Source organism: Argentina silus (genome assembly GCF_951799395.1).
Source record: "Argentina silus genome assembly, chromosome: 20".
NCBI classification, from domain to species: domain Eukaryota; kingdom Metazoa; phylum Chordata; class Actinopteri; order Argentiniformes; family Argentinidae; genus Argentina; species Argentina silus.
The window spans coordinates 6550819-6622907 of record NC_139674.1 but is presented as its reverse complement, the minus strand read 5'-3'; the positions used below and the strand labels follow the sequence as shown (position 1 = coordinate 6622907).

Here is a 72089-nt window from a genome sequence, read left to right as displayed (position 1 = left end):
ACTTGGAAGTGCAATCTAAGAGCAGCCAGGGAGATCAGTGAGTATTTGAATAGCGGTCAAAGTACAGTCAGGGATGTCAAAGCAAAGTCAATGACAAATCAAAGAGTGTAGTCACAAAGCAGTAATGGTATGTTTTCAGGAAAGTCAAAGAATGGTAAAAAAAAAAGAAAAGAAAAAAGAGTGGTACCAAAGTGCGGTCAAAGAGAGCTGTCAAGACGCAGTTGTGAAACAATGAACAAATGGTCAAAAAGTATTCAGGGTGAAGTTTTGGAGAAGTCAAGTCACTTACAGGTGCTGGAGGTTGGGCAACTGAAAGATCTTAGCAGGGATGGTCGAAAGGCGGTTGCGGTTCATCCTGAGTACCTGCAGACTGCTGGACAGGTTGACAAAGCAGCCCGTCTCCATGGTTGAAATGCGGTTGTTGTTGATGATACTGAAGGGAGAAATACAGGAGTGAGAATGTGATCCTGATAGTAACAATGCGAAAGAGGACTCATTGTCATTGTGTTTTCACTTTTGTACAGTTTCACCATAATAGGTCAAATTCAAAATGGAGGCACTTACAGGTTTTTCAGAGGTAATGCAGGAAAGGAGTCAGCCTTTATGTCCACTATGTTGTTATTGCTGAGGTCCAGTGTTTCCAGGGCTACCAAGGGCCTCAGCTGCTCCTGAGAGATCTTCGTGATTCTGTTGTTTGCTCTGAAAATATAGATACCATAGCTCCAATGAACGACAGAAAAAAAACGTGTGTATTTTAATAACGCCGGTCACCAGTGTTACGTTTCCATATATACAAACAATCCCACCAGTCAATTAGCCGGTGGTATTAAAAAACGACAAAACCTCACCGAAGCGTCAACTCTCACTGTCCTATTCTATTTCTGTTTATTCAGTCATTATTATGTCAATATTCTACATTTTTTACCTCCAACATTGCGTCTCTCTGACAATGAGAAAAACTAAGGACCCCATTTCATGGTTGTCTGGGCAGAAGACGAGGTGTGTGTGTGGGGGGGGGGGGGGGGGGCACCAATGTAACCAATGTCACACTGCTCATCGCAACAGGTCAAAAACAGCCGTTTGGTTTAGTGCTGTGTTATTTTGTTTATAAGGTAATTACTGACAAGGTATTTAAAAAAATAACCTGCCAATTACTTGGCTGATGAATACAATTCCCCTCAGTGAAAGCATGCCCCAGCAGAGGCCGGCAATTTCCTGAGCTGCACGCCTCCTAAATTGCAGTGCAGGGACTGCTTAGTTATAAACAGTTCCTGTACAGTGCCCTCTTTGTGTATGGGGCTCGTCGGGTAGAGCGAGAGAGGGAGAGGGAGGGGAAAAGCAGGAATTCCCTCCAATGCACCAGACTGCAGCAGGCCCTGTTACAGTATTCATTGAGAGGGAACCATGCCCCCATCCCAAGAACACCTAACCTAAGAGAGAGCAAAATAAATCAATCTTGGTTCATGTGATCAATCTCTTATCTGTTTGACCATCTTTTTTCCGGAAATTGAGCACAAAGTGCATGTTAGCTTTACATTGGCCTCCTGGGTGGAGTGGAGAATTGGAAACAGAGCAGCTACGAAGGGGCATGCTGTGTTCATGATGAGTGACCCTTGAGTACAACAAGGGGAAACCTGCCCATGAACAACATGTTATAGGCCGCTGATTCGCAGACAGTGGTCATGACAGTCGCCATATTTTCAGTAAGTTAAGCATTCTGGTTTCTCTTTCAGTGATATTGAAACAAAGATCTGATTTCGCAAGACGGACGGATATAAAAGCCAGGCCACTCATGAAACGAGAGATCGTTGAGTTGGATAGACCAGTCGCTTTCCACACATTTCACTTATTTTCAGCTATCCATGCCTCCCTGAAGACTAGACTCCCCACCTAGAGAGACAGCTACACCCTTTGGCAGTCTTACCATTAAAACATACAGAGGAAGAGAGACAACAGTCAGTGGAACCTGGGAACAAAGAACTAGGGGGATGGATGGAGGCCCAGAGAGGAGAGGCTGACGGGGAGGCTGGGGAACGTAGGGGTAGAACCTGCCAGAGCACGTCCCTCTGCCTAGCCCCTGGCAAGGCCAAGAGTGAAGCCTTGGTGCTATGCCAATGTAAGAGAGTTCATATGGTGGCGGTGGGGGGGGGGGGGATTCTCGAGACAAAAACCCGAACCAACTTTTTCTTAAAAAAGAAAACGTTACTTGTTGCCTAAAGTTTTTCTTATTAAGCCTGGGAAAAATCCAAAAAACACAGATTTTTAGCCATCAGCCACCGACAGAGCTAGCCACAGTGCAGCACACCACCCACAGTAAAAAGGGTACAAGCCTGCCTTTTGTGTGCAGATTTGCAAAGGGCTTTCCACGCACCGCGGCCTCTGTGGTCCCAAACAAAAGGGGCGCACACCACCTGGGTCTCGGTTTTCATGTTCCCCTGACTGGTCGCTGAGAGAATGAAGAGGGGGTTGGCCAGAGCAAGAACCTGTCTTTCCAGTTTCACAAAAAAGTGGAGCCCCTGCAATATCTTTTGGGAGGGGAGAGGGGGGTTGGTGGAAAGCAACTGTCAGCACTGTGTGCTCCCTCCCAAAAGAGGGCAGACCCTGAAGCTTGCCAGCTGGGAGGTGTGAGATGGTGGGTTGTGGCGAGTCCCTGGTCTCTGTGCCCCAACACCCACTCCCTACCCTGCTTAACATCTGGCCAGCTGTGGAGCCTCACCCACTAGCCTAGACACACCAAGACCAGACAACTTCATGATCACAGCCCTTCCACAAGCAAAATGTTATTCTTATTTGACTGCCAATGGGCCACATAATTCAATCATTCAGGTTTGGTTGCTATTAATGCTGAGAAGCCGCCGCAGCAGGAGAGGAGAGAAGTGAGCTGTACCTCAGTCTGAGAGAGTCCTGTCCCACATGGAACATCCAGGGCCAACCTGATGTGAAGCACTCTGAGACACTTCATACTTAGACCCAAACGGTGGTGCTACAAATGAGCCACTTGTATTTAGTGGAGAGTAATACTACCTGATGCACATCATGGAGTATAAATATGCATACAAATACCATTCTATGGGAAGTATATACAGACCACACATGTCAATGCCTTTTATTACCCCCCCTGAGGACCCCTATTTTGAAGGCTGTGGTCAAGACCATCTGGAAAAACATGGGATTATACACTCCATAGGGAGAGCCCACCAGTTATGGTATTACTTGCTTACATCTCAGAGCACTCATCCTATTAACCTTTGACATTTAACATATAGAACAACTGAATCTCCCAACTGGCTCCAACCTTTAATTTTATCACCCAGTAACGCAGGTACTGGCCGTAATATCAACTGAGACTTTGTGCAATTGCACAGCCAGAGAAGCGAAGGAGAACTTGGCCATGGTCCATTCAACAGAGCTGTTTTTCTCTCCTTCCTTCTCCAACATCTGCCGAGAGATCTAATGAGTGCTTTTGGAAGGCAAACCTCGCTGTGTACCAGAGTTCCAAGTGCTTATCTGTTGATCTCAACCCCTCCCGGGCCAACTTTGCAGACAAACAAGCGGGGCATTGTCCATTTTGACTGCAAACACTTCAAATTTGTTCAACCAATTTTCTCGCAAATAAGGTTATTACGCGCCATTATTTTAATAGTTTCATGGCTTGCCTGTCAATCTTGTTTGGGTCTCGCTACATTTCTGGTCCTCACAAACATTAAAAACATATAATCCCAGGAATTCAAAGCATGTAATTAAATATGCTTCATTTATTCAAAGAATGAAGTCGGTGGCATACCTACAGTACATGTATGCCCCCACATGAAGACACTCCAAGCCTAAGAGTATAACCAAATAACCAACTTGTTAACTCCTTTAATAAAAGGTAATTTACATGTAATCAATAGAGCTAGCCCCCCATTGGTCTGGATTGGTTTCATTAACAAAAAACCTGATAAATACACAAATATCTAAATCCCTTATCGTGAAGGAAATTAGACAACACAGCTCATTGAGGTCAGCATTCAGCAATTTGAGGTCAGCGTTCTGCCTTCACACTTGGAATCTGTTTATCTGAAGAAATATGAACAGTCTAAACAAGACCACAGTGTGAGTCGATTATAGACAGCTGACGCTGTCACAAACATGTTCCCTTTCAAATGAATGAAAAACATTTCCAATTAAAGGATCTTAACGGCTGTAAAACCAACACTTTCCAAATGCTCTAAGAAACCGCTTTATATCAAACCAAGCCGATCACATTCATAATGCAGCCTTCCAAAGCCCCTCTATTTTACATTTGGTACAGTCTGACTTTTTTTCCCCTTCCATTCGCACATACTACAGAATTTCTCCCCCTCTCTCCATGTCTCTGGCCTGGGAGGGTAGTAAGGAAAAAAAGGCCCCGGGGTATCGAATGCCACTTATTCAAACAGCCAGGCAGACATAGCGGCAGCTCTCGTCGACTTCCTTGACCCCACAGCCAAGAGTAAAAACAAACGGCAATAACCCTGCAGCTGGTAGTAATTGAGTCGTGATCATCTTAATTAATTGAACAATTTCCCAGGAATGTATGAAGGGGGTTAACCCTTGTGCTGTGAAATCCCTCTCACTGCGTTTGGTGAGCTCAACAAATGATCTGGAGATTCCAAGACTGATTAGGAATTTGGAGAGGAGGGTGAGATGGAATCTCTTTGTATGCATATGAACAGTAACCTCCGGTTAGTGTGGATAGAACCTCTAATTCTGTTTATCAAAGTATTTGCACATTCTTAATCTAGAAATGTTTGCTCTGTAGCTACTAAGCTGACAGACACTGTATGCATACCTGCCATTACTTTTTACAATGCTTTTATTCACAGATAGCAACACAGCAAGTCTGCAATTCATTACGGTGACAAAAGAAACAGCACAAATGTAACATTTCAAAACCTATCAATGTCTGCTAAACCAACATTTTACAACCTATTCTATCATTGCTCAACTATTGTGCTTCCGATTAACTGGGCGTATAGTGTTCCGTGTAGGCCTACCAGTGGTATTGCTGAAGCTGAGTGTGATAACATTGCTTCTCAACTTGCAATAGAACAGCCAGTATCAAGTTCTGATGTGTTTCAGTGTGATGCTCTGTGTTTAATATGGCGTCTCATGTGGGCCTGGGCCTCTGCAGCCCTGGTTCTCATTACAGGCGCCACGGCAGAAAAATAAGTCATCTGATGGCTTCACAAAACTCTGTTCTTTTTCCAATAGGAAATACCACACACATATATATTCTCCATGAATATTGCCAGCAACAAAAAGAGAGAGGGGAAAAAAGTGATTTTGCATTTAAATCCCCCCCTCCCCTCTGAGGGTCTGTAGTTGCTGAGTAGACAACGCGGAATGCAACTGGCAGAATTTAGGATGGGCACACATACAACACACACCCCTTGGGCGATACACACCCCCTTTTCTGAATCATGAGAGGCAGCTCTATTCTACCTCAGATGTCATGGTCAGAAGCTACAGCAGGGGGGCAAATTCTAGTTGGTGCATTGTAGCACACAATGTTGTGGTAAGCCATTAGGATTTAACCATTCTGCAAAAATGCTTTCAATCTGACTATTAGTCTGACATTCTTTGGAAAAATGGATCTACAAGTTAACCACTGAAATATCGCAAATTAAACTGCCGTGTCCATTGAAAAAGTTCCAAAAAAACATCAACCAGATATGCATCTTCAGAGGAGAACTGTATTTGACCTCAATGAGATGGGACAGGTGGTCAAAATCTGATTAAGTCTCTGAATTTGGTCTAACAAGCAAAGTTTGGGAATCAAACAGACTGATTCTGAGATTCAGGTTCTGGTTCTTCTGCATTGGCTCCAGTGGGGACAAAGCCTATACGTTCATCCTCACCTGCATGCAAAAAAGACAGGCCTATAGCCTCTACAAGTGTGAAAACTGCTTGACTATCATCTGAATGCCCCATGGCTGCTGGCTTCCCTGGTGTTGCTGCTTGTCAAGTTCAGGCTTGATGAGGAATATGCCTTCTGTAGTTTGAAACTAGTGCATTCTTCTGCTAAAACATCACATCTATCGATTTTTTAGGACACATTTTATGCCTCAGGAAAAGAACAAATAAAGTCTGTGATTTTTGACATTGATAGCAATGATTCTCCTTTGAAAACACATGAAAGAGACACATTGCTCCATCATAATATTGGGCCAATATTTCTTCAAAAAGTCTGAATTGTCTGGGTTTGTTTGAAAATCAAAAGCATGTTTTCCATGTCATCAATCAACAGCAGTTAATAAGCCCCTTGACACCATCATGCCATCAACACACTTGCAAATACTACAAACACCCACAATATACAGGGATTACACAACATAGCATATGACACATTCAAAGACCAATTCTTATTTTCTCCCGATTCTGACTGGCAAGTCAAATGGAAAACCTGGTAATTCCATTTCAAACAATGACATTTACTTTTAGTCATGTGACAAGTCTGAGGCTGGCAGCCATGGCTGGCACTGCCCAGTCTGGGAACCCACTCAGCCAAATGGGGGCAGGAACCGCTTAGCAGCTCAACAGTTGCAATAACAACTCTGATGGGTGATCAGGCATACGTTTAATAATTTATATGTTAATTATATATGTATACATTATATATTGTATATAATATGTTAATTATTATTTCCAGGCCAGTATTAAAGGGGAGGTGGGGGTGTAGACATATTTCAAGTAATTCATACTTACAAAAGAAGGGTTGTGATGTTTGCTGCATAAGGGCCTAAGTCAGGTATCGTCTCCAATTCATTGTTGTTTAACTTTCTGCAAACAGAAGCATAAAGGTTGTTTGTCACATGTGGTATAGAGAGGTGGAGGAGAGGGTGTTTGAAATGGCTGTTGTTTATTCTAGGGGGTACAGAACACAGAGCATACTTACATCTCACTTAGGTGCTGCAGTTTCGAAAACAAAGTGCTGTCGAGCGACTGCAATTTGTTATGGCTCAGGTCCCTGTAAAGAAAGGCATTTGTTAGAGGAAAAGTGCACAAAATGGAGGGCATTTTTCACCAATCATACAGGCCTCTCTGTTTTTAAATATGAGAGAGAACTTTTCAGGGAGGGCCTGTACCACAAACTGAAGTGAATCTTGAGTAATGTTGGAAAGAAACGGAATAATCTCCAAAACAAACTGCTCCATTTTCAAGTGAAAAAAAACCCAACAAGCTATATGCCTCGTACAACCTATCATCCTTCTTTATAACATTGAGAGAGACTCCATGCCAGAAAAGCTCACGAATCAAGGACTTTCGTGAAACATGGAGCCAAAACAGACAGCCAGATAACTTATGGACGGGTGATATTCTTTTTTTTTTTGCCTTTTTGAAAAAGGGGGTTGAAAACAGGCCCAAGAAGCCTGGCAAGACCAGTGTGCTATAAAGCTGTGGAGTTATTAACGCTGCTGCGCACGATCAACGTTGTGGTGCCAGACACTCCCCCCCCACCCCCCCCATCTGGAATCCATCAAGGAGAACTGGGAGGAGGGGGAAAAAACCTAACAACTGGTAATCTATTCACAATGCCGGGAAAGCGAGAGGGCTGCCTTTGATTCTCAGCTGAAACACTCCTGTTGGGCCTGGTTTTGTTCTTCGGCAAAGGTTTCTCCAGTTCCTCAACGAGAGTTTTACTTCTATCACTGAACAGACTTCCCCCCCCCTTTCTTCCCAGCATGCAGCTGTGTGTTTTTGCTCCAGTACTTGGGGCCATATGGGAGAGGTGTCATATCAAATCCCTTAGATAAGCCCTGAGTGGTTCTGACACCTCCTCTTCCCTCAGAAATCCAGCTCTGAAGTGTTTCAGATAAAAAGTACTGTGGATATGTACACTTTGGCCTGTATCAACTGGACCCGTGAAATGTTGCGTACTACAACTTTATCAGTGTCAGAGGAGTGAATGAAACCAACCTATCCATTCTCTTCGTCATGAGATAAGATAGGCTTGCTCGTCCTTTGATGAAAATGACATTCACAAGGGTATATAGGTCATTGACTGCTATGCGCTGACAAAAGGCATTCCCCTTCCCACTAGCTAAAGCTCTCACGTTATAATCCACAGCTCTTTCTAGTCCCCTAATCTGTTAGTCGACATAACATAAGGGCTTGATATACCACTTCAACTGGGACTTTTTCTATTGACACTAAAGCCATCATCTCTGAGGTTAACATCGGGAAATGTAATGTAATAGCATGTAGTAATAACATGTCCTAATAGTGGATCACATCTTCATTTAGTGTGGTGGGAACTCTAGCGTTGGTTGTGATGGAGTGGCCTAGTAGAGCCATGTTGGGTGAGACTGCTCCTCAAATGGTAATTCTGCTGCACTCCTACCCTAAATACTGTCAAAGACTATCTGATAGATCAGAACTTTTCTGTCTACATTTGAATGGTAACCCCTCCTTCCCTCACTGGCTCCCAGAAATCTGAAGCTCAAACCAAATACCTCTCCCTCCCTCCCTCCTTCCCTCTCTCTCTCTCTCTTTCTCTCTCCCACACTCCCTCCCTCCCTCCCTCCATCTCTCTGAGTTTGTTCGAACTAATCCAACAGCGGCTCCTTAATCAGTACCATCGGTGGCTCTGGAGTTGCTAATTCAGCAGAAATAATGGGGTGCTGGAAAACAAAGGGCCGGGCGGTTTAAGGGGTTTAAGACGTGCTGGAGAGCCACTCGTAAATTAGCATGCCGGAGTGCAAAGAATTTTTCCCCCCGTGTGGAACTTTTTTTTTCTTTTCTTTTGGAAAGCCTTGCCTTGGTTACGAGGCCCAATGTTGCCTGTTTTTACTGGCAACATGAAATATCCAGAGGAGCACATTTTAGATGTGAAAAATAAAGACAAATCAACAGGAGACTAACTAGCCATGTTGTGAAATAGGAACTAGAAAATACACGACTATGAAGACGCAACCAAATGAAATCTGTCGGAGAGCCAGGCAGACTTATGAACATCTGTTTATTTAAGGTTTTTTATAGCAACTATTTGAGGCGTTACCATGGGAAATTGGCCTAGGGTGCCTATGACTTCATTTGACGTTATGCATTTATTGTCTTAATAGCTCTGGGGTCTGAATAACTTCTGAGCTCACTAAATATGAAAAAGCACAAATAAACTTTTAGAAAGCTAAAAATGGTCATTCGAAGGCAACAGTTGGTTGCATACATGTAAGGAGTAAAGACTGATGAAAAAAAATCTATATGCTGCTGCTTCTTGTATGACCTGACCTTATGCACTCGCAAAAACTAAATTGATCAGCCCATATTTGGGTTCAACAAGGATTGGAAATTAAGACTGTTTATTATGGCTTTGCAGACTCCTGGAAACTGGGATAGCTCTAAAATCCAAAAAAGGCCTGCTGAAAGGTTTTGTAAAGTGAGGCAACATGTATGACAGAACAGAAAAAGTTAATCAAATTGGCCTTATGGCCTTCAGTGTACCCAGAAATAATTATCAGTAGCAGTATCAATTATTGAAATGAGCCCCACAGAAGACACAACCCCAGGCTGTACTTAAGATTCACCAAGGTAAAAGTACTGACAATGGGACAATTAATGTAAAAGTAAATAAGTTTTTCTTTAAACCACCAGCTTTGTTAGTATTCACAGGACAGGGATTACCCTGCTGTTCTAGGGGAGGGACATGTTGTCAACACAGGCATTCACATGTGCAAATAAAAGCAGTGTGACCTCCCAAAAGAGGACTTTGATTTTGAACTGATTGTAAGTGTTAAACCCCCTTCTTGAGGTTTTCAGTTTGTGTCTTTAAGTGTGTGTGTGTGTGTGTGTGTGTGTGTGTGTGTGTGTGTGTATATATATATATATATATATATATATATATATATATATATATATATATATATATATATATATATATATATGATAACAGAGGAGGTGCCACTGTTGATAAACATGAATATGTTATAACATAAAAATTAATACAACTATGAAATTGTAATATGTATTTAGACCCAACAATGTTTTGCAAATATCTATGTACATCTCTGAATTATGCGTGGTGTTTGGCACTTTGGAAAATGGAGAGGCCTATGCGTGCGTCATTGCAAAATACTATCTAAACAAACCAACGAAATCAGTTTTTTTCTTAATAAAAATGTAAGATATGACCAGATAGATCTTTCTGAACGATTCATTCACTGTATGTTTGCGAACTTGTTGCGAATGTTTACAAACATTTCCATTCTCTTGTCAGTAGACTAGGCCATTCCAAGTTGGCAACAATGTAACAAATCCTGCATTTCATCCCTGTACGCATCTATTGTATCTATTAGTCTCGGATTTCGTTATGATCTCCATCGATGTCATAACAATGATCACAATCACATGTCATAATGCGTTTGAAAAGTACTAATTAAGATAGCTGTTCGTATCTACCAAAAGTCAAGATAAGATGGAAAGTACAAAAATAAAAGGCTCTCTAAACTGACTTACAATTGTACGATCCATTCGGGGAGGTTTTTGGGAATATCCCCCCTTTTCAACCGACTGCAGTCCAAAAGGTTTCCAAAACATGTGCAGGGAGAGGGACACGTTTGTGTGTTTTCATCATATCCAAGCAAAAGTTCAATTCTGGAAAACAGGGCGAAAACGATCGCATACCTCGCAGCACTGAGAGGCTGCATAGATGCGGACATTTTTGCCACACTCAAGTCTCCCCAAGTTTTACAGAAAAGCGCGAGGAAATCCGATAGAGTGAAAATTCCAATCCCAGGAAAATGTTGCGCGTATAGTCAAATGTATCCGCTCCTTATATCCAATTCCTCGTTCGTCTTCCTTTGTAACTACGAAAATGTAAAAGATTAAAGTTTGACCCAAAGTCGTCCATACCTCCGTAAAACTTTCTGCCTGTACTTTTCGCCTTGCTGTTGCAGCACTCACACTACTTCCAAGGCTCCCCACAGCGCGCGTCTCCATTGGTTGTTGCAAGTGATGCACAACATACCAACGGTATGCGGAGGGAGCAACTAAAAGGGGACTTGGGAAACGTAGTCCAAAGTGAAGAATGATTCCCAAACGCTTATTGAAAAGTCCAAAGTGAAGAATGATTCCCAAACCCTTATTGAAAATAAATCATAATCCTGCATGGTACACGTAAAGGCTTCAGTCTGTTCTGGGAGTGGAATAATCTGTTACAACCGTCACGCAATGATGTTGAACCCGCACACTATGAAATAGTTAGTGATACTTGGTAGACCTAAATAGTTAATATATTATTTGTAAGTTGGTATGCACACCATAAGCATTTGGTAATGCGTTAAATGCGTAAGCAACAGTGCATTCATGAGGTCATTGTGTCAAGAACCAAACGATTATCACATAATTTCAACCAGTTATACATGTTTATCATGATTTATAAACTATCTATAAAGGACCATTTAGGTCGTTTAGGTCAAATAGGTCTATTGCACTTCTAAAACCTTTGCAACGGCATTGAGTATTTGATATTGCGTCAAAGAAAGAGGAGGAGAAACAGATTGAAAGTTGACTACAGTTTTCTTTTTTTGAATCACCAAATGTTATTCGATTTTATTTATAATTTCTGGTTGTTAGCTCTCTAAAGTATAACATGTCAAATCTCTGATAGATAATAACATTTGCAAGATAAAGGTCACTTTCCCATAGTCTTTGTGTATTACCATGTGAAAGCCTCATCATGAGCCATTCATGGCCCATTGTATGGTACTGGGTCTTCCCTCAGGCAAAGTGTGAAAGAGCACTCAAGCTGTTTCCTGTTCTCCTCAAGCCCTCTCTTGTTTTATTTAGGCATACTATTAACTCTCCTATGTGAGGTGTGGACATTTGCACAAATTGACAAAACCAGTTGGTTGCTTCCATAAATTACATTTGTCTCAACACGAATAAGATCCTTAGGCCAAAACCAGGGTGATCATAGTCATGTATTATTCATGATTGTAGTTGTACTGATTGCTAGCAGAATAATTGATTCACTCTCCAGTCCTCCTCCATTCTTCACAATTACAAAAATCCTCTCCCCCATTCACCAGAAAATTGCACATCCTCTGGCTATTCCAAACTGGGTTTCAATTTGTCATTTTCCCAGAGTTCTAGTTGTTTTTGCTCACACACTCACAATGCAGGTCAATGAGTTCAGGCATTTGTTTTGTTTTCTGTAAGTAGTCTCTTGACTGCTTTATTGCATCAATAATTGAAACTTCAAGGTGTGAGACTTGTCCTTTGGCCAGTTGCCCCAATTAGCTTACTCATTTGTATTCAAAATGGGGCACCCGGTCAATTGAAAATGAGATTGCCCTCTCGAATTAGAATACAAGCAAACTGGGGCACAGGAGAGTCAATTCTCTCTACTGACACTTTTGTCCAAGAGAGCAACATCATTATTTTGTTCAGACTTAAACTGAATGTGTCTTCAGGCTCCCATGTACTCAGAACTTTGTCAGGAAATATTCCTTTATTTCCTATTTAATTTCATCAGCAATTTGAGCACTTTCCTTCTGAACTGTAATCTTAATGAATCTTCTCAACATTGTTCCAATATTAGTTGTGTGTGTTTCCATACTAGCTAATGAATGCCTACTTTGTGAGTGCAGAGATAAATTCTGCAATACAAGTCAGTTTCACTTGGGGAGGTGATAAGGTAAAATGTATAGGTATAACCTAAAATGAAGGTAAGATGTCTGCTGCTCAACTTGCAGTTCGTTTCACAATCTGGGCCCAGTATTTGAATTTCTTTTGGATCAGATCTATCTGGCAGATTTCGAGTAGTACAGGGGAAATCAGCCAGATTGATCTGATCCTGGACAGCAAAAAAGAAACCAGGTCATTCTGATCCAGATGAAGTTTTGAAATACTGAGCCCTGGAGTGAGAAAAGCAGAGATTAGACACAATATTGTTATCCCATTGAATATCAGTAGTTACAGTTGATCCAATTTCCAGTTTGTTTTTAATTGAAAACCATCGATAAACAATATGTATTGGATTGTGCTAGATTAAAGATTAGGTCCTGATCCACACACACACACACACACACACACACACACACACACACACACACACACACACACACACACACACACACACACACACACCAGAGACACCACTCTTGTTACAATCATCTGTGAAATCTACATTGAAATTAGCGGTGAACAAAACTTACTGTCTTACATTAGCAGTGAACAAAACTTACTGTCTTACATGAAGAGGCAGAGACAATGCTCTTTCATTAAAAATGTTTCCTTATGAGCTCAAAACATAAAATAATAATAAAAAGCTGCACATGGAGTAACAAAACAACTGACCAACTTCAACACTCTGGTTTAACATGGTAATCTGTCGAATCCATAGACAACCACAGGTTTTCAAGAATGTCTGAATTGTAATTGCACCCTGGAACAATCATACTGTGGGAATGGATGGAGTTTTGGGCATGGAATGGCATGCATTTGCATGGCCTCGTGATTGATGAGGTCCCTGTGGACCCCTGCTGGATTAGGGAGAGAGGCGGGAGAGAGAGGGATCATGTGGGCTAGCCGTGCCTGGATGGTGTGTGGAATGCCCTGAGGGCCCAAGGAAGTCCATTCCTTGATCAGTTGATTGCTTCCTCATGCTCTGCAGTGGTCTCAGGCTGTGAGCTGAGCTGAGCTGAGCTGAGCTGAGACACCAGACAGCAACAATGCTTGCTTACACCAACTCACTCTTCAACTAAAACCACTGGATGAGTGCTTACCAATATGTTATGTCTTCACAAACGAGAACTGCTACAAAGAACATTGTTTGTGATCTGAGATAATGTACTGTATATGAGTGACATCTACTGTGACACCATCTAAAACATTCTGTATGGCTTCTCAGACTCTTTCTTTTTTGCAAAAACTTTCTGTCTGTCTGTCATTCTTTCCAGTACAGTTCACATTCAGAAGTGAAATAATTGGTCCATGCAGTCTAGAAACAAACACTCAGCTAAAGCATATGCCTCTGTTTTTGCATTCCCCAGTTGGTGAAATCATATTTTCTAGCGGCTGCTGATTTGTTTGGTCACAACGGCGCCTGGATGATGGATGTTTTGCTACAGGAAAAAAAACCTACCGCACCCCACACAGAGGACAGCTTTGAGGTACATGAGACTACAGGTCCATCGAGTGCGGTTTATTAAGACAAGTGTCTGGAATGTCAGAAAATGGAGCCTGTAAAGACCTGGTGAAGTCCTCAGGAGCACGTACAGAGGTTGGCAGCGGGCTGCTTTCACCAGCTAATGCTCCAAGTGGCCAAGTGCCAGTCATTATACTCAGAATAGTAACAGTATTAAAAAAAATGTGGTTACCCAGCATGCCTAGCTCCAGGTATCACCCTTCGCCAGTAAAAACATGAGGAGGCTAGAGGTGCGTGTGTGTGTATGTGTGTGTGTGTGTGTGTGTGTGTGTGTGTGTGTGTGTGTGTGTGTGTGTGTGTGTGTGTCTGGGAGGGGTCTCTGCAAGCAATGGCAGGCAGACACTGTTTATACACATGAATTTTCTCAACCAGAGTCAGGAAAAATGACTGTGTCTGTATTAGCCTGAACTCCTTCTAAATAGCTAATGCTGACTGACTTGATGGGGATGACATTGGTATAATAGGGGACAGTGGAAATTAAGTAGATTACTGTGATAAAATGTGATTGATTTATACCACAATCTAAGCTTCTATTTGTACTTCTATTGAGTAATTGCCTTTGCTTGTCATTCAAACATCTGCCATTATCTTATTTACCATAGATTTGATGGTACTTAAGAGCCATACTAGAATGCCACCACACGTTCGCGATGATTTTATCTTGATCAAGTGAATTTGTAAATGAGAGGAAGTGCATCACGTCTGAAGAGGTGGAACCATTGGAATGTGGCACATCAAGACACATTCCAAGTTTACGAGATGTTCAGCCAAACGTCTTGTCTACCGAGTGAACAAACAAAGTCGCTTTCCCAGACTGCCTGCCCCGTTGACTCTTACCACAGGCAAGTGTCAGAACACTGTGGCCGTTGTCAAGGTTACACACACAAGCCTCCTGTGCCTGTGTGAGGTTGCTGTTGATGGGTGGTTGAGTGGGTGCAAAAGTGGTCTGTGTTAAGGTCTGAGTTGTGTGGCCCCTGCCAATTACAGGTCTGAGACCCCTAAGCAAAATAAACGTTGTGTTGACTGGGACGTCATATAAAGAGGGTAGTGTGTGGATGCATATTTCAGGGTTAAGGATACCTGCCTCTTATAATTAATGAGACGACAGGCCTTGGCATTGAGTGCGGGTAGCAGGTCGATCGCCCAGCGATTTGTCAACAAGCCCTCACTCACCCCATAATCTTAACACCGCCAACAGCCAAGATATTTCTCTGTGCATACACTAGATCATGTTAGGTCACAAGTGGGGTGCTTTTACAGGAAAATGCACTCTTCAGCTTTGCCTTGTCCACTTACAACATGTATCAGTTGATAACTGTGTACAGTGTTCTACTGTTAAATTGTTGGCCCGATTCTTACAACATCAGGGTTTTTTGGTTGAGTTTGGCCTTACTGTATGTGATTACGCTATGTCAAATGTCCCAAGTGTCCATGAACAGCCAAACATTTAAGCCAACATGCACATAATAACAGCACATTTCTGGTAACACTGGTGGAAAATGTATTTCTCTGTTCAAGGCTAAAAGTCTAATGCCTCCGGTCAGAATTAATAGTAGATATGTAATTATCTCTCTTCCTAAAGTATAATTTCAGTGAACTACATTTCAACTGTAACAACTTAATTCTGTTGCTTTAGTGACCCCACACATTGAGTGATTTTATGGGACAACATACTTCCCTTGTGATTGATTACGGGACATGATTACACTATTGATGCTCCATTTATGAAATGACCTACTCTGTAGACATCTTGCTGGTGAAACACTGCCCCAATTTCTGATTCAATCTATATCCTACACAGGATATGTGGCTGAGCATTTCTAAATCTATAGAGATTTCATCCAGTCACAATATGATTGCCTCTACACTAGTACTGCCTGTGGCAGTGTCCTAATTAACCCTTTGTAACCAGACCTACAGTACTACTAGCTTGTGCATACTTATGGCTTACTTTTGTGTTCTCCTTTTCATAATTGTCTGCCTACAATAGAAGGCACAACAAAGCATCGTCATGTCCCATTCATCTGCAGATCAGAATTTGTAACTATCATAATTAGTACTGAAGTAATTGCAGTAGAAGATGGTGAAATTATCCTAATCTGGTTGGACACAATAGCATTTAATTGGGGTGATTATGCTTGCCAAAGAGAGTCATGAAAGTGTTTGGTGATACCAACACAATTGGTGTTAGCCGATTTTATGGCCTTTCCTCTCAGAACATCAAAGTGTGTGTGTGTGTGTGTGTGTGTGTGTGTGTGTGTGTGTGTGTGTGTGTGTGTGTGTGTGTGTGTGTGTGTGTGTGTGTGTGTGTGTGTGTGCGGGTGTGCGGGTGTGTGCGTGCGTCCACCTGGCCGTGCGCGTGTGTGTGTGTTGTAGCATTGGTGTGTGTTGGAGTAGCCTCTGTGTAGAACAAACTGCTGACCAACCTGGGTTTCTTCTAAGCAGGGACTACATAGCCTGTTTTATTGTTCCAAAAAGGTAATGGGAAGAACAGAGGAGACATGAGTTCACCAGATGCAAGGAGTTTTCTCTCATGTGAAAGTTTCTGACAGAACCTTTGCCAAAGATGTTCACACTGAACGTCTGAAACTAATCCAGCATTATTAAAAGAGGACTTGTGATGTCATCGGAGGGAAAATGATGACGCATCGCTGATGCCACTCAGATGGATGGGAAGAGCAGACACAGTTTAACAGCGGAGCTGGAGTGCTCCAAAAATCACTAAACCATCTGTCCCTGACTGACTGACTAATACAGACAGGTTTGTGTCAGGGCTGTCAGGGTTGTCAGGCCACATCTGGCTCTATCTCATATCCCATTTGACCATTCCAAACACACCAGGATCCACTGTCCCCACAAGTTGTTGTGAAATGGCTCACAATGGTCATCTGACTTTACTGCCCTATCCGAGTCAGCTGGCGGTGAGGCCAGTGCATGGCTTGGAAGCCCTTCATCTTGTAACCACTGAACCCAGGAAGAGGAATTGTCTCAAATGACCTACAATTACTCCAATAAAACAAACCAAATGATAAAACATTTTTGACGTTCATGATTTGTATTTCTTGAATCCAGACTAGAGGCAGACAAATCAAACAAAAGGGACACAGACGACCCCCTAAGAAGTGAATTGTTTTGGTTCCAGCTAATCTTAATTACTTTTGTGTTGTTTGCATCTAAGATTATCTTTCCTAATTCTCACACTTACTGGGACAATGGAGCGCAAAGTCATTGAAACACAATGTGTTCTGATATAGGCTTAGGGTTTTAGGTCCTCAACAGTTAATCCATCCCTTGATGGTAGTAAAGCTTGATGGTCTCCGAAGCACAAACACAGCAAAGACACTTGCAGTTACCCCTTTGCAAGTGCAGTAACGTTTTGTGCAATGGTCCAACACTCTTTTATAAAGATTCACAGATAACTAAAATAACAAACATTCGATCATGTTAGGTATTGCCATGGTACCTCAACCACTGAAAACCCATGAGCTGTGGTAATGCATAGTTATGTCTGTTCGCTGTCAAACAAGGAGCCTTCAGTCAAGTTAGACCAGATCTCAGATCTCCCTCCTGCTGGCTTTGTCCCTCCTGAGGAACCAACCCCTACCAGGAGAAATCAGTTGCGGAGCCAAAACCTGAGTGATAAAGAACACCAGCTGTTAAACGGTTTGCATGGATTAACCCCCACTGTTGATCTGAGCCACACAGGGAACAAAGGAGGGGGGTGGTTTTGATTGTAAATAGAAATGATCATTTTTACATTTTGGGGGAATAAAAAATACAAATAGAAATTCAGTACAAACACAGAACAGTATCTATCTCTATGCAACTGCCTTTTTCATCATACACTCCTACCAAGCTGTAAAGCAATGTGCTGTCATACATCGTAGGGTTATGAAGAAACATGTCCCATCTTCAATTCCTATTGTGAGTGAATATTAGCTCCATATGCTAAATCGTGCTGATGTGCCAGATCCACATCGTCAAAACAGCATATGCACCTCTGTAGATTATTTGGTGTGATTCTTCATGTGTTGTGGAGGGCCTCTAGAAACTGTTTCATATACAGTATACCTCAGGGAGCCTGCCAGAGATTGATGAATCAAGCACATTCAGCCTAGGGGACGCTGGTGGAGGTAGGAATCGTAGGACAAGCTCATTGTAATGCAAGCTCAATGGAATGACATTACAATGAGCCTGTCCTCTGATTTCTACCTACACCAGCCTCCACTGATCCAGCTGGCTGTCACTGCTGAGAAGGCAAACATTAGTCTATGGAAGAGATTGATCCTGACATGCATCCATGTCTCCCCTTGGATTGAGTCCACAGAACTTTCCTAAAAAAAAAAAGGTTTTGCTCTCCAAGGTCCATTTAGATCATTCATATTGAATTACAGTGGTTAAAAGGTGCTGGTCAGGATCATGGTCAGTTTGACATTATCTCCAGATTTGGGAAATAAACAGTTAGAGTTGAGCTATTTGGTGAAATTTGCATTTCAAAGAGACACCACTTCAAGAGAGGAATTATGCAACTGTATAACACTTAGGGGTGACCAAGGACAATCATGTAGTTAATATATAACTGATCCCCAATAAACAGGAGGAAATTCAATAATGATTACCGATTTCCTGTGCTTAACTGTGCATGGAGACACATTGAGAAAATGCAATAATCAGTTCTATGAAAGAACAAAGTAACCTACCCAAGCATAAATATTTTGCACATGGTTTGTGAATTGGGGGGAGGGTGCAAGACAAAAACGCCCCCACTACCTCTCTTTAATGCCTTACCACCTGTGAAAAGAAGGAGGGAGGGGGGTTCAGTTCACCGTGACAGCACCTAGCAGGGTACCCTGGGGAGCGCTGATTATGCACCATTCATCCCCCACCTCCACTCCTCACCCTCATCCTCTTACCTCCGTCCTGAGCTTTTGTTTGGTGGCCGACCGTGCAACGCCTGTGTTGTTTATTCAGGGGCAGCGTGGGACACCTCACTGACGACCGCTCTCTACAGTCCCATTATGTCCTCTTTGTTAGAGGTGCAGAGGTTGGCAAAGGAGAAAAAGATCGAACCTTGCCCTTAAAGAAGACAGGAAATGAAAGGTGTGTGTGAGTGTGTAAGTGTGTATGTGTGTGTGTGTGTGTGTGTGTGTGTGTGAGTGTGTGTGTGTGTGTGTGTGTGTGTGTGTGTGTGTGTGTATGAGAGAGAGAGAGAGAGAGAGAGAGAGAGAGAGAGAGCATGGAAAGGGTGGTCAGAGGTGCTTTGTAAGAATACATCTGCTGGATGTCTCCTCTCCCCCCACCATGTCACAGAGGGAGGCAGTGAGGTGAGAATAGGGGTAGGAGCGCATCCCTCCAATTCACAGATCAACACTACCCCCAGCTGCAGTTTCTCAAAAGGTCACCACAACAGCTGTGGTCTTTACACAAGGATGAGCTGCCTTTGTGGAAACAAGCTGACAGCTAAAGTAAACAACAAGGTGTTGAAAGAGGTGCTTCCTAAGGTGGTCCTATCAGTCATTGAGTCAAATGTTGTGTAAATATAGCTTAAATCAGACATATAGTGCACTTAAGCTGTACTCCATAAGGAGAGTCACAAATTCTGATCTGGTAGATGTTAGAAGTTGTCAAACTGTTGCCATGAGTAGCACAGTTGCTGCAATACTTTCTCAATAAAGTCTGCAACAGTTTGGGACCCCTTCAGGGTAATATGAAACCCTCTCTATGGGGTTGTTCTGGTGACTAGTGACCTCTAGGGGTAGATGATAGGGATCAGAGAGTCAAGCCTGCGCCTCTGGGCAGTATTGGCTACATGACCGTAACATCTGATCTGTCAGAATCAGAATATACTGATAAATGCATTAGAAGAACTTGTTGAGTTTTTCATATAGTTTGATATTATCAACATGTTTTAAAGACCAGTATGCATATAAAGCAATTGTGAATATGTATCTTCTCCAGTATGAATGGGTTTATGTGGTAATAAATCTTGCTCCTTATTAATTAATGTGCAATTTTTCTTGAAAGGGTTCTAAGTAGGAGTGAAATCCTGGGCAAGAACCTAGCAATTAGCCTCATCCACTCTCAGATATCATTCAGTTTCAGTATACAGTTTCAATAACTTAGTCCTCATTCAATACAACTATCCTGAACTAAATGTCAGCCAATCATCCACAGTGGAATGCATAATGCCCATATACCTTTTTGGGGTTAAAAAGACATTCGGGATCATTGACTATATTGCCACCTGGTGGTGATTAACTGGTGGTGATCATAGAGAGATGCCTGAGAGAAGGCACCCGCCCGCTATCTTTCCCATTCATTCTGACTTGGGAGGTCCAAGTGTATTTACACCTCAAATTCTTTTTAGCATATGCCCTTTCACGACTGCCGAGTGACAACCGTGTACGTGTTCTGACCCTGTGCATGAGCCAAACGCTGAATAAAACATCAGCATTTTTTTTCTTGAGTCATGTCCCCTCGCATAGCATTAAGCATTAAGTTGAAGATTTCTGAAGAAATCATTTTCATTGACTGGCCTCAAAGTTGCCTCTCAATTGCAGTAATGACAACAGTTACCTTTTCTAACCTCAAGGACCATTCTTTCAGCTCATTATTTCCACTCTCACTCTCACCACTCTTTTTTTGTGTTCGCAGTCATGTTTTTTCTCACACAAGCCAAGAAATAGGACAAATAGGACTTCCTCCTCTTCCCATGCTGACCACGAACACACAGAACGGCACAGACCACTGCATGAGATAAGATCACCAAAGGTACAGGCTTCTGGTATGATAATACATAATTAACGCAACATATTTAGATAAATATGAATAGTATTTATATAGTTTGTTGAGAAAAGAGTCCAAAATATCATCATTTCACAATGTCTTGATGAAGTATGCTTATGCATTCTGCAGATTAAACACTTTTTCTGTTCAAATTCTGGAAACCATTTTGAAATATCTAAGTTGATATCAAATCACATGCACCATGGCATGTAGCTTACATTTGTATGGGTTTTCACATTAAACAAGTTATCTCAAGACTTTTGATGGTATTTTGTCTCTTGGGTCATTTTCCAATACACATAACCCTTTGTTGTAGCTATACTTACTAAAGTGTAACTCTCATTTATTTTTCTTGGCTTTCACTTGAAACTTCACCTATACTTCATAGAAAACACACACAACAACACTGCTTTGTTGTTGATTGTTTTTGGGAGTGCCATGCTTCCTTAAATTATACTCCCATGTTTGGGTGGGGCCATTTCATTTTTCATTTGAACATGGAATGGAGGTCAGGGGTTTTCAAAACATCTTCATCCAGATGGGGAGATATTTTTGGCCAATATTTAAAGCAGGTAGGGGTATCATCTCATGGTGACCACGAACACACAGAACGGCACAGACCACTGCATGAGATAAGATCACCAAAGGTACAGGCTTCTGGTATGATAATACATAATTAACGCAACATATTTAGATAAATATGAATAGTATTTATATAGTTTGTTGAGTCCAAAATATCATCATTTCACAATGTCTTGATGAAGTATGCTTATGCATTCTGCAGATTAAACACTTTTTCTGTTCAAATTCTGGAAACCATTTTGAAATATCTAAGTTGATATCAAATCACACGCACCATGGCATGTAGCTTACATTTGTATGGGTTTTCACATTAAACAAGTTATCTCAAGACTTTTGATGGTATTTTGTCTCTTGGGTCATTTTCCAATACACATAACCCTTTGTTGTAGCTATACTTACTAAAGTGTAACTCTCATTTATTTTTCTTGGCTTTCACTTGAAACTTCACCTATACTTCATAGAAAACACACACAACAACACTGCTTTGTTGTGGATTGTTTTTGGGAGTGCCATGCTTCCTTAAATTATACTCCCATGTTTGGGTGGGGCCATTTCATTTTTCATTTGAACATGGAATGGAGGTCAGGGGTTTTCAAAACATCTTCATCCAGATGGGTCAATATTTGAAGCAGGTAGGGGTATCATCTAAAGGAGTAGATATGGTTCACATTAGTTAATATAAGCTATTGGCATTAGGTATGAATAGTGTTTAGTGTCAACATTTAACAGAAAGTTACTGTTATACCTGTGTAGTAACACTGTAATTACTCTACTAACCATACTGTATTAACACGTTGCAAGAAGTGGAATGCTCAATCATAATGTGTTAATACACTGTTGTTATACGAGTAATTACAGCATTACCACACAGACATAGAGCAAGTTAATGTACATTTTGCAACAAATGGCTCTAATACACCATTTGGCATGGTGAGGCTAAAATATAAAATAATCATTGTTTGGTGGTATTTTCACCACCTCTTATTGTTGTGGGAGAGACAAATAGCCTGGTTTAAGATACAGAGTCAGCAAATATAACTGAAATCTCATATGCTGAACAGTATCTTTGGTGTTGTATTGCTGATTTAAGTGTGAATCATGTATGCTTCTTGCTTGAATAGCTCCTTGCAATTTCTCTCCTGTCTGTGCTGTACAGTTTAGTTATTCTACTACTGGAAGTGATGCACTCATCTCATCTACCCTGTCACTGTCATGGTGCTATAGTACCGAGAGCAAGCATCAATCGCAACACGACACAAGCTATTTATATCCAGCCACAGACTGTAATTCTCTCTGCTCCTCACTGGGACTCCTTGGCATGTGAACAGAGCATCTCTATACCACTGACATGTCATGCACCAATGTCTCTTTGTGACTCTATTTCAGTGAATAACCAGTGGCTATAGAACAGCCGGAAGTGCTTTGCCTCTAGAAGGCAATCCACAAATGATGTAATAGGTGTAATATCCTATCAAAGACTGAGGACACTTAAAGCTGGATAGAACAAGCTTAGTTTTGATCTGTGTTAAGGTCTAATGGATGTCCCTGTTCGAGACAGAAGAGTGAGTGACCATTGGTCATTTTGGAAAGTTCTTGGTTCTGCCTATGCATACATAGTAGTTTGTCTTTCTCTCATGGCTGACTGTAAGAAAACCTTATTGGATTTATTCAGTCATATATATAGCTATATATATATATATATATATATATATATATATATATATATATATATATATATATATATATATATATATAAAGCCAAAGGCTACGCGAAAACGACGCTCTTTCTATTGTCTTAAGGAAGGCCAAGTTTGACGCGTTGGTCTACCAGACCTTTCTCACACTTGGGCGGAGGTGTCTGGGAAGGAGACTACCTTCATCTCGGAGCACAGAATCTCAAGTGTAGCCCTACTCCTTGCAAAAATAACATAATCTTTATAATGTCTCTGGCAGATACACAATAAGTGATAGGCTTATGTTTTAATGCAAAATTGACTGTTTAGAATAAACGTTTTAGAAGACACTCCCTCATGATGCGGCTCTACGTGACCATGATGCGGCTCTAGTTTAAAATAATCCTCTTGGATAAATCGGATGACCTACTTCAGCCTCGTTGTCAAACTGTTGAGCTTTTAAGCACGAGGAGAATTCTCTTTTGCGAACCGACAGAAGGTTTCAATTAGAACTGAATGAGAAACGCCCTTATTTTCTAACGCCCCCTTCTCCTCCCCACCTAGTTCGCAGCACTTCATTGGAGCGCAAGCCGGGGACTCCACTCGATGCTCCAGCCGGTCTTTTGTCTCCTGCACAGCCCGGGCCTTGGTCCAGAATAGTAACAGTAGCAGGTTAGACCGCCCTCTTTCAACCCCGTACGTCACTCAGCGGCTTCCGAGTAAGCGAATTCAAATAGAATACACAGCCCCATCCACACTGACAAGGTCAGCGACAAAGGACCACAATAGGGGATACACCTCGTCTATATTCTCCAAGGTAATATGCGATTTCATGCATGTTTATGAATGATGGAATTAACTGATACTCCACTGCCGGGGCACGAGGGTTTGTCTCATGATGATCCGCAGTCGCTCGCTTTGGCATTTAGAAAGCTGCGAGTTTACATAGGCTACATCAAGCTCCCGTGGCATTTTTTACAACACACAATGAAAGTGTGTTTTATATGTTTAGGTCAAAACATTCACATGCTGCTTGTAATCACGGGAGTGGGGGAGTTTGACCCTGAGGGTGACATCCACTTACATCCACTGACTTGTTATGGAATATTGCGCGAATGCCTTTAATTACAGTAGATACCTCATTATATGCAGGCCCAGCGTATCATATGCATATTTGGCTGGTTCCATCCGGTTTGTGTCAGCAACGGCCGCACTCACATCATTTAGCCAGACTGATGGAGATACACGCGCGTATTGCATCATAGTTAGGATGGCACTCTCTCTTAGTCTCGATGTATCGTTGCATTATTCTTTGAGAGAAGAGACAGTTACCATAGACCCCGAGAAATGAATGAGAGTTCACAGATCACACTCTATTATTATCAAATGATTTGATCAGGAGGTTTTCCGTAAGCAGGTTGGCACAAGCAGATGATGTTCCATTCTGGGTCAGCTGGTGGGCTTTAAATACACAACACCAGTCACGTGTTATTGCTTGTTTCCATCAAATCGTCTTGAAATAACATGGGTTTGTGTGCTATAATTTTACCACTGTGGTACTTTACATTGCTCTTTACCCACTGGCTTGTTCAGTACATTCAAAATGTTGCGCATATTAAGACATTGAAGTTTCAAAGTTGAAACCACTTTATTGAGCCACCTTTTGCCTAAAGTCATCACCAGGTCATCCCAGTAGATAAGTTGATGTTGAAGTTTATGGAGGAGCATGTCACAGGGAAATATGTTATGAGGACTAGCAGTGACTAGGCAATGGCATCCCGCAGCCAGCTTTTCAGTTATGTGATTGTTATGGTAACATGACTTTTGACTGTAATGCCATTCTAGGTAGTGGATGGATGTCATAGTCCACATGCAACATATGTTCGTCTCGGTTCCATGTTTTCCAAAGTTTTCTTCAAAAGCAGTGAGCCTTCGGAGCATTTGGGTAAAAACAATACCTCAGGGCATTTTGAGTGTTGATGTATTGGCAAAGCTGTACTAAATTCTCCTGTAGACACGCTACGCCCATTGTCCAGTGTTTGTGTTTTCGATATTCGATAAGGGTGTGCAGGATTCAATGTCAGTATTCAATATCACGATTTCCGGGTGTCCTTTCTTGCTGCATACTATACAGACACCTTTGATATTGCATGGCTTTTCAAGTTGGGCATGCATGAGGTGACATACCTTTGGTAAGTCCTCATGTAAGTCTGTAGCCTGGCACAAGGGCCCTTGAACAACGTGGCTTAGGTGATCCATGCAGTCCCGTGGTGCCGTAGTAAACAGGGAAGTGAAGCTCAGACTGTAATCCCCTGTGAGCAATCCTCCATGGCTACAGCGTATTAAAAGAAGTCATAAGAGTGAGTTCATGTTCGGTCATGAAAGTTTGTTGTGCTTTTTCTAGTTCCGGTTTGATTTGGGCAGGTAATGTTCCTCATTGACCCCTGTTGCTTGCTTCAAACATAATGCAAGGATCTGACATGACTCTCACACAAAACAACCGACTCAAGTGGAAACCAATTTAGTGCATACGTCTTAGGAATGTGTAGTTGTGTTAAGGCTGATATCTTTGATGTCTTTGACATCTCTAAAGCATGTGGTACAGCACATGATGGGTCCTTGTAAAAGTTTCAAATTGTGTATTCGTTTAAAAACATTTAGAGTAAATCCTGATTGAGATATGCACCATTTCCTTAAAGTAAAGACCGAATTACTTGGTTATGACCTTCCTTTTGCCCTATCTATCTGAACTCTTTCTTGTTTAGCAGTTGCTTGTGAAGAGGGTTACATTTCCTATCTGTTGGTAAAATATAAGGTTGTCACCTTATTCTCCTGCTTCCAGATAAGTGTTGCTCTGAACTGCAATTTTTAGTGGAGATTTGTCGTAGAATCACACGTTAAACAGACTAAAACGTAACACTATCATGAGGCAAAGAATGAGGTTCCAACATATGAATTGAGGAATATGTGAACATTCCCACACCACTACCTATGTGTGAACACCAGAAGAAATGTTGGCATTTACATTGACATGACAGTAAGAATGTGGGTGTTGACCGTAAAGATCATTGGATACATCACGGATTAACAGGTTAACACTGAATATGCAAATAATAACTCTTCCCACTGCAATTAAAGAGGAGTAGTTCTTCTTGTTGGGTGTGGACATATACCTACATGTGTGTTTTGCAAGTCATTACCAAACATGACCCAAATACACACACAAGAGACCCACAGAGCAGCGCCTCTGGAGCAGGATGGTTTGATTGGCATGTAAAACAAGTTTAATCATGTACCCACATGTACCCACACTACTGTAAGTAAGCAAGTAAGCAACTACTGACAACAACTTAATTTATTAATAAAGTTTTGCCTCAAATGCATCATCTTTAGAGCCAGAGCGATATAATGGCCTCTTGAAGGTGTTTTGGACATCACTGGTTGTGTCCTATAGGTTCACTAGGCTAAAGGTTGAATATAAAAAGTATCAAACACCTATTGATGATTTTCAAGGAAAGACCCCTGGCTGTTGGTCTTTGTTAGTTAACCTTGAGACGGATGTGTCTGCTTTCACCTCCTGTTGTTTCTCTGTAGCTTCTAACTCCTGTTTCTGTGAGATTACTTACCATCTTGATAAGGACAATACATTTGACAATGCTGTTAATGTGCAAGGATATGTCGACACTGAATAGTATTATGTGTAAAGTGAGAGTTAGAAGTTGTGGTGAATGATAAACTATTTGTAAGGCTTAAGCATAAGAAGTACATATAGCATTACTCTGAGGTTACCTTGGAGGTCAGTGTCCTGCTGTTGTAAAGGCTACCAACACCCTCAACATCCCTGTGGCATGTTAAGTCCTAAAAGTTTTGTATTCAAATCTTGAGAGTTCATACAGTGCCACTAAAGCATCGGTAGGCTTACTGCATTGCCTCTATTATTAAAAGAGCTTGATGTAGTAGCATACATTGTTAATAGACATGACTCTGCTGTGAATTTTAAATTGCATCCCCCTATTTTCCTTTCACACCTTGCCCTTTGACCCTCACAGCATGTCTTGAATGTGGAACCAGTATGGGTTTTCGAGATGAAGAGAGAACAGCAGGAATTCTGAGTACAGCCCATGTGATTCGAGAAAACAAATGAGTCACTCATTGTGAAAAAAGAAAGGTGTTTTGTGTGAGAACACAAACGACAAAAAATACTATTAATTGATAATCCTACAAATTTCACCAGTGCCCAAAATTTCCCCATGTGCCCAGCTGCTGCATAGATATATTATGGATACACACACACACACACACACACACACACACACACACACACACACACACCTCCCCTGGGCCCTCAGGACCACATAATCAGGTATGAAGTTAATGAAATGATTTGGCTACAATCCTCTTGGCAGTTTCCTCCAAGGTGACACAGGACACCTCAGAGGAGAAGACCACCCCTGGCATGGCCTGCCTCAAATTTAGGGACATTCAAACCAGGCCACCTACGAATATGAAACTGACCTTGCAAAGCCACTCATAAACGCAGTCACTCGACATGAATCATTTGTTCCCCCCTGATTTGTATGCACAGCCAGCGCAGCTGTGTGAAAGATACAAGAGTACATCCCAGGCCTCTACTTCATAACCCTTTATTACCATTGCAATTGGAGCATCTGCTAATTATGAAGCAATATCACAGGGTGTCAGTCAAACAAGTGAGATTATCACCTAATTGCAACGCCCATTCATTTGGAGGGTGGCTCTATATTTACTAAATCCCTGTCATAATGGTGCCATGATAACTTTGACTGGGTTGCCTGACTACAGTGTCTATTTTGATTTCGCTCGCTCACACACGGAATCCCACATAATCCGTTTCAGTGTACAGAGACAAAGCCACTGAGCATGTCCGCACAGCCAATCACGTTTGTGGTCCCAGGTGGTGTATTGGCCCTTTAACTCAGTTACGCTTCTTTTCCTGTCGCCTCCCAGGTAACTCAACCTGACTCACCTGAAACGCAACACTTTGAGCCAGAAGTTACCCCACAGCACAGAGCAGACCGAGGCTCCGTTTTCCCTTCCTCTACCCACGTCTGTCTGATCTGAGTTCAGTCTTTAGGCTTCTTGCCAAGCTATCCTTCAGGTTTGACCTTGGAGGAAGGAGCCTTCTGGTTTACACAGGGACAATGTAGACCAGCCCCGCCTTCACTCACATGCTGTATATTATCATATTACATGCTCTGATCAGCTTTGTCAGTTAGATGATTTGATTAGAAATGCTGTTTTAGTCTTTGGCTGCCTGCCCCTGCATTCCCTCACTAAGGCTCCATTGTTAGTTTAACCTTACCTGAAGTTTAAAGTAACAGGTGATATTCAAGTACAGGTAGGGGAGGGTCACCCGGCAAGGGCTGTTTGTTCAGTTTAACAATGGGCAAGGGCAGGCCTCTCTAGTGGCATGTGATTGGTTTAGATATGACACAGCCCTCTCGTCGGGTGCGGTGATTGGCTCTCTGGGACGAGCATGTATCTGCCAGTCCTTTCCACTGTCCACAGCGTCAGCTGCCTCTCACAGACGTCAAACAGAGAGTACGCGATGATGTCATCATGATGTATTGTAGCCCACGCGAGATGGTGTGACTGTAAACAGGAGTGTTGGCAAGGGCTTTTAAAGCAAGGAGGAGGGAAGAATGTGTGTTAGAGTACTGTAACCTTTCACACACTGACTCACTCACTCTTGGAGAGAAACACATAAGTACATAAGTAGTCAAATAAACAAATGTGTTGTTTTGTTGACTCGTTTGGAAAGTTGATCCATTTTTGTGCAACAGCACTTTACTTTAAGCGTCATACTGTGTGTGTTTTGTTCTTTTTTTTTCTCCAGACTTCCTCTTCCACCTACTGTAAGCAGCTTATGAGTCCTGAGACCCCATTATGCATTGTCGTCAGGTTCAATCAATCAACTCCACTATCTACAACTCTGCGTAGTGTGCCATGCCCATCCAATAATAAGATTAGAGTGGATTACTATATGGATCTTTTAAAAAGACATAATCTCCCATTTTAATTAAAAGCAACACATGGGAATATGCACAGAGGATTATATTTTTGTAAACTGAGCCAATTTTAGCTTGGCTTAGAAAATGTTGTAAACGTTGAAAGTGAAGCACCTGCCGGGGGCGACTTGATAAGACATTTTGGATCCAAGTTGGATCCGAGTCATGACTCAACCTTATTAAGGGAAGTTGGGCTGGCAGTAGTCCTTAGTTCAACAGCAGCTTGTCACCACAGTCTTATTAAAGGTCCGGTATGTAACATTCAAGCTTTCTAAAAGCTTCCTAACGGTTGTCATGACTAGGTGTAATCGGTAGCGATCAGGGGATGGGATCCCTTGAAAGAAGTATTTAATTTATGACCACTGTTTTGGAAATAAACGCTTTCTAAAGTTGAGTGTCCTACCTGACACTTGGTTTACATACAAACAAGTTGTTATTGCCAGGGGTGTCATAGGGGAGCGGAATCACAAATTTCGCCTTTCTGTCTCTGGTGGTTGCCTCTTCGAATTGTGCGTGCATGCAGAAACTCAACAGCTAATGTCCGACACTGCAATAATTTCGGGGGTTATATTATTATTATTATTGAGAGGATGTTGTTGTTTGGAACTTCAAACTGAATTTCACTGTCGTGGCCAGAGGTGGCAGATTTCCAACAAACTTACACCATCCTCCTTTAAGTCAATTATAAACTTACATCAGCTGAGCTGAATCTCTCACTTCAACTGTAATCAGTTTTATCTTTAGTGAAATTGGAAAAAAACACTTTGATAATGATTTAATTTCCTGTAATCGCAATGGTAGCTATTACTTAATTCATGCTTTTCTTTACTTTGTTTTATCCTCACCCAATCTCAGTGTTGTAAATTGAGTTAATTGCTTGCTGTTGACAGCTGAGACATGGGTGAATATGAAAGAAGTTCCACAGTGCAGTGCAACCCGATCTGGTGAGGAGGACTTGAGGAGACAGAGCGACATAATTTATTGATGCCGTTGACGGCTGCTTGTTGTCATGGGCCTTTTACTGCCTCTCTTGAGATTAAAATGCTCAAGATTCCCCCTTTGAGTGCTTTCATGGCCTTCGTGTTTGGGTGGTGCCCCGAAAACTGAAAAGCACCCCGCTCCGTCAGCAATTCACGTCTTTGAGTAGAGTAGGCCTAACTCTGCCGTGGATCTGCCGTGGACCACCTAATACAAACCATGACATGATAATCTGCCTGGTCTGGAGATATGGCTGAGCATGATTTGCGAAACTAATCTCATTTGAATAATCTTTTTCTTGTGATGCTGAATTGCCTACGTGATCCATTAATTTTGTTTATTTTTTCCTTAGTTATTATCGTTTTGGATTTGGCTTATCTATTTGTGTGTCACATTGTGCATACTGTAGAGTAGCTCATGTAAGTGTGTTAACTCACTCAATTACTGCAAATCTGAGGCTAGTGGTTAGATTGTACACAGAATAAACAGCTGCCTCTTTTTGTGTGTGTGTGTGTGTGTGTGTGTGTGTGTGTGTGTGTGTGTGTGTGTGTGTGTGTGTGTGTGTGTGTGAGAGAGAGAGAGATTGTGTGCGCCTCTACAGAAACCTCAACAATGGTTTGCCGCACATTCAGCCCTGCAGATCTAAGTGCTCACACAGGATAACAATCAAGGCCTGTTTGTTTGGTGTAAATAACTGCCTGCGATTTTGGTCACCACTGCCCTCACACCACTCTGTCAGTCTACACTCAGCTTAGTTTCCATTACTCCAGAACCTGAGGGGAGGGCTTGTCTCAAGGTGAACAGTGGGTGGGGCAAGAGCTGTTCCGTCTCAGGTAGAAACTATATCCTGAAGCAAGGATGGTAAACACTGTGTGCGTGTGCGTGTGCATGTGTGTATGTGTGTGTTTGTTTGCATATGCACTCTTGAGCTTATTTTGAGCACAGTTACTGTAAGCCGTTTCCCCCTCTGTTCTTGTGACTTATCGGTCAAGAGTTTGAATGACAGAAGGGACACAGCCTTGAACCTGTTGTATTTGCGGTGCTACAGACAACTTTATAACACTTTACATTTTACATACTATGTAGTTAGACACATTTAAGGGCAACTTAATGTAAAATGTTACCATGTTCATTGTAGTGATGGAAATACAATTAGAGTAATTACAGTGTAATTACCCAGGTATAAGAACAATTGAGAGTAAAGTGTCAACCTAAATGGTAGAACTGTGAAGAATCAGTTTTCCGCAGGATGAAGGCCGTGTCCCTTCTGTCACTCATGACCGATAAATCACAAGACCTGAGGGGGCAATGGCTTACAGTACATAAATAACTGTGCTGAGAGCTCCAGAGTGCACGTGCAAACACACACACACACACATACACACGCACACACATGCACATACACACACACACACACACACACACATGCACACACACTATGTAGTTACATATATTTAAGAGCAAATTAATGTAAAAAAGTGTAAAGAACTTTAGTTTACTAGCCTGTTATTGCAATGGAGTTGAGTTATCTACTGTATGTCTATAGTCTACCCTTAACCCATAACATTATAATGACCTTCTGTCCTCTTCTCTCCCCCTCTAGCGAGCAGTGAGTATTGAACCGGCCAGCAATGCCACCCCCTGCCGGAGGCCCCCCCGCCGTGGCCCCTCCAGATGGTGGCTGGGGCTGGGCTGTGGTGATGGGAGCCTTCATCTCCATAGGCTTCTCCTACGCCTTCCCCAAAGCCATCACTGTCTTCTTCAAAGACATCCAGAAGATCTTCGATGCCTCCTACAGCCAGATAGCATGGATCTCCTCCATCATGCTGGCCGTCATGTATGCAGGAGGTAAGGGCAAGACGATAGGTGTGAGAGCAGGAGTTGGGATGTGATTTCATTCTCTATGTGTTAGTCTAATGCTGATGACATCTCCTATGGGGAACTATGTTTGGCTGTGTTAATTAGTTTTATATGCATAAGTAACACATGGCTTGTGTGACTCTTCAGTAGCATATTGTACTGCATCACATGTTGCCCTTCTCCGTTTGACTTGGCCCCTCACTATTGGGTAGGCAGCAACTTAGTAGGTATCCTGCTTGGCAGTGCCATACCAACCATCTGTTCATAGATTCCATCCTGTTCATTCCTTAGTTGCATGTTTTGAATGATAACAATCGCGTCCTCATGGATTGCCCTAGATTATAGGACATCCAATACGTGTTGGTCATCTGACACTCCTGTCAATACATACAATTACTTTAGAGAAGTCTCTGGTCACTTGTTAAAAGGCCCAGTGTAATTCATTCATATTGATCTGTGCAAATGGGACTTTGCTTCATCAGCTATTCATTAAACACCTGCTCGCTTGTCCTATATGTTTGTCCCATCTGTACACTGATAAGGCAATCGTCCTTTCGATGTTTTAATGCATTCTTAATTCCTGCCAGCAAGCACCGCGGCCCAGCTCTGTGTGTGCTCTCATGTTTATGTAACCCTCTGCGGTTATTGTGCTGCTACTCAATTATAAGGGACCTTTTATTCCTGCAGTGAAACAATATGGTGGCAGAACAATCACGCTCCCACAAATATTTACCCCAATCAGAGTGCTAATTATTGAGTGTGTTTGTACTCTTGGAGAAGACGGGAGACTTGCCTCAAGAGTTCCCTAGACAACGCACCTGTTATTTTCCCAATGCTTTTCATCTCTCCTGTTGACTGCCTCCCACTACCAAGGGTTCAGAGGTGAGCTGCGCACGCAGTGTTCTAGGACAGTGGTTAGGCGTCGGCATGCTCCCAAAAGACGCCTACAATTAAATCACAAAGCAAACAGACTGGAAGTGCCTGCCATATGCTCTGGCATTAATGAGTGTGTCTCTCTCCTATTTCATAACAGCAGCCAGCTTGCAGTGTATGATCCAACCATCGTATTCAAAATGACACATTTTAGATTGAACAAGCTAAACTACAAACACATAACGACATAAACCAAGCACTATTACTTGAAATCAACCTTCGATATTAGCCTGTCCATTTAACTTTAGAATGTTGATAATATATTGTGAACAGCTATAACAGGATAAGTAGGTAAATTATTTAATAATGAAATTTGATCCTGCTCAGTCTGAATGGCAGCATTGCATAACGCTATGTATCGTTTCATCAGATAGATACACTGCATATATCCACCTTCCCTGTTCCCCTGTTTCCCTCCTCCAGGATGAGTGTCGCTCTACAGTGACATGCTAAGCTAGCAGCTGTGTGTCAGTGCTGGATCAATATCACTCATCCACAGAGAGAGAGGGGGAGAGTTGACCTTGGGCTGGGCAGCATGGCCATAGACCAGCCTCTGTTGACAGTCAACAGCAGGAATATTAGCCTCAGCCTTTCACAGAATTATCCAACAGAAATATATAACAGTCCCAGTCCCACCACTGCTGAATCACCCTAACCAGTGTTGTGCTATGTCCACTGCTTTTGAAGACAACCCTAAGCTTTATATACGAGTGTTTTTTGTCATAAATGTGGAATTTAAAGTATGATGGATAGCAAGCATCAGTTTCCTGCATAGTCAGCGATGTTTCTGGTCTGTCAATCGTTTACTTTCTGAGCAAATCAACTGATGATGAGAAATGTTTTACACACTTCCATATTTATGCTGACTGAATTCATTTTTATCTTACCAAATAAATCAAAGTCATAAGATCAAATGGGCCAACTCATCCTCTTGGGTTACTTGAGCACATTGCTTCTTATTGAGTATAGGGGATCAAAGCAACAGTTCTTCTGATATTTACTCAAAAGACAGAATGGGTAGGGGCTGAGACATGCAGTAACAATGTGTGTCATTTTCCAAATTTCAAGAAAAATTCTTTGACCTTCAGTTTATTGTTTAACTGCAGCCATTAATCTTCACTGTCACTTTCAAGTACAGGAAGAACACCACCGGTCAAATCCAGCATTTTTCCCATTTCCGAAAACTAAGTTACCCCAGTTAGTAAGTTATGTCAGTTGTTTTGATCGTTAGCACAGAGGGATTTAGAAGGGGAATATATCATGTAAGAATATTTTGTTCATTTCAATCGGCTGTCAGGACATAATGCTGTCTACTTATCTCCATGATTTAGTGAAGGTACCAATAACTCCATCACATGAGTGTGTCTCTTTCTATTTTTAGAACTGGGTGGTTATATATAGACAGGATTGGGCTCCTGGCCACTTGCATTAATACGCTGTATTGAAAACCATAGTGAATCTGACCAGGAGTGTTTAAGCCCTTTTAAAGGGAGGTAATGTGGAGCCTCAGGAGCTGCCTCCTCTTGGCCTGTGCAGGTTTCAACCAGCCCCAGAGAATACTGATCAGTGTTATGTATGTAAATAAAGGGGGAACTCGTCTCGTCAAGGTCAAAAAAAGATTAATGCAGAGTAAATTAAGTTGGCCGACATCTCACCCAACCCGCGTTTTTAAATAGCATGTCCCCGACACAGATATGGTGCATCTTCTGGTTAATGCGGCTATTATTCAAAAGAGAAAATCTTTCATTACTGCTATCGCTTCCCCAACTTATCATAAGCAGTGGAGACGACGACTTTCAATCAAAAATATCATAGATTATTAAGAATGTATTAGTCAGTGTGCTAGTCAGTTGTTGTATGTCAAAGAAGCTATGTGACAAGTCTAGTCCTTTCTGAAGGTGAAAGTATAATGTAAATGTACGACAGTATGACAGTATGGTGCTGCTGGTCCCACTTAGCTTTGTGTACTGAAAATACCTAGTGCTTACTGTTGCTGATGGAAAATGGTGGACAAATGGGCCCCAGGACCAAGGTCTTGTGATCACTTGAAGGTGTGCGTGCGTGTGTGCATGCGTGCGTGCGCACGTGTGTCAGTCAGTCAGGCAAGCACTGAATAAGTAAAGTCTGACAGCTACGTATTATGTAGATGGATTGACGCTGTTTATAAACAGCTTGTTCATTAGCTGCTACCACTAATTTCAGTGCGTTGTCCTTTTTTTGGTTTTAGAAACATCATACTGGCAAATACACCAGGTGACACTGTGTGCAGTGTACAGCATACAGTGTAACCTTTCAAGGAGGCCATGTATGCACACATCAACCAGTATTCCCTCCCTGTCACATCTGAAACCCATTTACATCCATACAGTAGGCATTATGTATTGGATGCCACATTGGTCTCTGTTTTACATAAGCGTGACAGCTATTCTGAGGTTATGAAACATTTGGACATGTTGGCATGTTGAAAGCTTACTTTGATGTGTTCATTGTGTGCATCAATGATGCTTGACAGGCTTGATCGATTTATGGCTCATTCCATTTGACTAACCCTCCACTAGTTTGCATTCAAGCCACTTTGCATTCAATGCACCCTTTTCAAGGCTGACAGTCAATGGTTGTGTGTCTCTGTGGAGTTATTCCCCAACCCGCACCTACACTGTGACATTGGTCTTACTGGTCCAAGAACAGTGCTCTGCTTCTCAAGATCTATTCAGATGTCGACATAGCATTTTTTCAACACATATATATTCAACATACTGTACATGGCTGATATGGCTTTTGACTGAAGCTAAGACAAGGTCTTGTTAGGCCTATACCATTGTTTATTTGCTTGTTTTTTTGACTCGTTAATAGACAATGTACAATATCATGTGTGTTGGCAGCCAAAGCTGGTCTTAAGTCCTTTAAACACGTACTCCATTCTGTAGCACAAACAAACGTCTAATTTAGAGCTGTATCTTTTATCGCTAACAAGCTTACATCCATTAGGTCCACTATTGTCAAAGTGGGGTACGTGTATCGAACTAGGGGGTACGCGAAATAAATCTGTGATTTACCTTCCCAAACAGTCCTGTTGAATAGCCGACTGCAGTCTCAGTACCAAAAATAAATGCATGCACCCTATCCAACAGAATAATATTATCACAATGTCTAATATGTAAGGGATGATGTTAATAGAATATCAATTAGGCTACAAAATAACCGACAGTGTGAGTCGCGCAGGGTCGTTAAATTTAGCTGGAACGCATTTCTCGAATGTTGCCTGAACATAATCCCGCCTACACAATCCATTAATTATGTTAAATAAGAAAATAACAAAGAAAATAAGAAAAGTGATAAATACTAACTTGACAATCTGATCACCACTGGTTTAATTTTTAAATTACAATTATTTTGGCAATTAAGTGCATGTAGGCGCATGGGAAGGCATCTTGAGTGAGGGGTGCTGTCGTGCAAAAGCCACAATTGTAACCTTGAATCGGCTACATTTAAGTTGCTCTTTTTTGTTATATTTGCCCCATCTAATCATTGATTAGTTGTATTGTGATGGAAGTATTCTTTCGCTTCGTCTCATGCACTCTCATTGTCGTTTCGCTCTCTCTGTCTCTCTCTCTCTCTCTCTCTCGCGTGCACACACACACACACACACACATACACACACACACGGTGTAACCTTGCATCAGCTGATGCCCTCGGTAACAAATAATGTATGGACTTTAACCGCTGTAGCTAAATTTAAGAATATAAATAAATATTCTTTTTTTTATATTCTTAAATTTACCGCGAATATCTTCCTGTGCCTATGAGTGCACGAGAGCAGACACCTCTTGACCAATCACAACAGTGTTTATGCTCTCGCGCCAAAGAATACAAAATTGCCGTTATACATTCTCTTCATCACTGATATGTAAGCTTGTTTTACACCGCAAATTTGTGAGGAAAAATAAATAATAATGGATAAATGGCTAAAAAAAAGTTCAACCCACACCCAGAGTGGCAACAAAAGATTGTACTGGTACTACAAATGAAGCCCCAGCTGTTGGGACCAGCTGCTCAGGTCATACAGGTATGACCACCAGTTCCGAAGCTAGCTGTAGCTCTACTGGTGCTGCTAGCCAAGCTGCCACCAATATGGACAGTGATGAGAAGCAGCCCAAGAGCCACAGACCCCTGCCCCAGGAAAACACCAACTTGACAGGGAGGTTGGAGTCTCAAAGAGACACAAATATAATAAAGACTATATTACTATGGGGTTCACTTACAGTGGGAGTAAGGACTTCCCTCAGCCTCAGTGTGTCATATGTGCCCAGGTTCTGTCTAATAACGGTTTGAAACCTTCACTCTTGCGCAGACATTTAGAAACGAAACATGACCATTTGAAAAACAAGCCACGGGAGTTTTTTGAGCGCCAATTGAGACAACTTTCTAACACCAAGAAATGTCTAACAGCAACAGATACTATTAATAAGGCAGGTCTAGAAGCGTCTTACATGGTCAGTTATAGAGTGGCTAAGTCAGGCAAGCCTCACACTGTTGTGAAGGACCTCGTTGTCCCTGCTGCTATGGACATGGCTGAGAAAATGTTGGGGGGAAAGGCCAAACAGACTTTTCGCAAGATGCCTTCATCAGACAACACTGTCACGACGCATCAGTGACATGTCAGCAGACGTTTTGAAACAGCTACTACTTTGCATACAAGCCAGTGAATTCTATGCATTACAGTTGGACGAATCAACTGAGGTAGCGGGCCTGGCTCAGCTATTGGTTTACGTCACGTATATTCATGGGGGGTCTATTCAAGAAGACATCCTTTTCTGCAAACCGCTGGAAACCAGGACAACCAGGCAGGACATTTTTGGACTAGACAGCTTTATAACATCACACGGACTTATGTGGACCAAATGTGTTGGAATCTGTACAGATGGTGCAAAATCCATGACGGAGAGACACAGCGGAGTAGTCACTCGTTGCCCTCGATGCCACTTGGGTACACTGCAGCATCCACAGAGAAGCGCTTGATGCCAAGGGAATGCCTGACAGCCTGACTGAAGTATTGAATAATACGGTGAAAATTGTGAACTTTGTTAAAGCAAGGCCCCTGAACTCACACCTTTTTTCTGCCTTATGCATCGAAATGGGCAGCGATCATTTAACGCTGTTACTCCATACTGAAGTGCGGTGGCTATCAAGGGGGAAAGTTTTGGCACGTTTTTTAATTGAAAGACAAGCTGAAAATGTTCTTCATTGACCACCCTTTTCATTTGTCAGACAAGTCGCATGACCATGAGTGGCTCACAAGGTTGGCCTATTTGGAGGACATTTTTACTCGCCTGAATGAACTGAATCTCGGACTGCAGGGCCTCTCAGCGACGATATTCAATGTGCGGGACAAAATTGAGGCCATGATTAAAAAGCTGGAACACTGGTCTGACTGTGTCAACAAGAACGACACTGAAGTGTTCCCATCATTGCACGATTTTGTGTGTGCAAACGAACTCAGACTTGCGGACAGTGTCAAATGTGACATAGGGAAACACCTCGGCGAGCTGGCTGCACAATTACGCAGGTATTTCCCCGAAACAGACGACAGAGATAACTGGATTTGTTATCCCTTTTCTTCCAACAACTCATGCCACCTACCTATGTCTGAGCGAGAGAGCCTTATTGAGATATCCACCAATGGGGTAATGAAAATTGAGTTCAATCAGAAGGCGCTGCCAAATTTCTGGATTGCCTTGCGCGCAGAGCATCCTCAATTGGCAAATCGCGCCATTAAGACTTTGATGCCCTTTGCAACAACCTACTGTACCTATGTGAGACTGGGTTAGGGTTAGGGTTACGTCACCAGCATGAAGACAAAGTACAGGCACAGACGATGTGTGGAAAACGATCTAAGACTGAAACTGTTTCCAATACAACCCCACATTGCAGCGTTATGTGAGGCCATTCAAGCACATCCCTCACATTAATCTGTGGTGAGGTGAGGCATTATGTGTTCAAGTTCAAGTTTATTTTGCCCAATGTACAAGTACAACTTGCAGCAAAATGCTCTGCTGCCAACTCCTTTTCTAACTGTGCAATGTGTGTGTATACAGTGGGTAAAGTAATAGTACTATGTACAGTAAAGTGGATGTGTCTCTGGATATTTAGGATATTTACAGAATTATCGATACAGGTATACAGGTTGTATTGCATGTGTGTTCATTTTTACAGATTTTATAGTTTTGTAGTCCACTATAGTCCATATAGCCCAGTTCAAATTGGCAGGTACAGTACAGTTTATGGCTATAGTCCAGTTTGTTACTGACCAGTTTTGTTGACTTTGTTATGTGTTATGTTGTGCGTGAGTTTAGGTGCTGATCACCTGTTTGAAATCCAAATAAAAAGCAGGAATTATTGGTTATTCTGTCTCATATATTTATAATTTATGTATATTATATATATGTGTGTTTACTTTTTGTTTATGCAGCAGAATTACAAACAAAAGCCATTGTAGTGAGCTGTCCGTGGTGCTGGGGGTACTCAGTAGGATGTAGAGTGTTTCAGGGGGTACATGACTGTTAAAAGTTTGGGAACCACTGCATTAGGTGATCACTACATTACCCTCAGGTATTCTTAAGGCTGTTTTGCTTTAGAGTGATGTTTTAGTGTCTCATTTCCTTTTCTTCCAGGTCCCATAAGCAGTGTACTGGTGAACACATATGGCTGCAGACCCGTAATGATCATGGGGGGTGTCCTATGCTCAATAGGGATGATCTCTGCTTCCTTCTGTAACAATGTTTTGCAGCTCTACATTTGCATAGGTGTTATTGGTGGTAAGTCAGATGAAATCTATTTAATGTGTAATTAACCCTAATCAGCCAATGAACCACAGTCTGTACTTGTATCTAGTCTGTAGTATTTACACTAATCAGAATATAGTCATTCATTAATGATTACAACATAAATGTTTTTAATTGATTTCCCATCACCATCCCGTGTCACAGGTCTAGGTCTAGCCTTCAACCTCCAGCCATCCCTGACCATGATTGGCAAGTATTTCTCACAGAAGCGTCCCATGGCTAACGGACTAGCCATGGCCGGCAGCCCAGTGTTCCTGAGCACCCTGGCCCCTCTTAACCAGTGGCTGTTCAACTCCTTTGGCTGGAGGGGCAGCTTCCTCATCCTGGGCGGCCTGCTGCTCAACTGCTGCGTGGCTGGTTCCCTCATGAGGCCCCTTGGGCCCCCACCGGGCAAGTTGAAGAAAGATGAGGAGTTGGCTGCTGTGACAACCACGAAAAAAGAGAGGGCCACTGTCTGGGAGACGTTCAATAAGTTCCTAGACCTGTCGCTGTTCAAGCACCGTGGCTTCCTCATCTACCTGTCAGGTAACGTCATCATGTTCCTGGGCTTCTTCTCCCCCATCGTCTTCCTGGCGGCCTTCGCCAAGGACATGGATGTGGACGAGTACTCTGCCGCCTTCCTGCTCTCCATCCTGGCATTCGTGGACATGTTCGCCCGGCCCTCTATGGGGCTTTTGGCCAACTCGAAGTGGGTCCGGCCCAGGATCCAGTACTTCTTTAGTTTTGCTGTGCTCTACAACGGGGTGTGCCACGTCCTCTGCCCACTGGTGGAGAACTACACAGGGCTGGTGGTCTACTCTGTGTTCTTTGGCTTTGCCTTCGGCATGGTCAGCTCAGTGCTGTTTGAGACACTGATGGACCTGGTGGGCCCTCAGAGGTTCTCAAGCGCTGTGGGGCTTACCACCATCGTGGAGTGCTGCCCTGTCCTCATTGGTCCTCCGCTGGCAGGTACATCACTGGGCCCTCAAGTTGCCTTAACTCATTATTAATAATGTTTGAAGTTGTGATGTAAAGGTTAATTAATGTATTTAGTTATATGCCAGTGCAGTGAGTGAAACCCACAATTACCATCCAGGAACAAAACAGAAACAGGAATGCATTCTGGCATTCTGATATGCATGTTTTGAATTACAGTAACATCAAAGAAAAGCTTATTCTATAAATATTGGTCCCTGAGAAAGTGCTTGCTTATTGAGCTGTTTGGCAAAATGTCTCCATTAAAAGATCAGTCGACATACATGATTAGATTAAGAGATATTTTGAAATGCAGTAAATAAATATATTTATGCTCATATTTACAGGTAAACTGGTGGACATCACCAAAAACTACAAGTACATGTACTTCGTCTGTGGTGTTGTGGTGATCGTGGCCAGTATTTGGCTGTTCATCGGGAACTTCATCAACTACAGACTCCTGGACCGTGAGCGCAAGCAGGCGGAGATGTACAAACGGACTGAGACCGAGGACCCCGACCGGGACCAGGACCAAAAGGAGGCAGACGGGGACGCCCAGGCCACTGAGACCCTGGTCAACGATGTCCCCAAAGATGAGGATGCCATGCAGCGGGAGACCAACATCTAGAGCCCTCTGCCCTGCCAACAACCCCCCCCCTCCCCCCCCGCCCCAGCACCCTCACGTCTCCTCTGCCACGATCAAACCGAGCTCCTAGGAAATCACGGGGGGTGCCTCCTGGTGTTTCGCTCTCCGGGTCCGGACTTGGGGTCTCCCTGCAGGGGCCCCTGCATTTCAGAGACACTCAAACTGCCAAAGTAACAACGACCGTGCCGTGGGATACTGTGATGCGTATTTCTCGATGAAAGGGGGCGACTGTCAATAATACCACTTCTTCTTAGACATCAGTTGGAGATAAATATATAAGATATGCATGCTAAGAGGCTTTGAGGGTTGAAGTCAGAGAATGAGACAGTAGCTACTGTAAGAGTCAGAAATGAGACAGAAATGTAGAATTTGCTTCTGTATTTAGTCTGTGCCACTAAACCTACTGCACCAGCAACCAACTTATCTTTTTTGATTGAGATCCATGCAGGGAGAGTCGGGTGACTTCCTCTGAGCAGCCTCCTATCAAGGTTACTGAATGTCCCGTTATCTTCTACTGTAGGTTCAGGGTCATCATAAGAGGCAGATATCACTGCAACACTATGGCAACAGTTAGATGAGGTCCGTGCTTTAGTGGTTCCAGTGCCCGTGTATAATGCTGCCCTGTAGTGCATTGTGTCCATTGTGTTGTTAATGCTGCCATGCTTCAAATCTAACGATAAAACACTTATTTGTACTATTCACGACCGTGTATTGCACATGGAGTCCATAAGATGCACTATTTTACGGTAAAACAGGCCAAGTTGAGGCCTCACCTAAAACAACTAAACAAATGCAATTCAATCAAATCCAGTATGGTTGAATGTAAATAAGCCATCTCATGGCTGTGTCCAATGGCCTTAAGAATATATTTAAGACCAAACTCTTCTAGAAATGTGCATATTGCTGGTTTATACCAAATAAGGAACCCATGAGCAATATAACCCATACCAAGCCATTGTATTGGTACATACAGGGATATTCATTAGTGTGGTGAATGGGATGGTCATTTCTGAGAGTAGCTGTTGAACTTTCACCAATGACACATTGCCTTAAATGTAAAGAATGCAACTACGTTGTTCTATATACACATGAAGACAAGTATTTATTGAAGTGTTATACAAATGATTATGCATATTTGTGAAAAGGTATAACAGCTTCATAAATAGTTTATGATTTTCTTCATTACAGTATTTCTTCTTTTGAACTAACACTAAATCAATTTGTCGAGGGAAACATTACCTATCATAATGTATGGTCCCAGAATGTTGTCATTCATTTCTAATGAACTTTTCATAATAACTAACTAACATTTAATCACAGTATATCTACTACTCAACTACCCATTTCATTGCAACACCAAAAAGTAATACGTGCATCCAAATTCTAAAACATGAATTTGAAAGTTATGTATTATTGATTAATCAAATTGTAATTTGTACATTAAGATATGCAAATAATGTAGCTATTTAAGTCATGTTATATAATGCAATATATTATTATATTGATGTGCAATAGACCATACCATTCTCAGCCATTGATTTGAAGACCTCCACATGAGATACTGGTTGAATGCCATACACATTTATTTTGAACATCATCCATATTTTGGGGGAATTCTTATATGTATTACTTCTTGTGTTGTGGTTGACTTGCTAATGCTAAACACACAAACACAGTTTGTGCATAAGTTCGTGGTCATTGGCTTACAGTCCCAATTTGTGTCTAGTGTACCAGCATATAAGACAGTATTTTTATATTATTATGATTATGTGGTGTTAAGTACTGTAGTTATATGACAATATTTTGGACTGGATAACATTGGCCACTGCTCAGTCAACGTAACTTATCTTGCTTGCGGATGCAGGGAATCCACTCCCAGGCACTGACAACAGGGGGCAGTATGCAGTAGTTGTTACTGGAGTAATGTACTGTACTATCACTTTTATATCAAATAACACTGCCCCCTATTGGTTCTGAAAGACCTAATCCTGTAGACCAAATGTTAAGCATTGAGCTGCCCTCAAATGGAAAAATGACGTTTTCATGGCTCCTCTTTTGTGATATCAAAAGGATAAAAATAGCTTAGATTTGTTGATTGTGTTTATTGTCAGATTATGAGGGCTTTCATGGGCATTGAGTTTGAGTTTAAAATATTGTTACTTTTTACTTCAATGGGTGTGTATTCCAGAGTACAACAGTCTGTACATGTCAATACGGTTGACTGAATAAACACACACACACATCCATGTGCTGTTGCTGCAAAGTTGTCTGTAGGCAATTATTGTCTTGGAGCACAATCATGTTCATGTTGACGTTAAATCATGTATAACTGTGTATCACTTTTTTTTGCAACTGGTCTATCAAGTGAACGTTTTATTGGACATTGTTGTTGACTCTTCAGTATTCATTTTTATTTGTATGTTTTCTGGATTTATTGCAACGGGCAAGTTGTGAAACTTTAAACTAGTCTTTATTTCAAAGCAACATTATTTAATTATCAGGCTATTACCTTGATTTGTGCCACATCACAGTGTATTTATCATTTAGTTATATTTAAAAATGTGATACTTCACTATACCCATTATAAAATGAATCTATTCAGATTGTTAATCTTCCCATAACAATGTGAAGGCAATGCTATTTGTTTCTATCATTTTGGTGTATTTTACATGTATTATACTGATGTTGTTTGTATATTATTTAAGGACCAAAAGGAAATCAGTATACAGCATCTTGATGCAGACAATTATTCTGAATATACACATTTAAATGAGGGTCGATTGAGGAACAATAATGCACCATTAGCCTTATGACCTATAGCACTCGGCTCCTGAGTTAGGAAAACATGTTGGGGGTTTTTAAGGGGAGCTTATAATGTTGTATTTTTGTAACATTAGTATGAAGGTGAGGTTATCATAACAGCAATTGTTGATTCATTAATTGAATTCACTGTACAGATTGTTCTGCCCAAAATGCAAAGCCTAAACAGACAGAACCGATCAAATCAGAAAACCTCTCAATGAATGTTTATATTTTTCTGTTTTTGTGTTTCTCTCTTTACATACCTTTGTTATTCTAATGGTAAAAAGATAAGTTAGTAACTAACTATTTTAGTAATTATATTTTGACTGATGGTGTTATTTTGATGTGGTGGATCTATGTACATAATGTAATCAAGCCAGGTTTTGTCATAGCATAACATAAACTGTATTTGAAAGTAACACAATCCTCTACTGATTAACTTGCATATTTAAAACTTGAACAATCAATTCAAAGATCAATGTGTCAAGAAGCTATTCTTGGGTAATCACAAGGGATGGAAAGTTCTTATTTCCTGTCAAAACGTTGCAGAAAAGTGTGTATACCTTTTCCATAAATTAGTTTTCTCTTAAACATATGGATCTTGATATCATCCCTGGGGATCATCTTGAATGAATTGCAGATTATGAATAAGATGGCCATGCTTCTTGGAGGCTAATGCTGACATTAACTTCACACTATTGACTAATTATTATCAATAAATGTTTAAGTTAATAAGTTACTGTGCCTTATTAAACCCCTATGAATTTTAGATTTGAATATCATCAAGGAAGTGTTTGACACAAGCTAATTGCAAAGTCACATTATGTTCACTGCAACTGTCTCAACTGTAACAGCATTTGGTTTATTTGACAATTTGTGATCCACCTCTCCTTGATGTTTGCAAATTCTCGTCATCCTCTGATCTCATGTTTATTATTAATTTAGACAAATTAATGTGGAATTCACTTTCTTCAGCAGTCTTCCAGTTGTTTTATTCAGCGAACATTTGCTCTTACATCAGATTCTGTAGTAGGGAAACCAGCCACAGAGACAAACAAACTGAATGATAACATTTAAGTGTGTTGGCCAAGGATCCATAATACATTCATAACACCTCAGTGAACTCCTCTTAAACATTCACAGAATGTAATGTAGTCATCTACTGCATGTTGGTACTGTATGCAACAACACAAACTGCTAGATCAAGCATACAGTATGGATGTTTTTGGACGGCTCCTGAGAGAGTTATGTACAGCATATCAAAGTGTAGAAGTTCATATGCACAGTTCCTCTTACCTAAAAGGTAGAATTCAACAATATCTCCACAGCACATTAGCTCATATCAGTGGCTATAGCGTAGTATACATCAGCTTGTGTCCATATTTCTACTACCTCTGCAGTTGTCATTTCAGAGAGGTTAAGCAACCACACGGGTATACAGATTACTGATCCATTTTTGTGAATGTAATATAAAGAAGTTAGTACACATTAGTCAAATAAAATATAACCTCTTTACAGTGCTCAGTGTTTTATTTCTTTTTATTCAAACTATTTATGAATTTGTGGTATTTCTCTTAATTATGATTTCTCTTCATTCTCTTAATTAATTTTATAACGTGGCCATCACTCTTGGTGCCTTTAGATCCTCAACTTATTTTTCCCCAGAATATGCACCATGCTGAAAATGTCAGAATTCACTCAATCAATAGTCTCTGTCAAGAAAATGGCCAATATAAGCAACCCAGCCGCTCTGTCATGTCTTGGCACTTGCCAATAAGCCAAGATCAGTTCCATCGTCACATTTTAGGATGCAAGCCACAGTGTCCTCCGTCTCTGCGCAGACCCACCTCGTTAGCATGCAAGGCTGTTTAGCAAGGCATGCATGCCGATGATGGCTGAAGACCCTCAGGCAGAGTTTGAGGCTAGATTTTAATGGGGCGGTAAGGGTCAACAGGAGAGGAGAGAACAATGAGCTTCTCTAGTTTCCTGTGATAGGCATTTTAGCAGGGCAGGGGACCCCAGGGAAACCGCAGGAGGTTTGAATGCAGGAGAAATTGACCTTCAAAAACAGTGTCAAACTCTATTCCCTGGTAAACTGTGGAGCCTCAGTTCAACACGAATCCCCAGTGGCTTCCTTTAGTCCTCATAGTTTGCAATTAATTGTCGCATTGTGTTTCAACATAGACGCAGAACCTATTTTCTTGACGATGTTGGGATAATAGGTTAACGACTGTGGGGGGCGAGTTGGCACTTTGGAGATGCTACACATTTCTCTAATGTAAAATGGAGTTGGTAATTACATTACTTGTATCAGCACAGGAACTGTTCTTTGTATTAACCTCCTTTCAACTTTCATCTTTTCCTTGACATGTGAATAGACACCCAGGAGAAGCTCTCCACAAAATATTCTGCTCCACTAAGATTATGTAGCAACTGTGTAACAGCCCATAATTATTCCCCACTCCCAAGCAAGACACTTTGCTCATATATTAGTCATATCCATCATTTCCTCCGAGGAAATCTGTATATGCACAATACAGCAATAAATCTTTTAAAAGGAAACTAATAAAATAATCTCTCTTAGACATTATCAATAAGAACATATAATAAGAACACATATAATTGAAGTGCAACTCCATACTCATATTCATGAGGAATCTGGGAATGTTATATGAACCTGAACTGTGTAAAAATATACACAGTAGCCTTCATGCAATGGCATCTCCAGTGACAGGGGCAAGGTGGACATGTCTTGGCAGGCAAGGCTGTTGGCTTCACCCCATCTCCACCATTTTGAATGTCTTCATTTAGGCAGGTTTTAATTACTCCCCTCAGATGATATACTGTATGTTGAACATCTAAATTCAAGTTAAGCCTGACAAATCAGCCAGATCCAACATTCTCATGCCTTAGGTACCACCTACAGTATTTGTTTTATTTATATATGCCATTTAGCTGACGCTTTTATCCAAAACAACTTACATTGCAGTGAGTGCGTACATTTCAGTATACATGGTCCCAGCAGGAATCCAAACCCACAACCTAAGCGTTGTTAGCGCCAGGCTCTACCAACTGAGCCACAGAGGACCACACAAAATATTTGGAACGCAAATACAGAATCCCCAAAACCCTTAGAATAGCTGACTCTGCACTCTCAACCTGCAAGTGGCAATTAAGTATGGCCACCAGCAAAAGGAGATGTCGAACACACAAGAGAGAACATGTTATGTTTGATCATGTCCAAGTCTATTGTTGTACCTTCCCAGGTGTTTAGCCACGGACACGGTTGCAGTAACAATCAAGCAAGAGACTGTGTGAAAACTGCTGTCACAAGCATCCATTTAAAACCCCATTAGTGTGCTAGTCGTTGTTGCGGTATAAATGGAACCAGTGCTTCCAACCCCCCAGGCATCTCGACCCAAACTGGACCTCAGACCGCCATGCCCAAAAGCTACAAGCTGCTCGGGTGTCTCAACAAGACACACATTAACCTTTTTTGTTATTTTTCTGTAGAGATCTCCCACTTTGAAGTGCTTCCATTTAACCTTCATTTAACTTTCGTGTCGTGCTCTCCCCAGCGCTCCATTTTGACAGTGGGAGCCTTTAGAACTGTTGAAAATGCCTCAGGGCAATCGATGGCATATTCCACAGCACATCTGTCTCCTCTGCCGTCAGGTTCTGGAACTCGGAACTGGCTGCACATTATGTCTGATATTGTGATGCCTATTTATCTCGTTCCTGTTAAGGGGCAGAATGGTACTTTCTTTTTATGACGTGACTGTTGTTTTATGTGTGCACATTCAAACAGATTGTGTTCATCCTGTATGACAGTCTTGGCATTCAAGGGATCTAAGGAAGCTCCTGCTTTGAAGGCAAATGTCATTCCATATTCTTTGTACTGTGTCATCCCTTTTAATGCACCATGTACTGTACTATCTACCAACCCACACCTTTTGTACCCCAAGGGCTAGAGTTCATAACTAAACTAATCTATGGTAGACCGACACATAAGTTTTGACAAGAGCTCTCTTGGTTAGTGGGAGTGATCCAAGACAGTGAAGATCTGTAAGAGTTCTTTGATCTGACCCGTCTCTCTCCTTTTAATTTCAGTTGACACAGCCCTTAGAAAGGACATTTTGAATATGAAAGTTTCTGACTTTCACCTTAGGTACCCTTAGAGGGGTTGCAAAAATATGTTTAACTCCTCCCAAAAATGAGGGATATTGGTTTGGTTCAAATGTTTAATGTTTAATGTTGTTCAATGTTTAATTTAATTGTGATTAGATGTAACTTATCAATAATTACATTTTGTATACAACCATTGTATTGAATTGTAGAGAAGTGCCATTTTTAGAAATCCTTCAGGATGTGCTTTCTTATATGAGAGTGGCCAGGGGGCACTGCAGCCTGCATATAGGGGGCACTCTTCTCTTGTTTATATTTGCATGCTCAACCTGCTAAGTCTTATCTGAAGAGTCCATGCTTGGCTTTGTAAAGGAAAAGGTAACAAAAGATGTTAAGTGAGTTGAGTTAGCTTTGTGTCATAGCTACAAAGCATGTCTGCCGCTCCTCTCTCTCCACCGCTCCATTGTGTATTGTCCTTAGTTATATTAACTTCATCAGCAGAGAAAGGGAAATTATAAATAGCCCCATGGTGAAAAACTCATGGCGCTCGTCCCTAACAGCCACCAAACAAGGTATTTAGAGTGTTTGAAGTGCTGCTCACAGAATTCAAAGCCTTTTGGTTGAGATGTTTTGCGAGTGCAAACACCTCCTCTTGTGTGTTATACAGTATAAAGCTGTTGCATGAGACTCACAACTATAACGTATCTGTGAAAATGAATCAAGGAGTCAAGGAAAGTAGAGGTTTTTTTTATGAGATTCTGAAAGTGGTGATGTGTTTATTCCCCTGCATTATTATTCTTAGAATTAATGTGTTCTATGGAGCCAAAGCAGTACGTCTGGGAGATAAATCACAGAAGAGAGAGTCTAAAAAAGAGTTCTAAAAAACAATAGCCTATTCTCATGCAGATAGATGACACCTATTTGTGTGTGTGTTCACACTTCCACGTCATTAATTATGTCCTTCAACTCAACTGCACACGGATTATTCACTGGCTGCCAAACTTGGATAAAACTAGGACACCTCAGATTCAGTTTTGGTATTTAATTACAATCAAACTGCTGACGTACAAACTAATATGCTGCGAGTCCCAGCAGTTTCTGTGACACTTTTTCGTACTTCTCTATATTTTCCTCAACCACTCATAAAAACACCTCATCATTTGTTTGCACTGGATAATTCATTACTTTACCCACTAAGGATTCATCCAAGGCAATGTGTTATGCAAGCTATATTGAGTCCACAATTGTTGTCAGAAAGGCTGTCAGATAACCTTGTCTTATGAAAATTCCATGTACCATGTTGATGTTCTTGTTGGGGAGATCTGTTGCCCTAATCATGAATATGCATGCACAACTTACACATTTAGCAATTGTGAATATTTATACCTTTGCAGATGGGAATGGGAGCACATTCGGGATATTATGTTGAAGCTCTTGCACAAGCCCTGGGCTGAATTCTGATCTCACCTAATCCTGGATATCACCCTGGTAATTACCTATGCCCATACAGTAGGGGTGTTCTCCTTCGGTAGGCAGAATCCACAGGGCTGGGTCAATCCAGACTCAAGTGCTAGCATGGCTCCATCCCTTCCCATGATGCAAGGTAAAAAGGTTATCCCCAGTACTGAGCCTCTTGAAACTCAATCTCAATTTAATGATAGTTCAATCCAACCAACAGCTCATTGCTTATTAAATATTGCACCCATCACCTTCTCTCAATACATGCCATGGCAACTTAGCATTCCACGGTAAGAGCCACAAATTAGATTCTGTTGTGGAGAATCTTCAGACATTTCCAGGTATTCTCTAAGTGAAAACACAGTAAGTGGTTGGGGTTTAAAGAGTCAGAGGACAACTAAATCAAAGAGGCAGGAGCCCGGTCTGTTTTCTGATGAGGTAAGCCAGGACGGCTACCTAGTGACCTATCACGCTGCAGGTGGATACACTTAAGCATGTTCTCTCCACAGGGCAAGGTTGCTCAGGATTCATACAGCAGCATGTTGCGTCTCTCGCCCCGTGATATTGGATAAAAAGGTTACCTCTTCCTGCCTGCACTCCCCAAGTTACAGCTCACCAAGTTACAGCTCCATAGACTCTATTTTAATTCAACCCAGAGTTGTGAGTATCAAATATTGGTAATATTTCAAGGAAGGAAATGAGGACACTGCACATGACACTCATTAAGCACTTATGAACTGCAAATTAGTCAATAAGTAATTGTGGATTTATGTTTATTGACAGCAATTTAGCAATTAAAACCTCATGTATGCATACTTAGTTCTGCAACATGTACCCTCAGGTAACTACATAATGTAGCACACTATTACAACCACAGCTGTCTGTTGGCCCTCATCACCACCAAATTCGAGGAGATCAGGGCACAACATTTACATTTATGGCATTTAGCAGACGCCTTTATCCAAAGCGACTTACAACAAATACATTTGTTTAAGTAAGTGAATTATCTATCCATCAGTCATCATAAGAAAAATTAATCTATCCTAGGACCAGGGTCTATTGGCAGTCACAATGCTAGAAGAAGGAAGAATTACTTTTTCTTTCTTTCTTTTTTTTTTACACAAGAGAAACTTGTACAGGGGGGTAGTGGGGATGAAGAGGTCTTTAGGAGGGACAGTTAAGATGTAGCTTGAAGAGATGGGTCTTCAATCTGCAGCGGAAGCCGGACAACAATGGTCCAATCACACAGTATCTACAGTATAAATACAATTAGGTGAAAAGTATTACTTGTACATGTTTTCCATGTCTTAAGTTTAGATACTATCCTGTATATCACTATGCTGCATACTTTACTATATTTTGCGGGGGCTATTCTGCATACACTGTAAATACCATAAAGAAAATACCGTTGGTATTGTACCACTTCCCTGAAAGCCTGTTGTACCTCATTATTAAAACAGCCAAACCATCTCAACCATTCTAACCTCTTGACAAGTCCTTTGCACAAACCCTTTGCTTACCCAAGCATGAGAGTTGCAGCGTACCTTGAGCACATTTGTGTCCACAGAGGCATGACTAAAAATACACAGTGTCCCACAAACCTTATAAACTCCCCTGTACCTCCATGTCATCAGTAGACATGTAGTGATGTACCTATGGTCCATCAGGAGTGATGTACCAATGACATAGTAAACATACACACAGTCCTTTAGGGAGAGTGAAGGTGAGGTCGACATCCATACTTACCCCTCCTCAGGTCTATGTCCAGGGGAATGGGGCTGCTCTTCCCTTGTTCCCCTATGGTGTTCATGGATTCGATGTGCTCCTCCTCTGTAAGGAACTCACCCATTGTTAACATGCCTTCCCCAGAGAAGGCCTGTGTACTACGCTCAGCCGAGAATTCTCCTCTCACCGACGACCCAACAAGCATTAACTACAATGCACAACATGTAGTCAGTGAGAGCTTATCTTTTATGGAGCTGAGCTGCCTCCTATCCTAAGCTGTAGAAATGATGTGCATAATAAAGTTAGGAACATAATATACAGAATAAAGTTAGGAAGAATATACCGGACCAGCACACATCCTGTAAAACATAAACATGAATTGTTTTCAGAATCAGAATCAGAATCAGAATTAGAATCAGAATCAGAATCAGATGAAATACAGCACAAGACATTGCTCAGCCGGTAAAGACCCACTCTAGTATTTATTTATCTGTATTGTAAGCAACTGAAGTCTAAATTATAATTATCTATTGTCCTCTATTTAGCTGTAGTTTCTGCTTCTCCTCTGCCCGCCAGGCTAGGAAAGATACAGTACTGTATGGTTATATGTTTAAAGTATGGTATCTGATACAGTTGCTTATACTATGACCAATGTGTTGACAGTGTTTCCTTGGTGGGGAGCTGCATTGGCAGTGAGGTAAATATGGTGTGACCAGATACCATAGCAGGGAGTCTTATTAGAGCCATCGCCACAGGACGTGAGGCGGACCCAAAGGATGGGCAAACACAGAAGGTGAAGAGAGTGTTAGAGAAGACATTTAATGTATGCTGTTTGAAAACTTCTCCCTCTCCTCCTTCTTCTTTCGTCTCTTTCTCCTCTTGTTGAGGCATAACTTGATGTGTCCATAGGCCAGAATAACATTGCACTCCAAACAGGTTCCCTGGAGCGAGCAGGAGCTCAGTCTTCACTCTGCTCCACAGAAAATCAGACTTCCACTCGAAAGGTCAAAACTTGTTGTACAGCAATGACAAAAAATGACTTTTGTCCTGTTTTGTCCTCATCCATACGTTATTGTATAGTATTATTATTATTATTATTATTATTATTATTATTATTATTATTATTGTTATTGTTATTGTTATTGTTATATTATTTGCAGGGAAGTCACAGTGGTGTGGTTGTTGTACTGTGGTTGTGATACATTCATGTTGTGTCTTGGCTTGTCAGGCTACCATGAAGTGAAAAACGTAGAGACTCCTACAGAGACAGCCATTCTTTTTTTATCATTACTGTGTTGACATTAGCTTTTCTACTTATGAAAAGACGCATATCCTAATTACTCACTGTCAAAATGCTATAGTGGAAAATGCCACATGTCAGGGAATGGTTAAATGCTCTCCTATCCCTTCCCAGTTCCCTCCCCTATCTGTACCCTCATTTGTAAGTATCATGCCTAAGTTCTGTTTGCTTGTCATCTTATGTGTAATTGAGAAGCAAATTCATTGTTACTCACGCAAGACTGTTCTTGTGCAGCTGTGTAACACAGGCAGATCACCATATTTCAAAGCTAATTCATGCTAATGTTATTCTTATGCATTGTTCATGCTAGATTAGTTATTGTTTGTTAAAGCTGAACATGCTTACATGCTAAATGTACTGTGCTGTAGCAGGTCAAATAAATGGTTTCTATCATACACATGTGAGTGATATCTTTTTCAGAGCTCATGCGTAGTCAATTATGTATGTATGTATATCTGTATGAGAGATTGTGGACCAGGAATGTACAATTACTGGAGTGAGTGTTGCATAGAGTATTGTACGGTCTGTGTACAATATCACCTTCTTGGAGACGGGTTTTCGTTTCACAAAGGATGAAGGAGATAGGCGTTCCAGTAGAGACTTCAAACCTGGCTACCTTTCTTCAATTTGGCCCTGTGTTTATAGATATACACACAGTCAGGGACAAATGAATAGCTCTCATTAAAGCTTATGAGAGTGTCTCCGTCTGGCATCCTATTTTGGTTTTTTAGTGTGCTGTACCTCAAAGTCAACCATACCCAACGCTAGACTGCAAAGTAAGCTTCCAGTTGGAGGACGCAAGTATACTTTTTAGCACTCAGGAAACGCCCAACGAGGCCTACTGTATGTGAAGTCTTCTGGCAGGAGAGAGTGGTTATCATGGACACATGGTTCATTTTCTAATAAATTCACGGAGCATATCACACCACCACGCCATTAATCAAATATTACTCTCTATATCTACCAGCATGATAATGAAGCTCCTGACAGTGTCCAGGGATAAATGTGGATAATACTTTTTTCTTTTCTTTTTTTTTCTGTTGGAAGACTGTCCAGTTCACCAACTCATTTCAACTCTTTCAGGACCTTTTCCAATTTGATTTTCTAAATAAATGACATCTCTATATTTAAATCTGCTGGCATGTGCACATTAATAAAAGTATGATAAGAAAGAAATCTCTTTATAACAGCCCAGCAGAGTGTGAGGTGGTTGAAAAAACATACTGTAAGCTTTGACGCTCCAACAATTTTTTTTCAACACAGAAAGCAGCTGGATATATCGCACCTACGCACATTAACACATTTAAATTAATGAAATGTATTCTAGGCAGTGAATGATTCATTTCTAGTCTAATTGATCTACACACACTCATTATCTTGATGAACTAAGACAATAGAGAAAAACATTGACAATCTGAGAGATCTCAGGCTTTTTTTTCATATGTGTTTATGTAACTGTAATCATTAGAAAAAGGCTGCTGCCATAATCAGCATGAGGTCATACTAACCGGACTTGAATGTGTAACATATCAAACAAATGATGTTGTGTTGTCAACGCGCTACCAGATATAGATCTATAACTCCCTTTTGTCCCTCCACTCAAGGATGAAGGGGAAAAAAGCTGTCAAGGTCATGTAGAGCATCAACAGTGTTAGACACACGCACACGCACACACACACACACACACACACACACACACACACACACACACACACACACACACACACACACACACAAACACACACACTCGCTGTAGTGCAACTTAATTTCATCTCTCACTTTGTCCTGTCTGCTGCAGTATCCATTTTTCATATTTGCTGCCGTGGCGCTGCCTCTCCCTGCCCCCCTGATTGCTAAATTAGGCATCAATCAATGGGAGCCAAGGGCTGCTGTTACATGGAGAAAACCTCTCTTAATTAAGGGATGCAATTGAAACCATGAAAATTGATTTTATTGGAGGGCTTGCGAAGCAATCAGATAAACAAGGTGACTTATTCTTGTAATCGTTGTAATTAGTGTTGTTCAGGGCCCTTGTAATACATTTTTACTTCATCAGAGAGAGGAATTCGCCTTTGCATTGGTTGGTTCAAGTCGTGTACACAATTCCGCCACGTACATGTGTTTGTCTCATTTGTTTAATGTAAGCACTTCTGGACATGTTTTCATCCACCAAAGAGGTTGTTTTATGTCAATTTTGAGTTAATCTGAGTTACAGTGTCGGTTTTCAAATGTATAACATGAAACGGTTAACACAGGTGTAATCCTGTCGCTTTCACTGTGGTCATGAAAAGGTCATATGTGGCAGTGTTGTTGTCATGAACTCTTATTTTCCTGTCGCACAAGAAACAAGTGTTGTGTGCTCAAGGCATACAGATATCATTTGTGCTGTTTTTCTGCCCCTTTATTGTTTGTACTGACTGTAAGTCACTCTTGATAAAAAGTGTCTGAAATGACTAGAATATAAATGGGAATGTACAAGTTTGGCAGAGAGTGACAATGCCCTTGACGAGCTTCAGGGAACAGATTTGCTCACAACTGGAAGGGGGCAACAGGGGCATCCCTATCAGGGGACGCATGCATACCTAGTGTTCAGGACAGCTGGCTCAGTCTCACACCAACCGCATATATTAGTCAGGTGGGGACTGTCAACTCACCCACGTACTGTAGCTACTGAGCAGTGTTATGAGCGAGAGGAAATGGACACAAGAAACAGAAGACTTTGCTCAACTCAATTACCGTTTAACGTTACGGTTTAGGTGACCGCTTAACATAATGCCTTGTCAATAAGGCACTTTGCCGTGGATTTTGGCAAGGTCAGAAGCTGTGGTAACTAAATCGGAAGAGCACCTCTTGTGATGTCAGCCTCGCAATGGGTTCAACGTTCAACCTGTCCATTAACGCTCTTGAGCATGCTTGATGTGGTAATGTGATCGAGTATAGAACTCTACACGTCAAGACAAACTGACATGTCACTTATTCCTTGATCCCTTTTCAAACTGGCCAAACATAATACCCACAATATATTATACAGGTAGTGTTTTCCATGGAATATGAGATAGATAGCAAGAAGGTCTGTAGAGTGCTGCAAGCTTCTATATATCTCCCCCTCGCTCTTTCACATCCACAAAGACTACATTTTGTTCTCACTGAATCTGAATGACAGCTTTCAATACCAATGTCTCCCGTCAAATGTTTTTCTCTCCTCTTGTCAAGGTCAATGGAACCATTGCTATGCATACATGTATCTTTATTCACAGTTGCATCCATTCAAGATAGATGCACCTATTCAACACAGAGGCTGAATGCAACATTAAGCCTTGCTATCTGAATATACAAACGTCAGGTGTCCAGACCAAATGAACAAACATAAATACCACCTGCACTGAGGAGAAGAACACACACACGCACACACACACACACACAAACCCGCATCTCTGTAAATGTGATGTTGTTGCCAGGGGCACATCTTCCCTGGGATTTGCTGTCCTCTTCAGACTGTGCCCTCTGACATCCCCTCTTCTTTCTCTCTCACACACACTATCTCTCTCTCCTCTCTCTCCTCTCTCTCCTCTCTCTCCTCTCTCTCCTCTCTCTCTCCTCTCTCTCCTGCTCTCTCTCCTGCTCTCTCTCTCCTCTCTCTCCTGCTCTCTCTCCTGGATGGAAGGATCCTCATTATCTCTCTGTCACATTAAACCTCATACACCACAGCTATTATCACCTCAAGGTGATAAGGGCCGAATAAGGGTGACACACACACATGTATACTCTTTCTCATAGCTCATCGTGAAAAGCTTCACACTGTATATCTTTTAGGACTTGTTCTAAATGGCCTCATACCCTCACACACCCTCTATAATATACCTCTCCTCCCCCATCTCTCTCTCTCTTTTTCTGGCAGGCACACACACACACACACACGCACGCATGCACGCACACACACACACACACACACACACATGCATGCACACACACACGCACACACGCGCGCACACACACACACACACACACACACACACGAGCACGCACCTTGCCTCTCCCTAGCACTGACAAGATACATGATGAACGCAACCACAGTGATTTATAATAACTCACTTCAGAGCGATGCCATTGCAGAAGAGGAAATTGAACAAACAGGCCGTGTTATCTGTCACCAGATGACCCAGTTCAAGTTCAAGAAGCTGCTTGTCAAGTACAATTGACTGCACTAGTGATATATTAGACCTTAATGGCAACAGAAAAAAGAAGCTCTTAACGATTGCCTTTGCTGGATATGTGAAGGTCCCACTGTAGGGTGGATTGCAAAGAGGAAACAAATGATTTCCCGGTGTACTATCATCCCTCCAAAAAGGCATTTGATACACACACAGGAATGGCACTACCAAGGGAACCATTTGGCCACACATCAACCCAGTCCTTGATTAAAGTAAACCTCTATTGGGAGGTGTTAGGTGGAAATGTGACAGGCTCTTTGCTCTGTGGTGTTAGGAGAGCACATGTCGTGTCATGTATGAGAAGGTAGAAAAAGAGACTGTTCACAAGCTGCACGTTTTACGTGTTCTGTGGAAGGAACATTTTGAGGGACATACACACACTGCTGTACAGTATATAAACTATGAAAATCTCACAATAACATTTGAAGCAAATAGAAATGGAAGTGGTAGACTTTCCATCCCCAGCTGTGCCACATGCACCTAAGCCGTCTTTCCTCATCCCTAGAAAGTGGTCATGAAAGGCCATAATAGCCTCACGAAAAAGTCTCATCATTTGTTCCCGTTACCAGATAACAATGATGACATAAATGGTTATGTCACGGGTGACATTCCCTAGCATTTGACGTTTTCCTCTGGGCTAAGAGTTAGGGAGTACTTTATGAGGTGTCAACAACAAAGCAAAATACAATTTATCGGCATTATCAAAAAGCATAGGCAGCATATGTTGCGACAGATGGTCTAAAAAGTGGAGCTAGATTTGCAATCACAAGGAGGATGAGGTGTTTAACTCAGTTTAAAAAGTTCCCAAAACCCAGCACATGGTTGACTGTGGAAAACACATTAACCTTTTCACTGAGTGGCGAGGAATTGAAGGCACAGATGTGAGGGGGGAAATAGAAACGATGGAGGTGCATTCTGATTTGCATGGTAGTGGCCCCTGATGTGTAATTGAACAGCCCTTTTCCATTTTTTTATAACACCAAACATAATCATATCCTGGTCGCAGTGGGGGCGATCTAACGCACAATTGCAGTCAAATTGCAATCAATAAGACACAGCGGACCCCCCAGGGGTCAGCTTACAGCTTCATTAGAGAAGCAGGATAAAAGCTTTATGAGGGGGTTCTGCTGGATTATATTTGAATGGCGGCCAACGAAATGATCACTGTTTTTAGTTGACATAGCAATCTCATATTTCAGGGCCTAAAAGGGGGATCTGTCGAATGTGAATTCAGCACGTGGTGTTAACACATTTTGTGAACACAGTATGATGTTCAGCTTTTCTTTGAATATGCAATTGTAGACTTGTTTTGTGTCTGTAGAGTAGAACAGACAGAAAAACAATGGCGAAACAAGTTCTCGCACGCCCAATACAACCTGCTCTGCTCTATATGGGCCTACACCATGCAGGCTTACTCAATAGAATACTTCTATTGGGTTTTCAACACCATTCCAGGAGGAAAGACAGTTCACAGACACACACATTGCAAAATGATTATCGCATAAAAGCAAGAGTCTCTTCAGTCGAGGATTAGTTTTAATTCTGTTGGTGGGAGATAGAGTCTGAGAGGCTTGAGGCTAGCTCAATATAAACTTACCTTACCTTATTTTCTCTTGTTTCATGGAGCAGTGCATTTATTTCTATAGTCAGATTACTTTCTTGAATCAATTATTCATGTCTGCAAATGTTTTATGTATCCTAATGTTGGCAAACTGTTATTAGGTGATTTAAATGTGTTGGGGAATTCATCCAGCATGTCCCTTGTAGCTTGAGTCAGTGTTTCAAGGCAATAAGCACACATGAAAGATTGTGACTGAGGTGGATTTCCACCCTCTCAGACACTCCGAGGACAGGCACAAGAGACAGCCCCAAGTCTCTGTGCTTGCAGGCACAGAAATTAAGAAATTAACCTTTTTTGGTAAAGCTGGCCAAAGCAGGATCAATAATGGGAATCATCAAATGGGAAGAAGTGCATTCTATGCTCAGTTCTCTATCTATTTGTCACAAATTATTCCTTGAGACATGTTGGGGGGAAAAACAAGACTAATGCTGATGTCTCTCCAGAATATTGGAAACAGATATGCGTTTGTAAATGAAGTCCCATTGTCATTATTTTACAGCAACACTGTCATTATTACTGTCATAAGTCGAAGTTATGGACTCATAAAAATGCATTTCTGTCTAGAAATAGCTGGGTTTAATTTATATGTAAATGTGCTTGGTGTACATTATTTGTCAGCAAATTATTTGTTCAATTGAGACATGTGGGGAAAAAAGCTGGATTGCACGCTCTTGGAAAGGGGGAGAGAAAAGGAGAGAGAGAAAAAAATGACAACATAAACATTTAAAGCCAAACCCCAAAGGAATTCATCACTGCTTTGAAGTATAAAACCAATCTTTCCAACCTAAATTAAACAAGCAAATTCCTCTGCTATTGAATAGAAAAAAAGGATACATATTACTCAAGCTCTTTGCTTTGTGCATTTGTGCAAGAAGAGACAATGAGATCATTACCGAATGTGGTTGGAGCACAGGATTGAAAACAAATTTAGAATAAATAAAACAATACCGCACAACTCTTCTCCACTCTCTCTCTCTCTGGAGACAGTTGTGTAATATAACTTTGCCCTGTGTAAGTGTGTAATAGCAATCTTATTGTCAACTCCTGTTGACCAACTCACACACTGAACAGCAGACAAATGTTACTGTTTAAAGGATCAGGCAGCCTTGTGGGTCTATAACTCACTGTGAACAGGCTCTGCAGTGGATGTGTGACATGTGTCGCATGATGTAAATCAAAGAAAATATTTGTGTGCAGTCCATATATGTGCCCTATGCAGTCCAAATAGGGCACTTTGAGCCTTCTGGGGCAATATTATAACAAATATGATATGGTGATGATATAGATTTGTTAAGATAATTAGCATATAGTTTGTGGTTCCTTGATCCCTATTTACTGTGTTTAAATGCTAAATGGAGTTTAACTTGGGCACTTTTATTTTGAAGAAATCAGAGTTCTACTATTGGAGCTCACAGAACACAGATCTGGGCAGAGGAGAGGGACCTCAGTGTGTTGATCAAGGGAAGGGTGCTACTATCAACACCTGCTGCCTGATTATGGCTGTGTTTTCAGAAGGAGACTGTTTTCATGAAAAATGCAAACTAGTTAACTCATTACTCATTAGAGCTACACAGGCATGGTGCGTGGTGGGACCCTAACACCAGTGAACCCAATACAGGGCTTGGTGAGAGGCCAGAAAGTCACCAACATTTCAAGGATATTTTCAATTAGTGCAGATGGTGCTGAAAAAAACTATTTGTGAGCTGTGTAAAATCTTCAAAAGTGTGTGTGTGTGTGTGTGTGTGTGTGTGTGTGTGTGTGTGTGTGTGTGTGTGTGTGTGTGTGTGTGTGTGTGTGTGTGTGTGTGTGTGTGTATAATCTACATGCATAGCCTTAGATTGCCTCCATTGTCTTCTTTGTGCTCTGCACATCTGAGCTCCTAATAATATCAGTCACCATTGACCTTACAAGTTTAATCATGGATGTATGTCTGTCTGTTTAATCAAATATATCGTAGAGCCTAGAGGATGGTAAAGAACTCAAGGCAGAGAATGCAGGGTGCTCAGCTAGGTACGTACAAGTTCATTTGCAGTCTCAGGGGTCGTCTGTGATGCAGACTCATATCTGGGTTCTCTGATCTGCACAGTGCTCAGATTGCAGGGTTAATCAGATTAGTTTAGTGCGTAGGCCCAGATTAATTGATTGAGATTAGTTTAAATGTCATCTTCCATAATGGTCTCAAATGTCAGCGCACTCTGAGGTGCATTTCATCTCCGTAAAAAAATGTCAGACCTGAAAATATATTTCAGCTTTAATGAGGTTTTTGATGCTCCCATTGGGGTGGGTGTGTGTGTGTGTGTGCGCGCACGCGTGCACACATGTATTTGCATTCGTATGGGTGTATGAACTTTATCTTGGGTTTGTCATCTTTGGCATGTGTATCTCAAGAATCTAAAATAGCTCTGATTTTGCTTCCCCCACATGAAGTGTTGCATGGTGTGCATTTGTGTTTAATCGGGGGGGGGGTTACACAGGTAATGACCCCCCTAACCTTCCTGTCCCATCCAGCACACAATTAGTCCTCTCTAGTAATGGTATTTCCATAGTTGCTTTCATCAAAGTACATACAGTATATTACACTGTTGTGTAGTTCATCCGTGAAGGACTTACAGCCTCTATACACTAGTCTCATTTTTCATTTGAATGACCACTTAGTGTTTTCCAGTAGCCCACAGGTGCTGATGTGCAGTTCAAGGAAGTATACATGGACAGAATAATTGAGGGGCTAAAGGGAAGTTTCATTGAAGACTAATGGGCATGCTTATTAATATGGACTGGCAGTGATTTACAATAGGGGAAAGCACTCTCCAGGATCTTACTGTCACTGCTCTGGCACCGGTGTGCACTAAAGTACTCTGCTGGCAGAGTCCCAAGCTTGGCAAGCCATTGTAATCTCCAATATCTATCCTATCGCACCTCAAATCCGCATTGATCTTAGTCACTGCTGCCTTCTCTGAAAAGTGCCCAATGCAAATGTTTTGGATGGAGAGAAGGGGGAAATCAGTGATAGTAGCTAGCTGACATGAAAAAGTTAGTTTTTGTACTGATTTGTACTGAGTTTAAATATCAGCGTGTGATATCAGGGTGTGTATGGTGTGGTGTGTTTGATGGGATATGTTGTGTGCCGTCATGCTGTATTACAGCACAACCGGCCTGCGTGGGTCGATATCAAGCATTCCAGTGTAACCTTTAAGCTGCCGATAAATGTTAAGGGTGCAGAGTGATCAGGTGAGGACAGAGATAGGACTTGACCTGTTCTTACCTCAGCAGCTGCCATATAGTGTGCTGTCAGCACCTAGCTGTAGCTAGGGGAGAGATCTGCTACCACTGTTCCACAATCCTTCCTGCACAAACAAGCCATTACGCCTGAGAAACTAGGAGCGTTTTTGATTTGACAGTTATCCATGCTTCTAACAAGATAAAAAAAAAACTTTGAAGTCAGTTCTTCATTGTACGTACAGTAACCTGAAAATAAATAAATGTATGACTATGGTAAATGCTATTGTAATGTCAGAACAATGAAACAGAGAACGTAAACATTGTTACCCAGAGGTTGACATCTGTCCATTCTTTTAATTGGCCTTTTTGCAATTCAGTTTGATGTCATGTGGCCCTGTTTAAATGTAAACATCTTGGTTTACTTTGATGCAATTTCACACAGTTCCTGACACAATCATCCTCCAGCTATGCTACAAATATAAGATATAGTATTTGGTGTTATGTTGACTTTAGATATGAGAGACCCTCACTAACCTGTCCAATATATGGCATAGGCAGGTTCACACAGTGCTTCATCTGTCCTACTGTATCTGGAGCCTGACTGCCAGAACCACGAGTCCCTGACTGTCCCTGACTGTCCCTGACCTGCATAAGGCACTTGTCATATCTCTCTTTGAGCCCAGAGAAATAGAGTTTGACTCTGGCTGTTTGTGCCTTGAATCCTCTGGGGGCTGTATTAAAAACGCATCGCAGCAATGTTGACAGGAATACATTTATTGGAATTGTGTCGCCTTTCAAGTGGCGGCTGGGGGTAGCACATTCTACCACGGGTCGCCTTGGCTGGCTGGCACGGTATTTGATCTCAATATCATCTGGATTGGACAGTCCTGCTGGTGAATGCCTATGGTGGAATTTCACACACAGAAGCATTTGGAGAAATACCTTTTATATAATGCATGAGCATGAAATATAAAACATTTTTATATTGTCTGTCTGTCATTGCTTTCATTCTTTATATGATGTACAGTGTGCTACCTATTTAGATTGTTATCAGCTACCATTCTTTCTCATGTTTTTTTTTATGAAGATATCAGCAATAACAAGAATGTGTATTTCAAATGGGGGGAACTCTATACACAATTTATACTGATTTTGAATGCTAATACAGAGTTGCATTAAGAATTAAAAATAGTTCAAGGCATCTATGCGCATACACACCTGCATACACATACAACACACTGTGGTGCATACACACACACAGACACAGACACAGACACACACACACACACACACGCACGCACACCACACACATCTCAGGAAATGTTGGCCACTGTATTGTAAATTGGAGACGCAATAACCTTTGTTACTGAAGATAACACTGTACTCCTCTTGCTCGAGCAAAACAGGGGTTGCATGTCTAGTCGTGTTCAACAACATTACAGTACACATGAGAGTAATAATACAGAGCAGGATCATTTCACCTTGATGGTTTTTCTCTGTAATCTCTCAATGTAATATATGATTCAATCTTGTCATAATGTGGTGGTATGCAATGATGCCACCGTGCTTTCACCGTTAATTTAATAAATAAAAGTACTCACTGTAACGAGGCACGGTGCTATGAGGAGGAATGGCTACGACGTGCTTATTGCAGTTTACGTGACGCCTCCAGTCAGGTAGCTGCTCACAGGAGAAAAACTCATATGTCATGAGACATGACAACATTGTGTGGGATGACGACTTGGAACAGTTAATGTCTGTCACAGGAGGGGGCCCTGTGAGCTTCTGTGAGATACGGGATTGGGCTATGAGGAAAGTGTTTGTGAGCGTGTGTGTGTGTGTGTGTGTGTGTGTGTGTGTGTGTGTGTGTGTGTGTGTGTGTGTGTGACAAAAAAATAAAAAGGAAAAGAATAGTATGAGAGAGTTATGTTTGTGTGTATGCCTGTAATTAGAGGACATTGGGGGCAGTTTAGCCTGAAAGTCATTTCTTAAACAGTGTGATTTCATATTAAAATAGTCATTAGAATCGTAATGCCTTTTATGTGCGGTTGTCATTTCCCTCTACCTGCAAGCCATTCTCTGGTGCCAGGAAGGAACAGCCCCTCCAGGCATTTAACAGGATCATCCTCACCTTGTTCGGATGAAATCTGACTCTGACGACCATTCTGACGGGAAAGTCATTACCAGGCGATTATGAATCAAACATTTAGTCCAAAGTCAGGTTTATGAAATGGATTGCTTAGGCCCAGACTCTTGCATTTAAATCACCTCTCGTTTGGCCCCTCTCAAACACTCTGTTTTATTAATGTTCACCCAGACTAATGATGTAGAACGCCCTATTAATTGCTGGAGATGCAGGCTTCAGATTGCAGTGTCACTCTTTCTACCTTTGGTGTTGAGAGTGAGAGATATACGTGTTGACACAATGATCAAAGCCTGGAGACGATCGCATGACCCGGCTATGAGCCAATGTGGAACGTTCGGCTCACGAGGATCAAGAGCCTTATGAGAGAGTAAGCCATTGAATTCCAAGTAAGTAGGCCTCTGCAATACATGCTGTAGACTAGAGTCCACCCTTGTCTTTAGTCTCTAACCAATACTACTAAAAAGACTACCTGTTCTATGTCTGCTGTCTGTGTTGTATTCCCTGGTTTAAGATGCATATCTAATGATGCCCACCACAGTAGACATGTACTGTAGCACATGCTTAACAAATAATACAGCCACAAAGTGTTTGTTGCAGTTTCCTAATGAACCTTTGACAACCAACGTGACTGTAAAAAAAAAATACTGCATGATCTCATTCTGCATTCAAATCAATATAACATCCTCGTTAGGGAGACAAATTATCCCTCGTCTCAGTATCCACATTTCACCCCCCACCCCCATCACTGCAACACTCACTCTCCCGTCTCCCCAAGTCGAGATCATTTCTAATTACACCTAAAAGGGGGCATTTTGATAGAGATTAATTGCATCCCTCGGCACCCCTTCCTCTCCCTTGCCCGCTCATCCCCTTACCCCCCTGTTGCCCCCTGGGGTATCAATTTAACCCTAGTAAAATACCCCGTACATTGAGATGGGTATCTGGGTGGAAGCAATCTTATCTCTGGGATCAAACTGAGCCACAAGGGAGGGTGAGCAGTGAAGGGAAGGTGGATTTTGGGAGTATGAGTGAACGTGTGTGTGTGTGTGTGTGTGTGTATGTGTGTGTGTGTGTGTGTGTGTGTGTGTGTGTGTGTGTATGTGTGTGTGTGTGTGTGTGTGTGTATGTGTGTGTGTGTGTGTGTGTGTGTGTGTGTGTGTGTGTGTGTGTGTGTGTGTGTGTGTGTGTGTGTGTATGTGCGTGTGCGTGTGTGTGTGTGTGTGTATGTGCGTGTGCGTGTGTGTGCGTGTGCATGTGTGGTTGGTACAGTGTGTGTGTGCTGCTCTTCCCCCCGCTGGTTCATACTCCACGCCTGAGTGGCTGCCAGATCTGACAGCCGAGCTTCCCAGAATTCCCAGGTGACCGACCTCTAGAGGTTGGAGGGTCTCGTTGCTATGTGAACCGCACAAAGCGAGATCCACCGCACCAAGGGCTTTTTTTCCATCTCCCACCATGTTTCAGAACAGTGAATGGAATATGCGAGCCACTGGAGCCTTGTACAGAGACAGTGTCCGAATGAGCAAAACAAAGGAGACTTGCTGATGCTCCATAAACACATGCACATCCGTGTTCCCTCAGGTAGAAACATGGAATGCACCAGGAATCTTATCTAATGTCTGTGCATCTGGCAAAGTTATCTTTCTTTGTTCAACCAACATGTCACTGAATATCGACAACATTGGTGTCCGTTTTCCAGACGCATCACGTATCTCTTAGAGAGTGAATCAGACCCAGGGGGTGTGTTACTGAGATGGTCAGATGTGAGAGAACAGGTGTGAGGCGCCTGTTGTCACCAGAGAGAATACTTCCTCAAGTCCTATCATCTGCCTCATTTCATCACAGAAAAATGAAACTCTGGTAACATCAGCAAGGAAAAATAAGAACAGGAAACAAAATGTATCTCAGACAGTTTTACTACATACAATATCTCTTATTACTTGTTCTCTGTCAATTATTGTACACCTTTCTCTTACTTAATCATTTGTAAACAGTTATAGTTGTTGCTTTTTATATTGTTGACAATTAAATGTATATGATGGTGCCATGAGAGAGGGTTGGGATTCAGGTTTAGACACTGTATACATGTGTCAGTCAGAGGTATTCAGGAGGAAAGAGTTTCAACAACATATCAAGGCAAGGCCTCAAAAGAAACTATAACAGCAGCATAAAATGCAGTAGAATTCTGCTTCATTGCACAGCAGATGCACAGTAAAGTGCAATCATTCCTCTATGGTGTTATTGAGATTTGTCCTTGTACTTCGGGGGGTTGCTCTTTTCTGCTGAACTAGTGAGTTAGGCTCTCTAATTTAACCAGATATAGGGGAACATAATGATATCATCAGTAGTTCATATCATTCATTTACAAACTCCTCAATATATAACTCCTCAAATTCCTCATTAAAATTCCATTCACCTTGAAGAATAAATCCTAATGAAGTAATGTGCACATACAGTACTGTTTGTTTTTTTACCCTTAAGGTCTGCAATCAAACTAACCACTGGATTGTTGTACTTAAAGATCTGAAAATACAAAGCCTAAGGTATGATAGACTCCTGAGAGATGAATAAAATGACCAAATTGAAATTCATGATTAATTCTTGGTCCATATTTTTGGCTGTGCTCCAGCGTCTGTCTATAAAAAGAGCAATGTGTGACTCACTTCCCCTCTCCCAGTTGTGGCCAGGTGCATGGCTTACAGAGACGAGGGAGAGAGGGGAAGAGGGGGAGAGGGGGAGGAGGGTTGGAAGACTAAGGTGGTGCTCTGGTGGCACCAGAGGGACAGGTTGTCCCTGACATGGTCACTTTTGCTTTCAAGTCCTCCCCTAGGATGAAGGGGTTGAGGTCAGTCTATGATCGTCCACCCACGCCAGTCTCTGAAGATCGCTAATCCCGACTCTTTGCTCCGTTAATGACCAGAGGTAATCACAGCCAGGGTGTGTGGGCGGAGCATGCAAAAAAAATAGATGTGTGAAGGATTGACATGGAAATAGCCCCTGTGGCACAACTTGCCTCATGATGAAAACTACATTTTTAGATATTCAGGCTGGATAAAATCCAAATCCATCAGCTTACTGTTATAGAGATGGAGATGGGCGATGGGTGTGGTTATCAAACTACCTCAGCATTCAATTGTAACCAGAGTCTGGATACCTTGTGTTTATGTTGCACCATTCAGATAACCATGTTATTGTACCCTTGGTTTAGATAAAAAAACATAATTGCACCAAGGTGCCCAGCAATCTCATTAACGACTACTCTATCTTACTCATTACTGCAAAGGTTTAAAATAAGGGCAGTTGAATGTAATATTGTCCCCTACTTGCTGCCATAGCTGCCTAGCCCAACTAAACAAAACATCAGCAACAATACAGTTTATCAATAGGGTTGCTTTGCCAGGAAATCATTCACCTATATAATTACAAATCGACAAAAGGCAATTTGCACAGTATCTGATTGCAGGTGAGAAATGCATAAGTGTGCAGGCTAAATATTGTTTACCTTCACAGAATCAATATCCACTATCCTTCTCTCTGGAGGAATTCACTTCTTATAGAGGATATCTCTGTTTGGGCACTTTCAGACACCCATGTTGGGGAAAAAATCTGCCCTCTTCTATCACTCTTGCCCTCACAGTTTTTTCCACCATTTACTCAATCTAATTTACATTCTCTTCTCTCTCTCTCTTCTCTCTCCATACCTGGGATGGGTGTCTCAGTAATAACGCGTCTATCTGGCTAGCCGCTGTGCTTGATGATAAGAGTTATTGTGCTACCTGAGCCAGGCTGCGTCCGGCCCCCTGACAGGGGCACAGGGCGATACAGGCATGGATGAAGGTGACTGGGGATGACAGCCAGCCAAATGCGTTTTTACCTGTGGCTGATTGCTAAACGCAAATGCCCTGATTTAGACAAATGGGAGCAGGGGGCAACCATTATGGCATGGCCGACCTTCAGCCTATGTGTTCGTGTTTGTCCCTCTGTGATGAAGCTGTCAGATACTTCATGCGCGACCATACTCCCTTCAACACACACAAACACACGTAAACACACACACTTACACACACACACACACGTATCTTGAGTCAGATATCATTATATCCTAAATATCTGCTGTTTTTAAGGAACAGGAGGTGAGACTTTCTTAGTTTTAAGTGCAAGAGCAAGTAACAGTTGTTTTGACGTTTTACATCAATTTAGCGTGTTATTCAGAGCTTTTCTCATTTTCTGGATCCAATATTGCTACTTTTTCACAATAGCTACTATGTTTTATGACTCCCTCTGCTGATGAATCTTCCTTTGTGTTCATTTATTATGGAACGGTCGAGGTTCTTCATCACTCTCTAAAGTTTCTGAAGAAAATTAGAGCGAGACAAGGGGAAAAAAATGCAGCTAATAAATTCTGCATGTAATGATTAAATTTAAATACAGAGGTCAAGAGGCCTCATTATTTGCTCTGAAATATTAAAATACTGTTAATAATTCATGCACCCAAATATGCAGCGGTGAATTAATTTGAAAAGAAAAATGTTTGCGTTGAAATAAGTGCTTTTTGGACCATCGATGTAACCGATGAAGTTTTTCTCTGAGAACAGAACATCTTCTGAAGAGTTCAAAGCTGCAGTGCATCACAGGTGTCTCCACTTGCATCAGCAGTAACCAGCATGACTCAATGAATGATGGGTAAAAACATCTGGTGCACCTGCAGATATGTTTATACGCAGCTTGATCAAGTTCTCTCTTGCTTCAGTATTTCGATAGACTGAAATTATCTAGAGAGAAAGAGAAACACACCGTGGGGGGTGGCACACAGCAACATAATTACATGTTTTTAGTTAATTTATGTTGTACTGTTTACTACTTACTTTGTTGTCAATGGTAACTACAAAAGGAAATAATTATGTTCTAATGTAACTAGTAATTACCATTTTACCATGCAATTTCTAATAGGTAAATAGTTGACTGTTAAATGTTACCTAATTGTACAGTCATCATATCCCCCCAAGGTAATCAAGGAAAAAGGAAAGAAAGAAACAAGGATTCCACTGCTGATCAGTTCCTCTGCATTACCAGCAGTGCTATGGGGTGGTGCAGAAAATTGTCAATTTCTAGCGATGCCTTTTTATACTCTTGCATACATTTGTTACGACATGCTGCGCATGGATAGTGATGAGACAACTCTCTTTTCCAGCTTGAATTAGTTCTGCTCCAGAAACAGGCAGAGTGTTGAGTTAATCGTCCTAACTGTGGCAAGGAAGGCTTCTCTGGGACACTGGGTCTCAAACAGACAAATGTGCTGAGCCATGGTGTCATCAGTTATAATGTACATAAAGCAAACAGTGCATCAAGCGTATTGATACTGTCCCCTAAAACAATTTTTCCTCAGTTTATCTTCTTCTTTTTTTTTTTTTTTTACCACATGCTATGTAATGTTTAAGATGTTATGCAAACAAGTAATCTGGAAAAATGTATCTATCTAACATTTATACACACATGACTTAAGCCGCAAAGAACACAGAGGAGAGATCCTCTGTGATCCTCTCCTTTCACCGTTATCTATCTTCCTCCCAGCAGATTGTTTCACAGGCCCCCCCTGTGCACGTAGACACTGATAAGTGATAAATGTTTAGCAAATTGCTAAAATGATTGCTTGCCACAACTAACTGTAAAATTGCTCTTACAAACAAAATCAGTTCAGTTATGCTGACACATACATATTCTGTATACTGTACTGCATTTGCACAGACACTGATGTGACATTGTGTTGAGCCATATTGCTGAAAACCAAACATAACTGTAGACTGATACAGTAGATTCATGTCCCACATTTAGTTCTTTAAAGGTAGACTCTGGGATGTGATGTCAATGGGGAAAAGAGTGGAGTGGCACTACCAGAGATAATTTCAAAACTAAGACAAACGTCTAACGTTCTAACGATTGTCTACCGTTGTTCTCATGTTTACTTACACTAAATATCTTAGTCTAACTATAATATAGTTTTAACTGTGATTTCCTGGCATGACGTCATGTCCCAGAGTCTACTTTTAACTGTACTGAAACATCTACTCAAAACTGGTGTCACCCAGCCTGCCATGGCAGAAAACCAGGAGATTTGTGGACGAGACGTCAACATCTTAAGATATGATATGTGAGGGTAAGTGAATTTGCGTGACTTACTGTACGTAAGAAGTTCATCTTTATTTACCTCGAATTGCAGGGCAGTTAGGCAGTACAGTATTAGGCATTAACGTCAAGTGGTTAAGGTTAGGGTAAGTTGCCTGGGGAAGGCATTAGCAAACATTAGCATTAGCGACAATAATTAGCAAATAATGTTGTCCTTAGCGCTATTCGAACCATCAATCTGCGGGTTGCAAGTTGTTACTGCCTTCATCACCCCACCAGTCTCCTTCACAGCTTTCTGCTTTCTGTATTCACCTGCCAATATAGCTATATGCGTCAACCAGGACACGCAATTTGGAACTCGTACTATTTGTGTATAGGCACACGATGATATTGAGGTCTGAAGTTACACGTTGTATTTTGTGTTCTTCCCTCCACTCCACTCGTGGGGTTTAAACGGGTTCAATATGCACTGAGGGTAGTTTGCACAGTAAACATTCTCCACCTCTCATCTGACAAACCGTCGACTACACACCTTTACACTCCAAGTCTCTTCCCTGCTTTCTCTACCTGTCCTTGTTTTACCTGTCCCCTCCCTCCCTCATCTCTCCCTCCCTCCCTCCCTCCCTAGCCTCTTTTTTTCCGCTGAGTGATTCCTTGAGATGGACGTAATGAGACAGGCCCATGCAGGGAGGGAGATGGAGGGAGCGCCATGGAGGACTGCAACCGTAAACAAGGTGAAAAATAATCAGGAGATGCGAGACTGGGCTCTCTGAGGGCCTTGTGCAGCCCAGGGCTTCGCGGCAAGTGGAGCGATAGAACAATACATCACATTCTCTTTACAAAAAAGGTCTCTTTACTTTCAGTCGGGTATGGTTAGGTACCTTGGAGTATATGCTGTTTGTTGTGTCCCTCATTTTGATATAAACTGATGTTGAAAGCAACGCCTGGCCATATTACTCCAATGTATTTGATTATTAGTATACCTGTAGCATAAACATTGATTGTGCCTTGTGCAGGTGTAGGAGTTGGCTACAGGACAGGTGTTTTTAACATAAAGTGGAATTTTACCTTGTAAAGTCGAGTGGATTTTTAAAAAATGTATTTGTCAATAGTAGAAACGTTCATAAAAAATCGTGTTGTAATCTAAATGGTATCCAACACAATATGCTTCCTATGTAATATTTGGCACCATGGACTTTCCGTGTATTCATATTTGTTTTCAACTTTTTAAAAACATTTATTAATTATTTAATTTTAGTTTAATTTTCTTGATACATTGTCCTGTACAACAGAATGTAATTGGGCTATTGTAGGCCTACCATTTCTTTGTTAGTTTGCGACACTGTTTGAGTTATGTTGAATAGAACTTAATCAATGAAAAGAAAAAAAAGGAAGTAGGATTTTTATATGAACATGTAAAATAGATGATCTGTGATGTCCAAGGGTATTCAAAATCTGGATTGGAACAGATGACGCTTGCAACTGCAATGAGCACAATATGTAATCATATCCCATTCAAACACTCGGCCATTGCCTCCTCCACAGTCACTCCCTCAGTGTTTGCTCAGGACAAAGCCATAATTACAACCAAACCACTTCCAATGTGCTCAGTTCTCCATCTCACTACCACACTGTTGCAGTTGGGAACACAACACTTATCTGCATTGTAACTAATGACCTCATGTAGCCCTTTGCTCAACCCAACCCTTGCTTCAACAGTCCTATCCCTCCGCATGTAGATTATTCTCTTGTGCTCAGGCACCCGTGAATGTTGCTGACATGAGGAGCCTGTATGCAGGTATGATCAGTTCCCATTGTGAACGCTCGGCCATCCAGATTGGATGACTGGGGCCAGTGTGGTCCCTAGGCCCGGTGCAGACTTGGAACGAGG

General features: G+C 41.6%; 2 protein-coding genes across 2 annotated transcripts in view; one reads left to right on the top strand and one right to left on the bottom strand.

Annotated features, from left to right (window-relative positions):
* The window catches only part of lrig3 (leucine-rich repeats and immunoglobulin-like domains 3), a 20596-nt gene extending 9714 nt beyond the window's left edge, over positions 1–10882 (bottom strand). The window contains exons 1-5 of the mRNA XM_083692494.1: positions 10477–10882; positions 6920–6991; positions 6730–6804; positions 565–699; positions 290–433 (exon numbers count right to left, since the gene is read on the bottom strand). Coding sequence (XP_083548620.1) covers positions 290–433; positions 565–699; positions 6730–6804; positions 6920–6991; positions 10477–10679 — 629 coding nt within the window. The 5' untranslated portion in view covers positions 10680–10882. The remainder of the gene's footprint in view (positions 1–289; positions 434–564; positions 700–6729; positions 6805–6919; positions 6992–10476) is intronic.
* A 12994-nt stretch (positions 10883–23876) lies between these two features.
* Positions 23877–45764, top strand: LOC310820585 (monocarboxylate transporter 2). Its single transcript, XM_083692293.1, has 5 exons — positions 23877–24028; positions 31840–32084; positions 39701–39844; positions 40016–40819; positions 41173–45764. Exons 2-5 carry the CDS (start codon positions 31868–31870, stop codon positions 41451–41453), a joined length of 1446 nt encoding a protein of 481 aa, XP_083548419.1. The 5' UTR covers positions 23877–24028; positions 31840–31867; the 3' UTR covers positions 41454–45764.
* Positions 45765–72089: the final 26325 nt, after the last annotated feature.

What these genes read in the sequence shown, in the direction of transcription:
- LOC310820585 (XM_083692293.1), top strand. Translation starts at nt 31,868, where the DNA reads ATGCCACCCCCTGCCGGAGGCCCCCCCGCCGTGGCCCCTCCAGATGGT. An exon ending in TTGCATAGGTGTTATTGGTG is followed by an intron (nt 39,845 to 40,015) that starts GTAAGTCAGATG and finishes CCCGTGTCACAG; the next exon opens with GTCTAGGTCTAGCCTTCAAC. An exon ending in CATTGGTCCTCCGCTGGCAG is followed by an intron (nt 40,820 to 41,172) that starts GTACATCACTGG and finishes TCATATTTACAG; the next exon opens with GTAAACTGGTGGACATCACC.